Source organism: Crinia signifera, chromosome 5 (genome assembly GCF_055691185.1).
Source record: "Crinia signifera chromosome 5, ASM5569118v1, whole genome shotgun sequence".
NCBI lineage: Eukaryota > Metazoa > Chordata > Amphibia > Anura > Myobatrachidae > Crinia > Crinia signifera.
This window is the reverse complement of record NC_139221.1, coordinates 54,219,305-54,291,393: the sequence shown is the minus strand read 5'-3', so window position 1 is coordinate 54,291,393 and position 72,089 is coordinate 54,219,305. Positions and strand designations below refer to the sequence as shown.

General features: G+C 44.9%; 1 long non-coding RNA gene across 1 annotated transcript; it reads right to left on the bottom strand.

The window, feature by feature from the left end:
* Positions 1 to 24,111: 24,111 nt before the first annotated feature.
* LOC146079452 (uncharacterized) lies at positions 24,112 to 43,263 on the bottom strand. The gene is made up of 3 exons (XR_014474535.1): positions 43,096 to 43,263; positions 27,022 to 27,182; positions 24,112 to 24,566 (listed from the first exon to the last, which is right to left on the bottom strand). It is a non-coding gene; the product is annotated as an uncharacterized LOC146079452 (long non-coding RNA).
* Positions 43,264 to 72,089: the final 28,826 nt, after the last annotated feature.

The following is a 72,089-nucleotide window of genomic DNA, read 5'->3' as shown; positions in this document are numbered from 1 at the left end:
TAAGCCAAAAATGTTTTAATTAGATTGGGTTTATATGCGATTCTTAGGGTCAGTTATGTTGTAAAGGGCAGGATTTGCTTCTGTTTGTACACATTTTATGATTATAAGCAAAACCAGTGCTGGTGGCTGGCAAATAATAAACCATTAATAATTTTACTTGGTCCTGGACCATCAACCCAGGGCACCCCTGCATGTGTCCCGAGGCACCCCAGGGAGCCACGGCACACAGTTTGGGAACCACTGAGTTAGACTGAAGCATGCCCTTTACTCATAATGTCAGGTTGTATGCACAATGTTATAAGTATTGCCTGTTTACCTTGCATTTTCCTATGTGCAAATTGTAATTGCATGTTTATGTCTTATTTGGAGTTATACCACTTCACTTCATGTATATGCAACTTCACATCAATATAACAATTTCATGTCTATGCAATGTTATGCTTATTACACCATCTAATCAACCATCGCATATATTCGTGATCACTGAATAATAAATACCATTCTTCAGACATCGTATCAAGATCGATTATTGCAAAGTAGAGGAGGGTTATGCTGTAAGTCATGAATTTGCCAAGCGGCTTAGTGAGAGGCTAAACACTCCCCGAGGCACAGCACATAGACTCCTAACCACCAATGTACTAATCTCTTACAAGGGAGGAGGGAGGGGCCTTTGGAAAAGCTTCAAAAATATCAGTTTTCCGAAGATACAATTTCCATACATGCAAAAAACATAAATGATACTGCATACATTGATTACATTGATTATCTAATTTACATAGTATTTGGCTAAGCATCATGGGAGATTTTTTCAGCAAGAACTGAATGTATAGGCCGCCTGTTCTCAAGCTACATGCAGCAGATGCGATATATACAGGTTCTTGTCCAAACTAGGATCACTATTTAAATATTAGTCTTCCCAAGCTCGAATTTTGAAAACATAAGTAAGTGTTTGATAGAAACTTAGCCACAGGAACATGCACAAGTGCTATATCTAGTACATTTGGATCTTCTTGTTTTATTTTCTCTAATACTCCTTAACGATGTACTAATAAACAGATATTAATGTCCACTTCTTCTTTAGAATACCTCGGACAAGCAGATTATTCATGTTCTTGAAACAGTTTTAGCTAGGTCATCTGACGTGCCAATGTGTAAACCACAAAACAAACAAGAGCAGCCCATAGGCCAAGCGTGAATATTTACCTTCTGTAAAGCGTAGAACATTATTATAATGCGGAATACGCCAGATGCAAAGAGACCTGTTCTGCAAGCCACAGCAAAAAATCCCATGCCTATTTCTTGACTATTTATTTTACTAGTCAAAACTGAGAATTTCATGGTGTGTTATTCAGCAGACCACAGTAGGCCTGTAAATGGTTATTGGTTGGCATTCTTTCATCGGGGGCATCTTTATTTGGCCTGCAGGATGCCTGGAATAATGCCACCCTAAGGATGCTGTAGGCCAGAGCTGGCCAACCTGCGGCTCTCCAGCTGTTGTCAAACTACAAGTACCAGCATGCATTGCCCCTGTTTTGCTAATATGGAATGCTAAAACTGTGGCAAGGCATCCTGGGATGTGTACTTTCACAATAACTGGAGGGCTGCAGGTTGTGCAGGCCTGATTTAGGTGGATAGTTATTTCCTTGTGGTGGTTTCAGTGGATAAGGCCAGTAAAGGTCTGGTTATAGCAATGCTACAGCCATGTAAGAAGAAATGAGCAGAATTGTCAAAGTAAAGCAAAATATCAGACACAAAATAACTTACATTTATATTAAACTGAGGTTACAATAGCAGTTTATGAACAAACCAATCAGCAGTAAGCATCAAAATAAGATTGACTGACATTTAGCTGACAGGAACTCCCTGCATTCAACTAGGAGCAGAAGTCTCCCAGGCACAAGGATAAAGTGGGCAGGGTTACAAAAGCTTGCAGCCAATCAGAGCATTGGGATGTTAACAACAGGTGTATTAAACTTATAGTCCTTTAAGAAAAGAAAGGGATTAAAGCAACACTTTTCATTATACATGGTTGGAAAGACCTCTGCATTAATTTGTCACCTCTATATGTAACCAGATATCTCATCTACAGGCCCGATACTGTGTATAACCTACAGGGGTGATATATCCTCCATTTGGGCAATTTAATTATTTTAAATTAATTGTCATATATATATCTTAGTGTCAATCTATCCTGTCTCACACAAGGTAAAACTTTTTCCTACTCCGAATCAGAGGCAGACGTTATTCTATCCAAACAGTGTTTTGATGAAGACGCTGGTACAAGACCATTGGACTTTATGTACAGAGATTGGCTTAAACTTAAGCAGAGAGAAATTGATTATCAGTACCACAGTATTTCATTAAGTGATTACTATAGGAGCAAACCTATACCACGTGGCTTCCAAGTTAAGAACTCTCCGACGATTGGTCGGTTCAATACTGTCTTTTGCAAGAAATGGATCGCAATTGTTAATAAATGCAGTCTCGACCTGATCCTGCTGGTGATTGAGGAGGCGGGGAGAGAAATGCAAATCGCACAGGAGCGAATCAAAACGTTTGAAGACCAACATAAATCAGGGTTTGTGGCCGATACAAACACAAATTGGCTAGAGAAACTTGACAAACAGATGGCAATTTATAAACGTGATCTTGTTCAGTTCAAACGTCAAAAATTACAAAAAGTTAATGCTGATTACGAACAGAACAGGGTGTACACATGGACACAGGGGTCGACACAATTTAATGGTCAACACTTACAACGACGCCAATATAAGCAACGACGTTTTAGGGCTTATGTCGACTCATCATCTGATCATCACACTACCAGTGAGTCTGATTCTAACATCTATGGCACACAAGGAATCTCTAACTCCCAGGGCCCTTTAGGGGTGACCACGAGACGTGGAGGAAATACCCCAAAAGGTTCAGGACGCGCCGTGGCGGCAAAAGGCAGAGGGCAAGGAAAGCGAGGCAGACCCCCCCTCAACAGATAGTGTTCAATCTATCTAAGCATCAACTGACAGAGGATGAGACCCGGGTGCTCAGCCGTGGTCTCTCTTTTGTTCCAACTGTCCACTTTAATCAACTGCGCTGGGACATTGAGAAATATAAGTTTACACGGCAGTTGAAACTTAAAGAACACTACTAATATGACGATTCCTCCCTCTTCCAAAGTTGATATTGATGTTCCGCCACAGTTAAAGAAACTGCCAGGTAAATCTACCTTTGACCCGTTGACTAATAATGCGTTGATTAAAACTTTTTCACGTGTTATTGATTCCCAAGTGGGTTTAGGGGTCAAAGACTTTACCTGCAAAAACTCTATGCATAAGTCGAATTTGTCTCCAGGTGAAATAAAAGCATTGAATGATTTATCTACCTACACTGATATTGTTATGCGGCCCGCCGATAAGGGCGGGTCGGTGGTAGTGCAAGATCTTGCTGAGTATAAAATTGAAAGGTACTTGTTTCCTATCTGGGCGCCCGTCGCGGGCATCGCGGGTACATTTATGTATGGCCGCGACGCGACCGACGCGATGCCCGCGATTTCCCATTGAAACCAATGTTAAACATGAAAATCGTGTCGGTCGCGTCGCGGCCGGCCATAAATGTACCCGCGATGCCCGCGACGCGATGCTCCCGATTTCCCATAGGAATCAATGTTAAAAGGCGCGATGGCCACGATTTTACTGTTAAATGCCTCAATCCACCCGATTTGGCCATAGGAATCAATGTTAAATGGGACACAGAGCCCATTAACCCTTAAATGTCCCCCCAAATTTTTAACGCCACCCCACGATCCACGCCAACCCGAAGCGTGGCGAGCGCAGCGAGCCCGCGAGGGGCGGCGGTACGCATCCTCCGACCTTTTCATGCCCTACTATCCACTAGGGCGTGGTGTGAGAATATAATAGTGTGGCGAGCGCAGCGAGCCACCGAGCCCGAAGCGTGGCGAGCGCAGCGAGCCCCGCGAGGGGACGCGGATACCTTCACAGCTATGCGTGTCCCCTCGCGGGCTTCACAGGTGTCCGTGGCGAGGCGGACACCTGTGAAGCCCGCGAGGGGACGCGTCTACCTGTGAAGGTAGACGCGTCCCCTCGCGGGGCTCGCCACGCTTCGGGCTCGGTGGCTCGCTGCGCTCGCCACACTATTATATTCTCACACCACGCCCTAGTGGATAGTAGGGCATGAAAAGGTCGGAGGACGCGTACCGCCGCCCCTCGCGGGCTCGCTGCGCTCGCCACGCTTCGGGTTGGCGTGGATCGTGGGGTGGCGTAAAAAATTTGGGGGGACATTTAAGGGTTAATTTGGCCTTTTTGGCCCCAAATCGGGTCCATTGAGGCATTTAACAGTAAAATCGCGGTCAATCTGCCGTTTTAACATTGTTCCCTATGGGAAAATCGCGGTCATCGCGGGCATCGCGGTCATCCCGATTTACCCGCGATGCCCGCGATTACCGCGATGACCGCGATTTTTACCCCCGATGACCGCGATTATGATCGTGGGCGCCCAGATAGGAAACAAGTACCAATTGAAATTATGCGACAATTGGCTGATACATCTGTGTATAGATTACTTGACTGTGATCCCACTGAATTATTCTCGGACAAGCTTGTGGAGATATTACAGCATGCGGTTAGTGATGGGCAGATCACTTCAGATCTAGCTAATGCATTACAAGTACAATTCCCCACTATACCGCTGCTGTATACGCTCCCCAAGGTCCACAAAAGGTTAATAGTCCCCCCAGGACGCCCTATTATCGCAGCCAGGGAATCGTTATTTCAAAATGTCGCCGTGTATATTGATTCCCTGCTTCAACCATGTGTTCAATCTAGCCCTGGTTTTTTGTTAGACACAACTACTTTTATTAACCGATTTTCAGACATCTGTACAGTACCATCAGGCAGTCTACTGGCCAGTATAGATGTCACCAGTCTGTATACCGTCATACCGAATGACGGCGGACTGGTGGCAGTACGAAGATTATTACAAGATAACCCTCTATACGTGGGTCCTGATATACAGTTTGTGTTGTCCTTACTTGAACTAGTGCTCACACATAATAATTTCTTGTACGATAACAGATTTTATATTCAAACCAATGGATGCTCGATGGGCACCAATTTCGCATACGCGAATGCGTATATGCTGCAGGTCGAAAAAGACATCTTCTTCACTGACATCAATGTATCTAGTAATATTATTTTTTATACTAGATACACTGACATCAATGTATCTAGTAATATTATTTTTTATACTAGATACATTGATGATCTGTTTGTTATCTGGAGTGGCAGTGAGGGGCAGCTCGCAAAGGTCATCGAACAACAAAATGACTCTGCTAGCCCCATTAAGCTTACCTGTATTGTTGACACGAAGACAGTGTCGTTTTTGGATGTTCTGGTGTCGATTAAAGATGGATCCATTAGTACAACATTGTTCCGTAAAGAAACGTATCGCAACACGGTATTACATGCCAGTAGTTGCCATCCGAAATCTCTGAAGTTTGGGCTCCCTTACTCGCAATTTATCCGGGCGAGGAGGATCTGTAGCGAGCCATAAGAGGCAGAGATACAGATTGATCTTATGATTGACCGGTTTTCCCAGAGAGGCTATGATATCTCCCTGTTACAACAAGCAAAGAGACTAGCATTATCTAAGTCTCGGAGTGAGCTTCTTGTATATAAACCTAAAGATGGTGAGACGATCAATCATGACATTCTGCCCTGGGTTAACCAATATAACACCGCCAGTCCCATTATTACCCACATTGTCAAAAACAACTGGCCCATTATACAGAGTGATCCTTCTCTTCAGCTCACCAGCAGTAGATTAATGCACTGTTATACTAGGGGCAGGAACATCCGTGATAGACTTGTCAAAACCGATGTTGCTCAATTACAGGTTGCGGGCAGTGAACAATTCTTATCCCTTAGACCAGGCTGCTTTAGATGCCTGGGGTGTATTACATGTCATTCCCTCACAAGGGCTGACACGTTCTGTCACCCTTTAAGTGGCAAGAGATATCAAATCCGACATAGGGTGACCTGCACGACACGTTACATAGTTTATATGATTTCGTGTCGTGCGGGTTAAACTATGTCGGTAAAACAGAAAGAACATTGAGAGAGCGTATTGCGGGGCATCGCTCCTCGATTAAGGCAGCTCTAGATAGCGGGTTTAGTGATAAACCCGTTGCCCGACACTTCTTGCTTGCTAAACACTCCCTACCTATGCTCAAATATATTATTATAGACCATGTGCCTGAAAGCATTAGACGTGGCAATCGTGGTCTGAAGTTGTTAAGGTGTGAGGCACAGTGGATCCACAGACTCAACACATTGGCACCCAAGGGGCTTAATGAGTCTGCGGGTCTCCACTGTTTCATTTAAGGTGGCATTCTCTGTCAGTTCTCTCTGTTTTTTATTAGGCATATTGAGGTGTACTAATTCCTCTTGTATAACAAGAATTTTTTACAATTTGTTAGAATATGTTTGAATATATGTCAACTATTTGATTATTTCGACTCTTATGACATTAGTAACATTCAGATATTTTCTAATACCGCTAATAGTCTGCATCTCTTTTCAGGTGGAGCGCATCTAGTTTTTACAGCAAATTTTATGTTTTGTTTTCACTTGTTGGTGATGTGTGCTACAATTAATAGGTTTTTATTGATTGACACGCTGTAACTGTTTTTGTATGTGTTTTTCATATTGTGTACCACAGTAACCATGACGACAGCGGCTCTGAGCCGGCATGTGATTGTACGTACTGGAGATGGATACGAGTAGTGTCAGTGCGGTGGCGCCGACAGACACGCTTGTCCACAGTTGATGATGTCAGTCGTTTTGCCGGTGGAGCGCAGGAATCAAGGTGCATGTGGGTGTGCTTATCGGTATGTATAAATACGGTGTATGATATGTATTGTGTTATCTTGTCCTGAAGAAGAAGCATATCAATAAAGCTTCGAAACGGTGACTGCAAGAACGTGATTCCTGGTTGATTATTTTGAGCGTGTGCTGCCATTACCGTGTTTTAATATATATCATAATAAACATTTCTCTGAATAAAAGATGTTAATAAAAAGCTGTTATTGTTAGGTTGCTTTTCAAATTATGAAGATACACTATAATCTTCGAGGATCTTAATTGATGATAGTGATGAATACACAAATTAAACTGAACACTACAACACAGCAGCTGGTTTTCTCATTATGATTATTATCATTTATTTATATGAGGCTGGGAAAAGTGGCTCTAAATTGCACACCCTCAGTAATGAAAGGTGCCATCTGCTGATAATACAATGGTTTACACAGAGAGAGAGGGTGCAAATGCACTATGCGATCATTACATTATAATATATCAGTAGCGCACGCAGGGGGGGTTTCTGTGTACCCAGAAACCCCCCAAGAATCTAAGGACCCTAGGCTGGGAAAAAGGGTCCCCTCTTTCCATGGGTGTAAGAATTTTAGAAATCGGCCCTTGGGAACTGGAGATATCTGACTTCAAAGCAGTGGTCCCCATCCAAGTCTGTTAATTGGTCTCCCCAGTCAGATATTTCACTTTCTGTCTGACTTAGAGTTTTTCTGAGGGTATATTCCAAAAGCTGGGATTCTCCTTTTTTGATGGACACTAGTAGCTTTTCTGTACTGTTCCCAGAACCAGAGATATCAGCCTTCCAGTAGCTGGTTACTGCTCCAGCTCCACACACCTGGTATGTAGTTTTATATACTCATTGGCAGATTGCTCTGCCTCCTGAACTCTGATCTCCTAGTCCCCAATATCAATAAAATCTAAGAAATCTATTTTTGGGAACTGGAAATATCTGCAGTCAAGCAAGCTGTCCTCCCACCAGAAAATTATGAATAATATGCCCACTCCACTATACACCCCTCCTCTGCATATTAAACATCCTGTACAACCCTGGAAGTTATGTATCAAGGCCCTTTCATTCAGCCCAATGCCCCCTTCTCCCACCATTGGTGCAGTAAAGGGGTAATTAGTGGAAATTACTGATCCAGGCCCTACATGCTGAGCGGTTGATATAATACCCCCTGGGGGACATCAAAGCTTCCCCCACCCCTACCGCTGGAGGATCGTTAGGTGCCCCAATACATTGCTATGCCCAGGGGTCTACACTGCTGTTGACTCCCCTGTATGTATACTGTATATATAGTTATATATGTGTGTGTATTTTATATATATATATATAGAGAGAGAGAGAGAGAGAGAGAGAGTCCAGTGGGGGAGGGGCAGCACTCCAAAAGAAATAATCACGCAATCAGGCAGTCATGGATAGAAGAAAACGTGTATTCTAGCGCCTATATATATATTATTATTATTATTTCTATACATTTGGTCTATCTATAATACTTTAACTGACCCGGCATATACTGGGTCACCTAAGTGTCCATCTCTGTGCTTTGCTCCGCCCCTCTGGAAACCCCCTTCTGAAAATCCTGCGTTTGCCACTGTATATAATAAGAGGTTGTTGGTATATCATTGGCCAGTGATATTGGCCTGCCCACCAATCGTCCAGGTCACCTCTTGTCGAGCAGGTCCCTAACCCTATGGGGTTACCATCTGGGACACAGGGAACCCTGAAACATGATCCAGCTAAGCTTGAATTAGATTCTTAAAGGGAAGGAAAGCCAGTGAAAGGCTTGTAGAAGAAGAGAGATGGATGTGGTGCATTTGGTAAAGAAGATGAGCCTGGCTGCAGCTTTGAGAATAGACTAGAGTGCAGATAAGTCTTCTGAACCGGTTGCATCGTTTGTGAAGATTTCTGACTCTCCTAGTGCCTGTTGCTGCTCCCAGCCTAACATGTCAGTTCTCCTCTGCTGGCCTGATCCCATTGCATTATTCACAGCCTGGCCCAGTCCGTTGCCTTCGGCGCAGTTCAACTCGTCTCCTGTGATTTTGACAGTGCTCTTCCGCTCCGGTCCCGGATCCATGTCCAGTCAAAGTTTCAAAGTCTTTCAGTCTCTTTCATTGGATCCAAAAATTGTCTTTCATTAAGCCAGCCCGTTTTAACCCCTCATCACCTGGTCCGTCTACAGTTCCTGAGCACCACACAACCTTGGGGGAAGCAGTGACCTGTCAACTCCTAACCAAACAAACGGTTCCCCAGCAGCTCAGGGGAGTGATGTCATGGTCCCTACAGATGACTGCAGACTGTGGTAAATGCACATCTATATGAATTCTATCAATGCAACGTGCTTGGTATTGTGCACAAGGGGCTTATTTAAGGAAGATACGCTTATTAATCACTATATTCTAAAGTGGTGTCAGTTATGTGACAGTCATTCTTAGCTCAGCCTCCAGGTTTCATGATATATTATAGATTATTCTGTTTCATACATAGAGTATACAGTACTGTATGATAATAAGCAAAGTAATATGTATTTACTAAAGCCACAGTAACATTTGGTACTTGTGTATTATCACGGCGCCCCCGATATTGATCACGCAATGTTTTTATTGCATCGCATGCCATACACCCGATGGCATGCGATGCGATTTTAGCCCCCTATTCGATTAAAAATTGTATAAGCACCCTAATGGGTGCTTACAATGTTAAATGCACCCCCACGCCAACCCCCACTATAAACGTGAACCCGAAGCTTGGCGAGTACAGCGAGCCCGCGAGGGGCGGCGGTACGTGTCCTACGACCTTTTCATACCCTCACTATCCATGTCGGCATGGAGTTGATTTTATAAAGTGTGGCGAGCGCAGCGAGCCACCGAGCCCAAAGCGTGGCGAGCGCAGCGAGCCCCGCGCGGGGACGCGTATACCTGTAAAGTTATGCGCGTCCCCTCGCGGGGCTCGATGCACTCGCCACGCTTCGGGCTCGGTGGCTCGCTGCACTCGCCACACTTTATAAATTCAACTCCACGCCGACGTGGATAGTGTGGGTATGAAAAGGTTGTAGGACGCGTACCGCCGCCCCTAGCGGCCTCGCTGCGCTCGCCACGCTCCTGGTTCACGTTTACAGTGGGGAGGTGGCGTGGGGGTGCATTTAACATTGTAAGCACCCATTAGGGTGCATTTAACATTGTAAGCACCCATTAGGGTGCATATACAATTTTTAATCACATCCCATCGCATTGGATGCCATATACAATGCCATACCATTTTAAAATTGTATGACATTGTACAACATCGCGCGATATCGCATCGCATACCATCGCATGCCTTATGGTATGCAATGCGATAGGCGCTGTGATAATACACAAGTACCTAACATTTTTCTGGAGGATCTCCTGAGTGTGAGAGACCCCATGCAATGAGTAATTTGATTTCTAATTCATAATGGAATTAATTTAAGGCTGGACTGCCTGTTTCCAATTACTACATTTGGAACATTACATACAGTAATTCCCTTGTTATAGAAGATATGAAAGTGTCTGAGAAATGAACTTTTTGTTTTTTTGTATTCCTCCTATAGACAAAGCCAATAAAAAGTTTGTATAGATGAGCAGGTAGACAAGCGGAGGAGCCACTCAGTATCACAATTCTCCCCATCCGTATATTACTCATCTAGCTAAGCATTCTGAGGACATTTTGCACTCTCGCTCTGCACAATGGGCCTGGCGCTGGTAATGCAGTTTTAACATTGCTGCTGCTTCCATGCTAGCAGCAGCGATGTTCACTCCATCTGCACCTGAATCAGATTGAATACAGCTGGTTCAGCCGCTAAAAATGGACGGATATAGCAATTAATGACCGATAGTCATTATCGAAGTATCCAATTAGCACCCATTTTAATCAGCCTAAAACAGACATGCGATCGTCAAAAACGAATGGGATCGGGGACATGTCCCCTCTCCCATATATTATCATGGGTACCGGTGACTGCTTCATGCACGCAAAGTATAATCCCCGATAACAATGGTTATTGGAGGAAAGGGTGCCAGCAATGCCTGATTAACCAATAGGCTGATTACACTGCAGCCTAGGGCTCCAGGACTGGGAGGGGCTTGCAGATGACAACCCAGGAATAAAATTAAGGCCTAATCTATTTCATGCTTCCTAGCTATAACTCAACCCAGGGGGTAAAGTTCTTAAGTTGACTGCGAGATGGCTGTGTCAATGTAACTTACTGATGGAACCATTACTCGCCACAAGCATTTGATCATACATGCACATCAGCAGGCTGACTGGCGTGTCCATGAGCACTCATACACGTGTGTTTAGCAGCAATACATGGGGAGCTACATGTGTGTTAGCCTAGGGCACCTGGAACCTTTAATCAGGCCCTGGATTGAAGAATCGTAGCTAATAGGATAGCCCCGGCCAAACTTATTAGCAGCGGTGAACCACTGCCCCTAACAGGATATTCCCCTAAACTGGTATTATGTCACTTCCTGTTGGGCACATGTTAACATCAATGTGGCTGATACTTACTTGAGATGTGAACAATATATGGATCGGTGAGTGCCTTTGTTGCCAAGACATTGGATATAAACTGGTTATATAAACACAAATGGATCTGCTAACAATATCTGATTAAAACTATAGGATAAAGATTTCCACAACCTCTTAAAACATGATAAAAGCAGAAACCGTTCCGTGGCGGGCAGAGGCTGTGCGGCTTCCTGCAAACTAGGCAACATCCCCAAAATGTGCTTTCTCCAACATTTGAATCTCATTCATCTGCGCAGATCTAGGCACAGATGCTATTTGCATTGTGGAGAACACATTATTGTAAATGACTGTACTAATGAATCGAAACCGGCTGAACACAAACCTGGCAGCATTGCAGAGAGGAAGTCCTCTGCCTAATATTAACAATCATTTCTTAAGACAATCCAACACTAGGAAGAAGAAAAGAACTTGGCGAATGTCTTTCTCTCCCTGACCTCATGCTAAAGAAAGATGAGCTCTATGTGACTTCAGGAAAGATGTTGCAACAATGCGTCATGGTACAGAAAGGTGAAATGTGTCTAACACAAAGCAGATTAATTTATCCCAGACGTTTGTAACGCAGGGAAAACAGGTGCAAACAATTGAGCCATCTGTCAGTAAGCTGCGCTGATCGCTTCTGATATCTTAATCGTCCACTGATCCATGTGCAACATTGACAACATCTCTGACATAACTAACTGCTGGATGCACATCTGCACATCTCATGCCTTATTAAACTCACATAGAGACAAGGCACAACTGCTATCACTTCCGATATGAACCAGTGCATTGTACTACAATGCTAATAATCTGCTACTGTCCAGAGTGCAGAATGTGTGCGTCATTGGCCCATTCCCCCATGCCACCCTCCCCTGGATCCGCCACAAAGTTCCATGTAACTATAGTTACAAGATGCGGGTGGCGGGGGTCGGTGCAGGGCGGCGGTGGGTCGCGGTAGAAGCCCATAGGCAACCCGGTAACCCGGCAGGTTTTTTTTTAGAGAATCCCACAATGCGGTAAAAACCCAGATAACGGGGTTTTTACCACATTTTTAGTTTAAAGAATCTCCCCCAAAGTCTAGAGCAGGCATGTCCAAAGTCAGGCCCGGGGGCCAAATTCGTCCCGTGCTGTCATTTCAAGCGGCCCGCAGCCTCTAGCTGGAAGCGGGCAGAGCATCAGATGAGGGAAGCACAGGACACTAAAGGTTGGGCCCCGGTAAGCTCGCCTTTACGTTGCTGTCTGCTGCAGTGTGTAGGTGCCGGCTACCACAGTGGGATGTGTTTGGCGTCTTTCAGGTGAGTATGCATCCAACCACTGCAGCTGCAATTGTATATCACCCTACTCCACAATCACAGTGACAGCAGTGTTTGGGGAGGAGGGCAGCAAGGGGGAAGCTTGCTCCCGTAACATGCAGAGCGGAGAAGGGCAACAGCGGGAGCCCAAGCATATCCTGTCCTTGCAGTTCCTGCTTTGCCTCTCCGTCCTCTGGCTCACACAAGGGGCTGGGAAACATACAGAGAAGGGAGGGGGCAGAGTGGGGGACATACAGTGAAGGAGGGTCAGGCTGGGGGACATACAGTGAATGGGGGCAGAGTGGGGTACATAGTGAATGGGGGTCATACAGTGAATGGGAGTCATACAGTGAAGACGGGTCATGCTTGGGGACATACAATGAATGGAGGCACTGATGGACATTAAGAGAAGGGGGGCAGGCTTGGGGACAGCTCCTGTCCTTTTCAAACCATACCTGTGACATGGCAGTTGGGTGATAACTTTGCAGTACTTTATATCTTTCCAAGGCTTTGGTATATAGGCCCCTAAGACAGATCTCTTTATTTTATTATTTTCTTGTCTTATGTCCTCACTGCCAATGTTTTGAAAAGTATGATACTGTGCTGTATTGTCTGTTTTAAGAAATACATATCAAAGAAAAAATATATATATTTGAAATCAAACCCTTGCAGGAATAAGACTCACATCATATCAGGTAACATTCTGCTCTCCATCAAGCATTATGTATGATATTATCCATTTTTAAGCCCCATAAACATTATGCGATATAGTAAAAAATACTGTATCGCTCAGAAAGACACAGAGGGCCAGATGTATCAAGCTTCAAAAAGTTATAAAGCGAAGAGTGATAAACAGCCAGCCAATCATCTCCTACCTGTTATTTTTCAAGCCCAACCTATGATATGACAAGTAGGAGCTCATTGGCTGGTTGTTTATCACTCTCCATTTTATCACTTTTGAAGCTTGATACATCTGGCCCATATCTGCTCTCTTCCCATATTGTGGAACGGAATCATAGCTATACGGACAGCAGCCACACCTGTGATTTTTCACACTCACACACATGTCTTTGCAGACTGTTGGGCTATTCAGAGTAGCAGAGATGCTAAATGGGTGTAACTGCGTGGCATTGGGGTGTTCATACTTAGCATAAGCTTGCCATGGCCATTTCTGAGAGAGGGGAGACTTGTTGCCTATTGCCCATTATCCATGTATGAGGTAGACGTGTATTGATTGCTTTAATGGCACCCCTAGGCCATGATGTTGTTATTGAGAAAAAAAAATATATTAAGTAAATTGTATTTTATGTCCTTAGGACCAGTTACAGTATGTGGGAAGGGACATGATTCACTTCTGTTTGTCTACATATTTTATAATTAGAAGCCACAACCACTGGCTTTGCCTATTACATCGACCATAAGTAATTTGAATTGATCCTGGACCACCAATCCAAGGCACACCAGAAAGTGCCCCAAGGCACCCTGTTAGGGAACAAATAGCATAAGGTATTTTTGTCTGTGCCCTCTCTCCAGAGTCCCATGATTAGCTGAATTATACTGTTGGGGATGGGCTTCATGACACAAAGGGTCTAGTCCTGTCCCGCCTCCATCAGCAGATGTATGAGAATATCAAATATGATGTATTCTAGCTGATTAAGGGGAAATTCTATCAGCGATTCCGACAGTCAGAATCCTGGCCGTTTTCGACAGCTTCCGACACTAACTCGACAGTCAGAATTCAATGTTCCAACTGTTGAGAATCGGAAAGTCTGCGGATTGTCAAAAACTGCCATGGATTGTTGGAAGACTCGGATTCGACAATACACAGCGGTTTCCAATAAAACAGATTCGACTTTTCAAAAAGCCGAAACTGACAGCCTTCAATGCTGTCGGAAATGACAGCATTGAATAGGCGAGTGCCAATATTTCCATCTGTTGGAAATATCAGCAAAGATTGAATACCCCCCTTAATCTGTTTAGTGTACTGTATATTTGTTTATATAAAGTGACCTCTCATCCAGTTCCCCTATTAATTACCATTGAAGTCAGGAACGGACTGGCAATCTTTAAACATATGTCTGACAATGCAAACTGTTAAGAGTCTGGGTTTCCAGAGGTTACCTAATATAGTCCGCTCAACCTGACTCAGCATCCCGTTCCTGCGTGTGATAGCAGTGAAGCACAGTGGATGCATGTCCCTGCTCTTCGAGGGAATAAGTGATAACTGCATAAAGGTGTTACGGTGGGCATTATTTACCAGGACTACATTGCAGTCCCAGCTTGGCCCTGATAGCACCTTGAAGGCACAGACTCATATATAACACTATGCAGTTGGACCCCATTCCCCCCACTGCATAACCTATATTGGCTTGTGCTATATTTCTTTTAAACAGAGATATTATTCATGTTCGTATGTTATCATAGTAGACAAAATTTGTGACTGGTTTTACTAATAAAAACCTCCATTCAGACGGTAAGCCAGTCATTCCCCCATTACATCCCCTCTACTGCAGCACTTAGTACGTTGGCTGCAGATTTAATATTTGGAATTTGCAAAAAGATTATTATTAGGAGAAATCTAATACCATTTCTTTTATGTATGCTTTTCTCTTTATGAATCCTCTGTTGTCCTGTTAGAGTGAAACCAATTGATCACAAAGACTTCATTTTCTTCTTTGTTCAACATCATTTTCATGTTTTCTTTAAAAAGTCAACTGGGAGTTAAAAATACAAATGTGCAAAAACATGTCCATCCCAGACAGTATGTCCTGCCAATGTAATGATTTCGTCAACACGGTTCAGCACTACTTGTGGTGGAGTAAAAACAGAAAGTTGTCTTATTCCAGACAAATAGATAAATGGATTTGTCTCATTCATCAGGTTTCTCCCACACATCATAATAGCAAACTGAAACAATGCATGTTTATAGAAGTTTTACTACCAAATGTATCCAGAGCTGTAAGTAGACATGTGGTGCCCTGTGCCAGCAAGAGAATTGCCAACCCCCTCCCCCCTCCGCCCCCCAAATTTTAAATAGGGATAACGTGTGCCCAAAATATAAGGATGTTACTTTATAGGGGAATGTTGTGGCCCCAGAATATTACCAATTTACATTACACCATACAGTAGTGACTGTTATTCATATTATGCCACACAGCATTGTCGCCTTTTCACCTTTCATCACACAATAGTGTCCATTATTCACATTATACCACACAGAATTGTCAGTTATTCACATTATACCACACAGCAGTGTACATTATTCACATTACAACACATATGTGTTGTAATGTGAATAATGTACAATACTGTGTGGTGTAATGTGAATAACTGACAATTCTGTGTGGTATAAAGTGAATAATGGACACTATTGTGTTTTTGTAATGTGAATAAGGAGTAATATGGAGTGGTGTAATGTGAATAATGTACACTACTATTACGTATCCACATTACAAAAACACAGTAGTGTCCACTATACACATTATACCACACAGTAGTGTGCTTGATTCATATACGACCACACAGTAGCATATATTATTCACATCAAACTACACAGTATTTACATTACACCAAACAGCAGTGTCCCTTTTATTCATATCATACCACACAGAGTAGTGTCTGTTATTCACATTACACAGCACAGTATTGCCCTTTATTCACAGTACACCACACAGTAGTGTTCATTATTTATCCTCATCATCATCACTATTATTCATTCTCCTCATCATCATTATCATTCCTCTATCAACTCATTTCCCCCCACATCCCTTGCCACCCCACCCCAGGGAGCTAACCTTATTTCCCTTTCTCTATTGTCAGTGTCCACTTTGCTGGCTCTTCTTCTGACTCCTGCTTAGTGTGCTGACAATGTGCCCTGCCACTCCAACGCTGCCAAGGCATACACTGCCGGATGTGGCCAACTTTTCTCTTTCAAAATATTCAATCAGAAAGACAAGTGATGATCGAGCATGTCAGACTGATCGGTATTGGTCATCACCACACACACTACAATTATCTGGATGAACCACCAATATCATACAGGTCAGATAGATAGTTTATGCTGGGCATACACGCTACAATTATGTAGCAAAATCTGGACAATAAGACTGTAAATTGACCATTACAACAATGGTAATTAGTGCTTGTGTGTACACCACAAGCCATGTCGGATAACCAAATAGGCAAACTGTCCTATGGACCATATGCATTTCAGAGGACCTACGACAACTATTTAAAATAATACTGATTTGATCTTAAAAGAAAACTACAATCAAGCTTTCTTAAATAGTTTCAAATGATAGAAACAAAATTAATCAACTCAAATAAACACAATATTTGCAGTAAACATTCTTTAGAGAAAATACTGTATTAATTTAATATACCCAGTAGTAGTTTAAACTGTATGAAAACTACACTGTGATATGTTTAGATTGTGTAGGAAGGAACCATGGGGCAGATATATTAAGCCTGGTGATAAAGTGGTAATAATGAGTTGATAAAGTGGAAGGTGATAATGCACCAGCCAATCAGCTGTGTTTGAAAAATGACAGTTAGGATTTGCTTGGGTGGGGTGTTACCACCTTCCCCTTGATCACGCTTTATCACCACTTTAGCAAGAAGACTTTGCATTTCCTTAAGAAACACATGCTAAATAGACTGTAATACCTACAGTGAAGGGCGCACTATGAGCCTGATTTAGGGCCAGTTGTAGTAACCACACAAGCCACAAAGTGCCAATGGTTAAAACGTTGCACATATGTAACATCCATACGGCATAACAGTTGCACTACAGAATCAGACTGTCAGTGAATTATGCCAATTGGGGGCAGGGAGGGGGCTGCATTACCATCGTCCCCTCTTCGGCGGACACCAAAGGAAATAAAGGTCAGTTAAGACTGACTTTTATTTCCGAAGGGATTCACTTGTTACCGCTGGTTGGATGGATATTAGTAGGCGGCAACTGGGCAGCAGTGGGGTTGCTTGCATGTCAGCACAGCATCCCATGGGTCTGTAGCCAGAATTACAAACTATGCTGAACATACCATTATCCATCACATCTTCTGTACTAGGTACATTCTCTCCAAGATGACTCATTCCATTAGGTACAAATTGCTCTGTTCCTGGACTTCCTTTTGCGAGTGACAGATGCTGAGGAGGAGCAATGCAATCACATAGATGCATACGGATATATGAGTGGAATATCACCAAGAACTTATGGTCACAGTAAATGTGACTCAGAATCAGGTTGATAGCATTCAGGAAATTGACACCAATGCAGTGGCAGTTGCAAAATTCAAATAAGAGAGCCACACCAACTGCCAGTAAGTCCTGGACAGGAATGTTTGGCAGCATATGGGTTGGCAGTTGGTGTGGTTGCCCTATTTAAATTTTGGAATGTGCTGCAGCCCTACCTCTGCAACCCCCAACTGCAAGTATAAGCCGATTTCAGTTTCTTCTCTTTACTTACTTGATAGAACCATTTTTATCTTATAAAATTAAAGCTGGAAATGTATAGCGCGGGAGACTATGGCTAGTGTCCAATTAGTTGCAGTAATTTACAGCAGCTAATGGATTCAACAGGGGATATCCAATTAATCCCAATACACTGCATTTATCAGGGATTATGTTTTGGGAGCCTCAGCACCCAAAATAAAATCTGTAATAAGCAGCCGCTGGCACTGCATTAACAAATGGTATCCTTGACAAAGAGAATTTCACTCTCGAAATGCATTGGGCCTGGGGAAGCCGATACTCCGTACACTGCAAAACCGGAAATCATACTATCCGAACTTCCGGTCGCGGGCACCTGACTCGCGGAGGATCGGAACAGGTGGCACATGGAGAAGAAGACTGAAGGCCAGAAGACCTAGGTAAGCTTAGGTAGAGACAGGGAAACCTAGGTCCTTCATTCTAGTGCCGGACTCCAAGCCATCACTATCAAGTGCTTTTTTAAACAACTTATAAACACATGGGAACAGGAACATAATCCCGAACACCATGTGTTATTGAACAATCATGTGTCCTTTTTCAGCTGATAAAAACGGACTTTAAATGCATAGTGCGATAATGAATATGGGTCAAAAATTGTGCCATCAGACCCCTTTTTATGGTCCAAATAAGTTTCTTTTTTTTTTTAGACAATATTATGGCAGCTCGATTCCCCACAACTCATTTAAAGAAAATGCCAATGGAATATTTTGGGAGAAAAATTTAAAACAAATTAAGTGACTGATAAATAGTGATTCTAAAGCAAACTGCTAGCATGATTTACCTTCTAGTTTCAAATGTTAAATCAGGAGATGTTTAATTCATGGTGACAAGTCCACTTTAAATGTTGTTCCTACTCCAAGTGCTATTAATGCTGGACTAATGCAAGCTCAGACATATCACTTTGTGGGTGGGTAATTTCAGTTTGCCATTAAAAAAGTGATACGGTTACATTTGGAACTAGTTTGAAGGTACTTTCCAGGTTTGTGACATAAAACCTGATTTAAACAGTGGAAAATGTGTGTCATTAAAACCTAATAAAATACAAATGTGACTGAGAGCACGACCGCTGCTCAACTGCTGAGAGAGAACCTGGAACAGGCGAATACTTCTGCGTCTACTTCTATAAAGATTCAAAACTGAGTAAGAATGTGTTGTATGTTGTGTTCTCAAATTCCGTTGTACAATATACCTTGATATAAGCCAATGATCAACTCATTTAAACACTGCTGATTATTATCTAAACCATTATTACTTATAGAAAAACAAATGCAAATTCTGCAGTTGAGAACTGTTCATTTTTTAATTAGGAATTAGTAGTATTAAAATTGTTTCATTAAAAATAGTTTAGAAAACGATCAATTATCCTCACACTTCCAATAAGGTTGTGTGTCCAAGCACGCCTCTCCTATGACTTCTCTGTGTATTTATCCCGTATTTTCACCTGGCCAGGTCCTGGAATATCAAGCACACAACGCTCAGGTATCCTTGAAACTGAGCTCAGATCCCCTTGAGGAACCAAGGCATAGGATATTTTCCACTGCAGGTCTTCCATGAGTGTAGCCACCACAGAAAATGCCTTTAAAAGAATCACTAGATTGTACTTAGTGCCTAATTCAGACCTGATCGCAAGGCTGCAATGTTTGCAGATGGACAAAACCATGCTGCACTGCAGATGGGGAAAATGTAACTGTAAAATGTGCAGTGAGAGAGTTAGACTTCATTCGATGGTCGCCGGCCTTCGAATGATTTCACCTTCGGTCAGTCTAAGCTGACTTTTATTTCTATCAGAGACCGCCAAAGAGTGCTACCATCATGTGATGTCAGTCGCCCCCGGCAGGCATTGGTCCGTCTGCATACCCAGGAGAATGCCCAGCGTATTCATGTTGACACCAATAAAATGTTGGGTGTTCCCCTTCTCCAGCCCTGTTTCCACCCCATCTGCCCCGGCCCTCCCTCCCCGCAACAAACGGCCCGGCTAGTGTGTAACTCGCTGAAGTCGTTTGGTGCTGGGGTTTTGCAAACCCCGACCATTGGGGCTGAGGCCCAATTCAGACCACTATAAATGATCCAAAATCGGCCCCTAAATCTGTGACTCCTCTACTGCCATTCTTGTTAATGCAATTGCAATGTGTAACTGGTAAGGCCGATAGCACTGAGCAATGCAATGCGATGCAACTCCCGTGGGCATCACATCTCACATCGTACTGTTTGTACTGCCTACGGATTGCATGCCGTGCGATCTAGCCCATAAGACATGCGATTCTCGCACCGTGTATGGGGGCCTTTAAAAGCATTGCCATGCCTCTTTAGTAGCTTATTCTATTATTTTATGCTTTACCTGTTCTGCTCAAAAGTTGGCCAATGATGTGTGCTAATGTCAATGGCCAGGGAAGCACTGGCTAGTATCAGAGCTTTAGAGTATTGACATACTCATACGTATGAACCCAACGCTTCATGTGGGCATTATACAAAGGTGCAGCATATATGTTATATTATATATATTGGAGGTCATTCCGGTTGACCTCCACAGCTGCAAAATTTGCAGCTTTGCGGTTCACCTCAATGCTGCCCATATGAACGTCTGCCCCCCCCCCCCCCCCCCATCGAATGATTTTGCAAGCGCTCGCACATCTAAGTCAGCCTCTTTTGACCTTAGATCTGCGTCACCCTTGTACGGGCACCCTTGCAGACACCCGCCTGCACCCATGTCACAGCCGTATTAGCATGGGAATGCCCAGGGTTTACATGCCCATAAAGTGTTGCACGTTCCCATGGGTGCTACCCCTCACTGCCACTCTATGCCCACACTGCTAGGTGCGAATGGGCCACGAATAAGCAATTTGCCATGCCCAATCGCACAAAGCAGCTGCACATGCGTATAAAACATCGCTCCCCTGTGCAAACGCGCAGGGAAGCGAATGAATCAGAATGAGGGCCATTGTGGCAACGCTCGGGGTAATGATGCTGTCTCCTGGGGTAGAAGTGTGTACTTTCTTACAGAGCCCAGTCCATGGAGTGTGGTACAAAAAGCCTCAGATATTTTTTATTTGCAGCAAAAGTAAAAATAAAACAAATATGAACCCGGAGCCCGTCTGACTCTAACTACACAAAAAGTGTCTATGGGATACATTTATTAAAGCTTATAAAAATGAAAAAGAGGTGATATTTCCCATAGCGACCAATAAGACTTATATGTTTGAACACATAGGTAAAAAATAAAACGGGTCACAAAAGATTGGGCAGAGAGCACTAAAAAGTTTATAAACCCCACTATACTGATCTAACCCTTCAAAATAACATACATACAATTTATACAAGACATGTTGCAGAACCTCTTTAGAAGCAGCCTAACACTTTTTGGGCACTACCTGCTTCATTCCCATGACATGGGGGGTATCATGCTCACAAAAGAGGAGAGGGCTTTCCCTGTGCCCCTCTTGTCCATCCCCAGCTGCCACTCATGAGCATGTTTCCCTGCATTTTATCCCTCTAGTTCCTTAGTTTCTCCTTAGTGGTGGTACTATGCCGCCACTATGCCTGGCTCCCACTGTATCTTCTGACTTGCCTGGACTTTATTTTGTGGTTGAATGCTCGGCTAACTCTTGCCCTCCCTTCTCCACTTCCTACCCTCCCTCCCCTCACCGATCTTTTTCTCCTACCTCCGTAATCCCCATTTTCTGGAAGGTTAATTGTCCTTTTTCGGTATTCCAGTGGAATGCCTGCCCCTGAACACAAACCCTGGAATTAATTATCCCAGAAATTCCATCCTGTTTATTGTTCTTATTAAGATGTTCAATGCTGTTGCTTTCTGATCATCATGTATAGGACTTGAATTATTACTGTTTGTTATTGTTGTTACTCATCTTATGTCCATTTTATAACACACATATATATATATATAATAGGTTATAAAAATACTTTCAAATTGTGATTTCATTTGTTCTAGTTTTGCGTAAATGTAAGGAAAAAGCAATACACAAATGTGTTTCTGATGTGATACATACCCATTGAAATGTATTGTGTTTGAATATACATATTATGTAACCCATATCCGATATGTATTTTTAACATTTTAATCATAAATAAATTGAACTAGTAGGCTTCCTAAAAATGCAACTGCAATGCAATAAAAAAATGCAAATCAATATGGAAATGTTTTGATTGGCATCTAAAATGCATTAGTCAAACGCTAGAAGGTATGTACCCCCGTTCTAACTCTCATGTTTCTTTCCATGTTATACTAAAATTTAGTCTCTATTAAATTTATGGCTACTAACCATTAACAAATTTCCAAAAAAATATCTGTATAGCTCCAAATGTAACCTGATCTCTGCACAAATGTGTTATTAGGTAAATAATAATAACAATAATAATAATAATAATAATAATAAAGGATGATGATGATGATGACTACGCTCTATCTCCTATGGGACAATGGGACTCAAGCCATGTTTCAGAGTTTTGATTATTTGCAAGCATGCATAGAAAGTTTTATTTTAAGATTGAATACAAAAATATTAGTACAGGTTGAGTATCCCTTATCCAAAATGCTCGGGACCAGGAGAATTTTGGATAACGGATTATTCCGTATTTCGGAATATTTTAATATTTCAATGATGTATTTTGAAGTATCTTGCATTTATGCTGTATAAACACATAATATACACACAAATATATTTTATTACCACATAAAATACACACAAATATATTTTAATTGTTCAAAAAACAAGGTTTCAAAACGTGAGACAAAATGTGTGTACTATCTCAGCATTGAATTTGAATGCCAAGCAATCATTGTCTTGCACATATATAGTGCCAGTTACATATCATGTCCCCAGTGGTGCTGTTACAAATGTCCCCAGTGAGTTTTTAGCAAAAAAAATATTTTTTTTTCACTTTCTGGAATGTCCGTATTTCGGAATAATTCGGATAACGGATATTCGGATACGGGATACTCGACCTGTATTAATAATAATCATAATAATATAAGATGTTACATTAATGTATTAAAAATGTTTATCTCTTTCCATTAACACTATTTGGATCTATAATTTATTTACAACAATTGAAAGATTTGCTTGCAGATTATGATGACTGGATCTGAGTATGCTACGTTCTAAAAAAAATGCATTATATTAGTTCTAAATAAAGTTTTATAGGTTTATTATTGACACCATTTTTGAAGTTTAAATCTAAATTATTCATTAATTAATTATTTAAAAAAATTGTGTCTATAAACAAATATTAAGATATTGTAGTTTGTTTAGTAAAACATTCTTAATTTTCATTTTATTTATTAAATTGGATAGGAACCTTGCTATGCCTGACAGTTAGATATGGACAACAGTGATGTGCAGGATTAAAAAAGAAAAATCATTTTTTTACAACAAAGCAAACAAATGTAAATTAAAATGTTTATAACATAAATGGTGAACTTCAAAAATATTTACTAAATAAAATAAATTAAATTTAACCTTGAATTTTCCATTAAGGTCAGATTGCCAATTTGTTAATCAATGAAGTTGCATCCCTTCTATAACGTACTGTATATTCTAATTTTAGTGAAATGACGTAAAAAGGGACAACCTTTCAGATGACCCCGTGTTTATTTTGGATAGTAATATGTATTACTATACTGTCTATAGAAACTTTTAGTGATAGTAAGTGGACATCCTCCAGCAACTGGATTGCACCATGCCAAGATATACAGTATATAAAAGGTGTCCCATTCCACAACATTGATATAACCATGCTTCAAATTTTGTAAAAATAATTAAATATAATTATATTATTAATAGTATTTATAACCATACAAGTACAAATGAAAAGGAAAGGCCTATTATTATTTGTTCTTAGTACTTTATTTCAGACTTCATAATTGTGCATTTATTTACTATAAATCCATAGATTGGATGAATTGCTGAATCAAGTCACGAGAAATCTAGAAAAAAGTTTGTTTGAGTAAAATCACGTCCATTACACATTAGGGAAAAAGAACGTCTTATTTAAGTTCACAAATAAAAATGCAGCACCTTTAACGGTAGCCTAAAGTACGAATGCAAGAACCAATAATAAAATATACCAGCATGGAGCATTTTCGCAGCGGTGCCTGACCTTTAAGACACTGTGCTACTTGTACATAAAATGCTGATTTTAAAAACTGTCAGATAAGATATAGAGATGACATAATAGCTGAGCGATATTAAGTAGGCTCCTAGTAAGCTAACATTATCAGATTTCACTCAAATGGCATGTGAATTCACCAAGGTCTAGCTCTGCTTTTTCTATGCGTCCTTTGTTTCATAATAGATCGATGAAGACACACTGCCCCCTGCTGTCCAATGTTCTGTGCTTTCATTTCTCTTGTTCCTGCAGTAAAAGTATTCTATCACACTGGGAATTTACAGCAAACTAATTAAAAGTTTGGCCAAAGTTCACAGTGAAATTAAAAGATTATTGTGTCTGTAGACCAATCCTGTAGGGGTGAGGAAAATCACCACCCAGCTTAATAGACTTTATACGTTTTAGATTCAATGAAAATCAATGAGATGTTCAGTATAAAGTTACATTCCCTTTTGTGCAAAATATTGTGTATGTCAATTACAGTGTCCTTGTGTTGTTATATAGCCGCACATTCTGGATTCATTTCAGTGCTTTCCAGCTTGTAAGGGTCATTTACGATAATTTAAAACGGCAAGACAAAATAAGTTTCGTGAAATCGTGTCTATTTTGTCGTGACTGTGACCAATGTTGTATATATTGCCAAAGGTCATGGAAATATTCACATGGGTGAGGTGTGTGGGATTGTAAAATGTTAGGGCGGTAGAAAATAGGGAGATCCAGGCTGTTCGTAATTATCATTGGGCCAGGGAAACTGGTATGATGCCAGTCACACGATACATGATTCTGTTTTGCAGAACGCGTGTGTAAAGGTGGCCATACACAGGTCTGAGACTCAAGTCGGACCTGTTTTCCCGTGAACTCCCCTGGCAGTTCCCTGGGAGGGCTCATCTTCCATGGAGCTGTCGGATCAATTCAAGGGGAATCGGATATGATAACCGCCATATGCCGCTGATGATCTGATTCCGATATATCATACGTGCTGCATGTATGATCTACATGATCGGATCTGACTTGATGTCAAACACCTCTGATTTGGCCCGATTTAATCCGATATATAGACCCGATCCGTCAACATTGGATGAAGTCGGACGAATCGGACCAGTATATGGGGGCCCTATCTCTTAAATCACAGGGTTCCCTGATAATGTCTGACTACTGGGGTTTTTAAAAGTACTTATTGTCTCCAGGCAGAGCCGGCCCCAGGCATAGGCATGCTAGGCAATTGCCTAGGGGCAGCAGTTTTGCCGGGGTCCGGGCATTCTGATCAATATTACTTTGCTCGCCACCCGCCGTCCTGGAACTGCAGCCGCCGGCTCCCAGCTACAGTGTAACTTCTGCCCGGCCAGCCGCGATGCACCGCCACGTGATGCATGATGACGCAGGCCTGCTCTGTGCTCACGCAGCCCACGCTGACACTAACACTCTGTCCTACCTCCGCCAGCCGCCTCGGCGCATGCTGGGAGAAGGAGGAGGGACAGCAGTCAGTGTCTGATGTAGTTCCCAGCCCCTCCTGCACCACCCATCAGGCTTTCTGATTTCCTTACCTCCTTCAAGCGCACCCTCAAAACCCACTTTTTTCGACTAGCCTATCCCTCCTCCTAACCTCTTTTGATCCTCCTATCCTGCCTCCGTTCCCCTCCGTTCCTACTTATCCTATTGTTTTTCGTTCGTCCACCCACCTATTTTTAGTATGTTAACTCTTATGAGTAGGGTCCTCCTTCCTCACGTACTAACCCTACCTCTTTACCTCACCTGTGCTCCTGTCCTGTTCTTCCCTTCCTCTACTTCATCTTCAGTCTCCTCGACAATTTTGACGCCTACTTCTGAACTGATGCTGATTTTAGTTCTACCAGCTATACCCCTATTTATACTGTATTTTTCAACACACCCTGTACGTTACCTTGTAATTTGTTTTTTGTTTGCTATGTACGACGCTGCGGACACTTTGCGGTGCCTTATAAATAAACGTACTACTACTACTCTGTCTCCAGGGCCAAATTTCATATAAAGCCAATGGGATTGGGAGAGGCAAGTAATTAAGTATTCTTTCTCCTACATGTTTCGGAATGAATAATAAATGGACTCCTCAATGTCAGTGCAATTATATTTGTTATGTTTAATTATTTCAGAGTTTGCAGTTGCAATATACTTCTGGGAGAGCTTATTTGCAAGATAAATAAATAAATGTATATACAGAACAAAACCATTGACTCAGGCTTGATAAGGTGTGAAGTGGTGGATAGTGGCTGCCTTACCCACAAACTCCCCTGTTAGCTAGAGATGATACCAACAATATATGGACAATTTTGGGATAGCGCCTTCAGAGAGAATATAATCTCCCAAATAGATCTTTAACCGGATATCAATTTTTAATCCAAATAACGTGTAGAAGTCCATAAAAAAGTTTTTATTAAGAGTCTGTTTTTTTAGCTAAAATTCAATGTAGACTTTCCAGTGTATTATTGATGTATAACAAGCTGAATCACCCAACACGTTTCATCTAACATCAATTATATACTGAAAAGTCTACATTGAATTTGACTATGACCCCCGGTCATAGTGGACTGTCATTGAGTTGGCACATGACACCGGTACTCCGTGGGCATTGGGGACTTGTACTGTGGGGGCACAGGTAAAAAAAAATACTGTCGGGACTGGTCACTGATACTAGAATGGGCTGATAAAAAGGGGGAAAACTTACTGATGTGAGACATACTGTATGGTTACAAGGTAGTGGTGCTGAGGAAAATTTTGAACTGCTACTGGTGAGGCCAAAACTGAAGAGACAGGTACAGTAGTGCTTGAACGTTTGTGAACACTTCAGAATTTTTTGCTGAAATCTGGCATAACAATACACCCGTCCTGTACGTAAATAGATTAAGAGAACATAATCAAACAAATGAGACAAAAAAATGAGACCTGCTTATTTTTTTTAGGAAAATGACAGTGGGCCAATTCGGGAGTGAAAGGTAAGCAAGAGATATCTCCTTCCGTCCTGTTTTAATAAATGGCACTAACCTGCTCTGTATAAATGTTGATGAATAGACCTCGAAATAAACAGAACTGGGCAGAGGGTCTTTATGTCATTAATGTAGCCAAGGTTCCATATTAGCTTGGTCACTCTCTTGTATGGATAAGGTATATCGCCATAGCTAAATAAATTGTTCTGTTAGATGACTAGTGATGTCATACAGAATTTACGCCCTCGTCTATTAGTATGCAATAAAAGTCACCATAGGATATTTCCAGTCTCCTTGGTGTCTAAAGAATTTGTACCACTTGTCTAAGTACGGAATTATTAAGGTCTGTTTTAAATTAGATTTTTGGGGCATTCATCACAGGTCAGACGTGAAACTGTAAGAGGCAGAACTACATTTGATAAACTAATTTCACATAAACAGACCACGAGGGATCTACTCTTAGGCATATAATCTATGGTAAAAGGATTAGTCTTTTTTATGTGAAAGCTTTGAAGAACAATCCATAGCATATGTATGTAAAATTGCCTTTGGTACATTTGTTAATGTGATTTTGTCTAAATGTGTTTATGAATATTCTCCACTGATGTCTTGTAACTGGAATAAAGCCTAGGTAGAAACAGGTATGTTTGAAAAGAACCCAAAGTGTACATACCTTAGCTATAACAAAACAATCATACAGTATATAGAGGCAAGCGGGACTGCTGTGGTTTTGTGACATTCGTGCAAGGGGCACAATTATTATTTAGTGCACTCGGCCCCATAAAATTACCATCCCTTAGCACTGGATATTGAAGAACAATAAGGAATCTGTGTGTGTGTGGTTGGGGGGGAGAGCGGGGGGGGCTCGAGGAAAATAAATTCCATACTAAATTAAGAAGGGGATTCTTCACTATTAGAGCAGTAAAATTCTGGAACTCATTGCCGGTGAGGGTGGTTACACCAACAACTATATAAATGAATTTATATCAAAACTGGATACATTTTTGCCCACTAAAGGTGCCCATACATTGTACAATTAGTGTATACAATATTGCATCACATCTCATCGCATTGCATAGGTTTTACAATGCAATGAGATGAGATGAGATTAGATCTAGTACAAAAAGTATGTGCAACATACAATGATCCCATTCCGTCATTCCTAACATTCTGTGCTTTGACATCAGAATCAATGGGCCTTATTCAGATCTGAGCTTAGTACAAATTTGTTTGGAAAATGGGCAAAACCATGTGCACTGCAGGTGGGGCAGATGTAACATGTGCAGATAGAGTTAGATTTGGGTGAGTTATTTTGTTTCTGTGCAGGGTAAATACTGGCTGCATTATTTTTACACTGCAATTTAGCTTTCAGTTTCAGAACACCCCACCCAAATTTAAATCTCTCTATACATTTTACATCTGCCCCAGCTGCAGTGCACATGGATTTGCCCAGTTCCAAACAAATTTGTACTGAGCTCAGATCTGAATAAGGGCCAATGTGTACTCCAAAAGTTGTTAAGGATTGACACTACTTGTGTTTAATATTTTTCACCCTTTCGTTGACCAACACATTTTACATTAAACATATAACATGTACACATGGTGTTTATTAATAAAAGTACAAAACATGTATAGGGTGCGCATTTTACAGTAGTTGGTCAATTTATAAAAAAAAAATGTACATATATTTGGTTCCTTGCAAATGGGTAATGGCCATTTTATACCGACAGCTCCAGGAATCAAGATGTCAATCTAGCAGCAGGTGGGTGGGTGATATATGGGGTGATCAGGTGGCAATATAATTAGGAACTTCAATGACTGTATGTGGGTGGACGACAGGACCACAGGCAGACAGGAAGACTAGGTTTTTCCTGTAAAAAGCGGAATGTCAGTGGGTGGGTAGTATCCCAATATAAATTAGAATGCTGCTGTACGTTGTTTGCTCTCTCTCAGCACTGTTATGGTCCACGGCCACTAAATATAAATTGAGGGGGTTTCCATCGTTTCATCACACACAGGGGTTTACTAAGATAGGAGTTCTATTGAGATGGGAAGTTGCCCATAGCAACCAATCAGAATGTACTTCTAATTTTTTTTAGCACATTCTGGAAGATAATAGATAGAATCTGGTTACTATGGGTAATAACTCATCTTCAATAGAAGTAAATAAACCACATAGGACTATCAATTATCTTTTCAGCAATTTTTCTTACATAAATAAACATGCATACTTTTATTTTGTATTTGTATCTCTGCTTGACTGTAGTTCAAATGGCAAATTTATATTTAGTATATATTCACAACACTGTAATCTGGTGTAAAACTGTCACATATTGTACTCTTACAGAGCAGGATGCATCCTGAAACATGGGGGTTTATTCTAGTTCATTCTTTCTGACAAAATCCTTCTTAGATGGACAAAACTATGTGCACTGCAGGGGGGCAGATGTAACATGTGCAGATAGAATTAGATTTGGGTGAGTTATTTTGTTTCTGTGCAGGGAAAATACTGACTGCTTTATTTTTACACTGCAATATAGATCTCACTTTGAAGAAAAAACCCCACCCAAATCTAATTCTCTCTGCACAAGTAACATCTGCCCCACCTGCAGTGCACATGGTTTTGTCTATCTAAGAAGGATTTTGTCAGAAAGAATGAACTAGAATAACCCCCATGGTGAGCTCTGCAACATAAACTAAACCTATATTGTTTTCATGTGTCTAATACCACATCAGCTCTACAGTCAGTCCACCTGTAAGCAATACATGGCCACAAACAATTCTAGGTTTGATAAGATTAAACCTGGTAATAAACAGGTCTTCTTCTATTCCGCAGTTCTTTACATAGCATATTCCCTACGACATGTACATGCACACACACATTCAATCTTGGGTTAATTTTGTTAAGAGCCAATTAACCTACCAATATATTTTTGGATTGTGAGAGTAAACCTGAATATCCGGAGTAAACTCACGCAAGCACGGGAATAATATAGAAATGCCATTACACCATCCGTGCTGCCCCGAAGAATATGTGGCACTACAGTGTGATGTCATGTGTATAAGGGGTACTATTGTTTGTTGTAATGTGTATAAGGGGTATTACTGTATCGTGTAGTGTGTGTATAAGGGGTACTACTGTGTTTTGTAATGTGAATAGGGGTACTACTGTGTGACATAATGTGCAGTAGTGCATTATTCACATTACTCCACACAGTAGTACATCAGACAATAGTCCTCCTTATACAAATTATACCACACAGTAGTATATATTGTACACATTATAGCACATAGTAATAATCTTTATACATATTTCACAACACAGTAGTACCCAATATACACATTATATAACACAGAAGTCCCTCCCATTCATATTACACCACACACAGAGCTGGTTAAGACTTTGGGAGTGCCTGGTGCACTAAAAACAAGGGGGCCTCTTATGATACAATATAAAAGGCCCATACACACTTGACGATTTTCACCTGAAAATCGGTCAAAACAGGCGTTTTGACCGATTTTCAGATGAAAATCGATTAGTGTGTATGGGCCAGCGACCCCCGACTAGCGATGATGCGCGCTCCCGCATCATCGCTAGAAAGGTCTTTCATCTGCTGGTTTTACCAGCAGATCCAGCGATGATGGATGGCTTGTCATCCATCATCGCTGTGTGTGTACGCTGCTGGGCTGAAAGATTAGCCACTTTCAGCCCAGTGGTACGCCCTGCTGCCGCCCCCCCTCCCCTCCCCGCCTGTCATACTCACTTGTCCACGCTGACGCTGCCCAGCTGAATCGCTATGTCTGGCTGGCTGCTGCGGCGGCTGGCTGCTGAAAGCCCTGCTCCCCGCCTGTCTTACCTGCCGTTCCCCGCCCCGCTGGTCACCTGTGCGCGTCCTCCCGGGTCAGGCCACATGTGCAGCTGATGCACCCCCCGCCTCCCTCCGTCCTGCTCCACACGGAGCAGCACTGGCCACCAATGTTTTTTTTTTGTAAGCCAGTAATATATAGATTTCTGGCACATGCCAGCAATCTATATATTACTGGAACCACTGGGCACCAATGACAACCATAAGCCAGTAATATATAGATTGCTGGCACATGCCAGCAATCTATATTTTACAGGTACCACTGGGCACCAATGACAACCATAAGCCAGTAATATATAGATTGCTGGCACATGCCAGCAATCTATATATTACAGGTACCACTGGGCACCAATGACAACCATAAGCCAGTAATATATAGATTGCTGGCACATGCCAGCAATCTTTATATTACTGGAACCACTGGGCACCAATGACAACCATAAGCCAGTAATATATAGATTGCTGGCACATGCCAGCAATCTATATTTTACAGGTACCACTGGGCACCAATGACAACCATAAGCCAGTAATATATAGATTGCTGGCACATGCCAGCAATCTATATATTACAGGTACCACTGGGCACCAATGACAACCATAAGCCAGTAATATATAGATTGCTGGCACATGCCAGCAATCTATATATTACTGGAACCACTGGGCACCAATGACAACCATAAGCCAGTAATATATAGATTGCTGGCACATGCCAGCAATCTATATATTACAGGTACCACTGGGCACCAATGACAACCATAAGCCAGTAATATATAGATTGCTGGCACATGCCAGCAATCTATATATTACTGGAACCACTGGGCACCAATGACAACCATAAGCCAGTAATATATAGATTGCTGGCACATGCCAGCAATCTACATATTACAGGTACCACTGGGCACCAATGACAACCATAAGCCAGTAATATATAGATTGCTGGCACATGCCAGCAATCTATATATTACAGGCACCACTGGGCACCAATGACTTAGTTATTAGCCAGTAATATATACATAGCTTGCACAGGCCAGCAATGTATATATTACTGCCCACCATGGTTTAAATAGAGCCGGAACGGGTCATAACTGCGTTCCGTCAGTTCATTTTGGAGGCGGAACGTCCGCTCACATTGCTCTGCTGTTTGTACCTGCCTGCATCATTAAAGGAGACAGCCGGCAGAGTGGTGGTAAACCCGGCTGTCTCAGAGCAGGTCCAACCATCCGCTGTGCGGCTATTTTGAATGACACGCCTGCTTGCAACTCGCAAGCCACCGTCGCCTGATTGGCTGCGAGTCGCAGACAGATGGACCTGCTCTGAGACAGTTGGATGACCCCACCGCTCTGCCCGGCGGTCTCCTTTAGTGATGCAGGCGGGGACAGACATCGGGGCAAGGTGAGCGTAAGGATGCAGTGCACATAGCATGTTACCCCTGGCACCGTACATGAAAACCCTAGCAATGAGCATGTAGGTAAGCGGCAGTTATGTGTCATTATATGTAATGAGCATTACGGTGTGTGGCATATGTGTAATGGGCATTACGGTGTGTGTCATAATGTGTAATGGGCATTATGGTGTGTGGCATATGTGTAATGGGCATTATGGTGTGTGTCATGTGTAATGGACATTACGGTGTGTGTCATAATGTGTAATGGGCATTACGGTGTGTGTCATATGTACAGTGGCGGATTCAGGGGGGGGCACCCTGGCACGTGCCCCCCCTGTCATTTCATTTTGTAGCTGAGGTCCAGGGCTTTCCAACGAGCCCAGCCCCGTGTCTCTAGCCCCCCGGGAACTGGAGATATCGCCTGGCAAAGCTGTAACGTTTTTTCCCCATAGGATAATATGGGACCCTTCAATTCGGACCCCCACCCGGTTCCGACGGCTGCCAGTTCCGGCCCTGGCATCACAGAAGCTTGTGGTTGATCTCATTCAATTCCAATCGCTGGGCCTTCAAAATGTTACCAGGCTGGTCCATATCGGTCAATTGGTTCCAGAGATATTGCGCGTAAACCAATTTTTTTATTTTTGAAATGTAATTTCATGGCTGTTCATGTTCTTTGAGGGCAGATTACTCTGGAACCAAACGTTTCAGTTTTACTGGACCCAAATCATTTAAAGCCCACTCAAAAGTTCTTCAATATGATACTTGTCTCATGTAAATGGGTCAGCTGCTTCCGAAGATATAGCCGGTAAATGAGATAACTGGTTAAAGGGGAGGGGGGGGGGGGGAGAGGTGGTTTTCTCTCCCCTCACCATAGGTGTGCGCACAGGGGGTGCCGGGGGTGCACAGGCACCTCCGCACAATATCAGCACTTCCTAATGACCGGCAGTGGCAGTGCCCCCTCCCCCGGCCGCCTAGCAGTACCTGCGCTGGGCTGGGCTTCTTCAGCAGTCAGCAGGACCTCTCCCCCCCTCCCCTTTAACCGTGATTGGGCCACGCCCCTGCCTTTTCCTGTGCCCGGGTGAACTAGTGCAGCTGCAGTAGTAGTGAAGTAGTGCAGCTGCAGGCAACCTAGCAACCTGCGCTGGGCTGGGCTGGCCTGGGCTCCTTCAGCAGGACTCGAGGTTCCAAAAGCGGGCGTGGCCACGGAGGGTCTGTGATTAGGCCACGCCCCTTCCTTTTCCTGTGCCCGGGTGAACTAGTGCAGCTGCAGTAGCCCTGTAGCCTACTGTTCTGTGTCAGGCTCACAGGATGGCTCCTGGCTGAAACCTAAAGGTAATGTATGCAAAGATTGGGGAGTATGCCATTTATTGTGAGGGAGTGGGCTGTGAATGAGAATGTAGTAAAACAGGGGGCCTGATTAAGGATCACTCACTAAGCATCAATCTTTTGCTGCCTAGCAAGCGGAACACCGCCCACGAATAACTGGGAAAACTGTACTGTCCCTGCTGTATTGTTACCTGCCTGGCTGATGCGGTGACCAGTGGTGCCGCTGATGGCTGCCTAGGCGCTGTACAGCTCGGCGGGTATTTCTTCCCTGTGTGATAACTGTGCTGTCTCTGCCTATATTGTTAACCACCCGGGGGTCCAGTTGTGCGGATGATGGCTGCCAAGGCACTGCGCAGCTCAGCGAATATATGTTCCCTGTGTCTATATCACCCAGGGTACATCTAGTGTATACATATAATACATACATTAGTCACTATGCACTGTGTAATGTGACTATAGGTCACTACGTGCAAATATTCGTCACTGTGCTGTGTAATGTGACTATGGGTCACTACGTGCGAATATTCATCACTGTGCTGTGTAAGGTGACTATAGGTCACTACGTGCAAATATTCATCACTGTGCTGTGTAATGTGACTATAGGTCACTACGTGCGAATATTCATCACTGTGCTGTGTAATGTGACTATAGGTCACTACGTGCCAATATTCATCACTGTGCTGTGTAATGTGACTATAGGTCACTACGTGCGAATATTCATCACTGTGCTGTGTAATGTGACTATAGGTCACTACGTGCAAATATTCATCACTGTGCTGTGTAATGTGACTATAGGTCACTACGTGCGAATATTCATCACTGTGCTGTGTAATGTGACTATAGGTCACTACGTGCAAATATTCATCACTGTGCTGTGTAATGTGACTATAGGTCACTACGTGCGAATATTCGTCATTGTGCTGTGTAATGTGAATATAGGTCACTACGTGCGAATATTCATCACTGTGCTGTGTAATGTGACTATAGGTCACTACGTGCGAATATTCGTCACTGTGCTGTGTAATGTGAATATGGGTCACTACGTGCGAATATTTATCACTGTGCTGTGTAATGTGAATATGGGTCACTACGTGCGAATATTGGTCACTGCACTCTGTATAATTTGAATATGGGTCACTGCGCACTGTATAATGTGAATATCTGTCACTACGCGCTGTGTAATGTGACTGTGGGTCACTGCGTGCTGTGTAATGAGAATATGGGTCACTATGTGCTGTGTCATGTGAATATGGGTCACTGCGCGCTGTATAATGTGAATATCGGTCACTAAGTGCTGTGTAATGTGACTGTGGGTCACTGCGTGCTGTGTAATGTGAATATGGGTCACTGCGTACTGTGTAAAGTGACTATAGGTCACTACGTGCGAATATTTGTCACTGTGCTGTGTAATGTAACTATGGGTCACTACGCACTGTGTAATGTGATTATGGGTAACTGCCAATGTTCCCTCTAATTTTACGAAGGCTTTGTGCAGAAAAAGATATTGGCTGTGCAACTTTGGAAGGAAATGTACATTTTTTTGCGTCACATAACGTATACAGGCCTAGGTTTCAAGTTCTGTTGAGTTAATAAAGCAATTTGAATGTTTACAGACTTCACACACCACACATTGGCCCTTATTCTAATTCGGACGGTACGGCCCGCGTGCGGCCGTACCGCCGATGTTTTTATTCTGCACATGCGCAGAGGTCAATCTGCGCATGTGCAGCCCCCTTCGCCGCAGACGTATTTCGTCCGCCGCAAAGGGGGCATATAGGGGCGTGAGGGGCTTCATACCCTCATTTCCCTATGTGTACGCCCCGCGTTTCATGGGCGTTCCCATGCAAACGCGGGGCGTATGCATGGTAATGAGGGTATGACGCAACTCATGGGGGCGGAAAGCTGACGTCGCCGGATGTCAGCTCTCAGCCCCCATACAAGCTAGCACACGGACGATTGTCCGTGTGGTCTCAGCTTGCGGGAGCTGCTGGGGCGTGCGGACCTGCCTTCGATGGTCGACGACCATCGAATGCAGGGGGCAGCTCCCACCATGGTGGAGGCGTACGCCTCCACCATTTTTATGCGGATCGCCAGCCGTCCGTGTACGGACGGCCGTGGCGATCCGTCTCGTGGGCGGGGATTGGTTTGTGCGGCCAGAGCACCGTGTGCGGCTCTGGCCGCACCAACCAGAATAAGGGCCATATAGACTATAGCAGTGATTTTCAACCTTATTAAACTCGTGGCACACTAAAACAAGATTTTAACCTTTGTGCGCTCAGTTGTAATGTCTGTGCACGGGCTCGGCGATTTGTGTGCGCGCGCGCACACGCGCACAGCTTAGAGGGAACACTGGTCACTGCATGCTGTGTAATGTGATTATGGGTCACTACATGCTGTGTAATGTGAATATGGGTCACCATGCAGCCATTTTCCCAGTGGTCTTTACCGCTGCTCTGCCGGACCGATGATGAGGTGAGTAGAATTAAATGGGTGAAGGGTGTACAGCGTGTGGGTCCCCCAGCGATACTTATGTGACATCATATGTAATAGCCATTACAATGTGTGGTATAATATGTAATGGGCATTAGGGCATGTGGCATAATGTGTACTGGGCATTCTGGCATAATGTACAATGGGCATCAAGGTGTGAGGCGTAATGTGTAATGGGCATCACGGTGTGAGGAGTAATGGGCATAGTGGTCTGAGTCAATGTGTAAGGGGCATCATAGTGTGAGGTGTAATTTATTTATTTTATTTATTAACAGTTTCTTATATAGCGCACACAGATTCCGCAGTAATGGGCATCACAGTGTGAGGTGCAACATGTAATGGGCATCACAGTGTGAAGCGTAATATGTAATGGGCCTTACAGTTTGTGGCATAATGTGTAATGGGAATTACAGTGTTTGGTATAATGTGTATTGGGCATTACGGTGTGTGGCATAACGTGTATTGGGCATAATGGCATGTGGTATACTATGTAATCCCTATTATCCCTATTTTACAAAAATTTGTCAAGCCCTGGCATAATGTGCAATGTCAATTACTGTGTGTGGCATTATGTGTGATGGGCATTATGGTGTGTGGTATTATGTGAAATGGGCATTATGCTGGGTGGCATTATGTGGAATGGGCATTACTGTGTATTGCATTATGTGTGATAGGCATTATGTTGTGTGGCATTATGTGTAATGGGCATTATGGTGAGTGGCATTATGTGTAATGGGCATTAGGGTGAGTGGCATTATGTGTAATGGGCATTAGGGTGTGTGGCATTATGTGTAATGGCCATTACAGTGTAAATTTTCGACGCGCACTGTCCCTGTTTCTGGTGTGTGTGATGGGAATAATTAATCCTGAAGCCCATATACATAAAAAAGTCACCTATTTAGTTTGCATTGATGCCCAGTAGGCAGTGATGGACATGCCCAGTAGGCTTTGATGGACACGCCCAGTAGGCGTAATGAACACGCCCCTCCAATGGTGCACCCCCTAAGAAAATGGGCTGCGCACGCCTATGCCCCTCACCCCAGAAAATGCAGGGACTAGGCTGGTGTAAAAGGGGCCAACCTGGGAATGCATTTTCTGGTGAGAAAGGGGTATTCTGCAGTGCTCTGAATACAGCCAGGCTCTGCCACTGTCAGTGGCTATCACTTCTGCCTGGCGGCGGCTGTCCCCCATTTACCGGGAGCATGTATTCCCCCTTGGCAATGAACATGTAATCCCACATGGCAACGAGCATGGAACCTCTGGCAATGAGCATGGAACCCTTGGCAATGAGCATGTAGATAAGCATCACTTATGTAGCATAATTTTTAATAGGCATTGTGGTGTTTGGCATAATACATAATGGACATAATGGCGTGTAACTTTGGCCCTTATTCTGGTTGGTGCGGCCAGAGCCGCACACGGGGCTCCGGCCGCACAAACCAATCCCCGCCCACCCTACGGATCGCCACGGCCGTCCGTACACGGACGGCTGGCGATCCGCATAAAAATGGTGGAGGCTACGCCTCCACCATGGTGGGAGCTGCCCCCTGCATTCGATGGTCGTCGACCATCGAAGGCAGGTCCGCACGCCGCGGCAGCTCCCGCAAGCTGAGACCACACGGACAATCGTCCGTGTGGTAGCTTGTATGGGGGCTGAAAGCTGACATCCGGCGACGTCAGCTTTCCGCCCCCATGAGTTGCGTCATGGCCTCATTACCATGCATACGCCCCGCGTTTGCATGGGAACGCCCATGAAACGCGGGGCGTACACATAGGGAAATGAGGGCATGATGCCTCTCACGCCCCTATACGCCCCCTTTGCGGCGGACGAAATACGTCTGCGGCGAAGGGGGCTGCACATGCGCAGATTCACCTCTGCGCATGTGCAGAGTAAAAACATCGGCGGTACGGCCGCACGCGGGCCGTACCGATCCGATCAGAATAAGGGCCTTAATGTGTAATGGACATTATGGTGTAAATGTTTAATGCACGCCTTTGGTGGACAATGTCCCTGTTTATGAAGCGTATTGTGAATTTTGGCTTAATCTGTGTGCCATTATGTGAATTCTGGCTCAATCCGTGTGGCATTCGGTGAATTTTGGCTCAATCCGTGTGTAATTATGTGAATTTTGGCTCATTCCATTTGGCATCATGTGTAAGGGGGAAGTATAATGGGGTCTGGTATATTGTTGCATAATGTGTAGAAGTTGTTTATGGTGTTGTAGACTACACTCAAGGACACACCCCTGTTGAGTGGCCACACCCCTTTTCCGGAGCGCGCCTTCGGCGCGCGCACAACTACATCCTTCACTTTTGTCGCCATGGTGGGCTTGCGTACTTTAAATACCAGGGCCTATTTTTAATCCCATTCCCACCCTCTCTCTGCCGCTCTCTTAGCATGTACACTGGCACCACGGACACCGCCCTCCCCCAACCCAAACCCTCTTTTATCATGGTGCCCCCCCTGTCATTTTATCCTGGATCCGCCCCTGCCACTGGCTGTGATGAAATCAGCCTGATCGGGGCTGGAGCTGATGTCACACACCCTCCCTAACGCCTGTGCTTTCCCCGGACACACCTGCAGTTATCTGGCACTCCCATAAAACGGTCGGTTACCACCCTCCAAACGCCGGCATCCTGTCAATCATCTTGTGAGCGGTCAGTGATTATAAAAAGTAGCAGGCCTTTATCGCAGTACGACCACGCACATGCGTGCTGCAACCCATGCGCATGAGTCGTCTATCAATAATCGGCTGCGTTGTGAATTCGTATAGCAGCGATCAGGTCTGAATCAGGCCCATAGAGCGGTATACAGGCCCTTATTCAGATCTGATTGCAGCACAAATTTGTTCTCAAAATGGGCAAAACCATGCTGCACTGCAGATGGGGCAGATGTAACATGTGCAGAGCTAAATTTGGGTTGGGTGTGTTGAAACTGATCTATATTGCAGTGTCAAAATAATGCAGCCAGTATTTACCCTGCACAGAAACAAAATAACTCACACAAATCTAACTCTCTCTATACATGTTACATCTGCCCCACCTGCAGTGCACATGGTTTTGCCCATTTTGAGTGCAAATTTGTACTGCAATCTGATGTGAATAAGGGCCACCGGGCGGAGTAGAATACAGTGCGGTATATAGAGCAGGATTGGTACAATGCAGATACAGTGCAGATTAGATATAGATTGGGATTCTTCCCGTACAGCGATGGGAAGGTCAGGCATCACAACCACCAACACCTTTGGACTCTAGTTGGAGGTTTGTGATCACATGTCTTCTCTAGTAGGCAGAGATGTTTGCTGGGCTTTGACAGGTGAAATCTCTTAAAATCTCTAAAGGGGGAGTAGGAGGGCTTGCATCATCATGTGAAGTCCAACCACCAATCATGAATACAGGCCAGGGCCTTAACCGTTCCTTGCCACTCCGTGTCGTACATGGCACATTGGCAAGTTTACGTTTCTCCTCCAATGATCTTAATTTATTTTTTTGGGTCCTTTTTTTACTCAATTTTGGCTTTTTGGCTTTTACATCCCTGTACTTTGACATAGGACATCGGCCTTGGCAGACGACATTGACGGCATACAGGGCAGCCATCAGAAATTGTGGGGCCTGGGACTGACAAAATAGGCAGGTTCCCCCCACCGTCTATTGTTACACCAAATATTTTAGTCAGATATTTTGGCAGAACTCCGAAAGGAGATAATGCACCAGCCAATGAACTGTGTTTGAAAATGACATTTGGGAATTGATTGGCTGGTGCTTTTTCTCCTTTTTCACCCCACCACACCGGCTTCCTGTCAATCAAATAGGGACCAATTGCGATGAAAAATATCAGATTTTTGTTGCGGTTTGGCGACAGGCATGCGTACTGTAACTCGTATGCATTCACAGTCACAGAAGTCTGAGTAACCCCCAATGTGCAGGGCATAATTGTGCAGGGTTTAATGTGCCGGGCGTAATGTGCGGGGTATCACGGCATACCTCCCAACATGGCCCATTCCAGCAGGGCCGAAATTCCCTGTTCCTGGACTTCCTTGCCAGTGGCAGAGGTGGGGCGGCAACACAGTCCAATATTCAAATAAGGAAGCCACGTCTGCTTTCAGTGAGTCCCAGGCTGTGATATTTGATGTGAAAGTTGGTGTGGCTCCCCTATTTGAATGTGGGGATAAGCTACCGGTGCCTTATCGCCACATTATGTCACATACAGTAACATACTGTACTGTACCTTCCAACATGACATTGCAGGAGGGACACATTTTCTCTGTTCCTGGACTTCCTTGTCAGTGGCAGTTGCAGCTGTGGGGCTGCAACTGCCACTGGCAAGGAAGTCCAGGAACAGAGCAGTTTTGTCCCTCCTGCAATGAGTCATGTTGGGAGGTATGTTACTGTATGCAACATAATGTGCGGGGCAATACTGTGAGGGGCATAATTTGTGGGACATAGGGCCTAATTCAGCACGGATTGCTAATCTAAGTAGATAGCCATCACCCAGACAGAACCCACACCATGCAAATCTGCAAGATAATTTGCAAAACTACCACAGATCGCTATCCTCCGAAACCATCAAAAGGATTTTAGCCATCTGTGAACATGTGAATAGCTCTGGGGCTTCACAGAGTGATGATGTCACAGAGCGATGATGTCACAGAGCGATGATGTCACAGAGCGATGATGTCACAATGCACTACTGATCACATAGTCTGAGCTGTTTGGCTTTGGGCTCATATCTTCACAAGAACTGGATGAAGGAAGAAGTTCTCCGTGAAGATGGGCTGTTGTCTTAGCAAGTGCTGTGATGACGATGATGATGTGCAGTGCGCTGCACCTGCAAGATCCCAGAATGCCGATGTCTGCGATAGAGACGGCGATTTCACAATTGAAGATCAGGGATATATCTTATGGAAGATCATTTCCTCACGACCGGCGTTTAGCCACAGAAGGAGAAGATGGCTCAAGCGCCATAGGTTTACACCTAGACTGACCCCCATATCTGAGAAGGAGGAGGAGCTGGAGGTGTCCGATGTGGAACACGATGACACCGGAGGAGAAAGTGTTGGCCCAGGGAGCGGCACAGTGGCGCCTGGCACCGGGCACACAGAACTGGAGGGATTTGACCCCTATAACAACATAATGTTGATGCTTATGCTATCCTGGCTAATCAGACTGTATATATATATCCGCACTGCTGCAGATCGGCGGTGAGATGGACAGTGTATACCTTTGTGTATTTTTGTATATATTTGTATATATTTGTATATATTCGTATATATTTGTATATATGGAAATTTGTAAATATTGTACATAATTATAGATAGGATATTTATCTATCTATCTATCTATCTATAGATAACCAAATTACAATAAAACCTTGTACAATAACAGTCCGTGCAAGATCCCAGAATGCCGATGTCTGCGATAGAGACGGCGATTTCACAATTGAAGATCAGGGATATATCTTATGGAAGATCATTTCCTCACGACCGGCGTTTAGCCACAGAAGGAGAAGATGGCTCAAGCGCCATAGGTTTACACCTAGACTGACCCCCATATCTGAGAAGGAGGAGGAGCTGGAGGTGTCCGATGTGGAACACGATGACACCGGAGGAGAAAGTGTTGGCCCAGGGAGCGGCACAGTGGCGCCTGGCACCGGGCACACAGAACTGGAGGGATTTGACCCCTATAACAACATAATGTTGATTCTTATGCTATCCTGGCTAATCAGACTGTATATATATATCCGCACTGCTGCAGATCGGCGGTGAGATGGACAGTGTATACCTTTGTGTATTTTTGTATATATTTGTATATATTTGTATATATTCGTATATATTTGTATATATTTGTATATATGTAAATTTGTAAATATTGTACATAATTATAGATAGGATATTTATCTATCTATCTATCTATCGATAACCAAATTACAATAAAACCTTGTACAATAACAGTCCGTGCGTGCGTGTGATGTGTGTGACACAACCCTGGCGCACGCGCTGCTGGCGCACTCCTACACAGACACACATCCAGCAAGTGTTGCTAATTTATATAGCCAGCAATTGTGTTGATTTCATTAACGTTTTTTACAGCCGCACAATGTGACATAAAGGCTCCGACTCAGCCGCACAGTGTTATAGTTATTGGTACTGATAACCGCGACGCCATAAGACGCTGCTAATGCTGAACACAATCCTGCTACATACAACATGTAAAGAGATCATGTGTAACAAGGTGTAACATCCCCCTACTGTACAGTACTCATACCTGGGAGAAGCCCGGAGAGAGGAGTTCAAGCAGGGCTGGACAAAGCTTCGTTTTGGGGGTGGGGCGAGGCTGGCGTCACCAAGCCCCACCCCCCCACGACCGACAGCCACATTAATTATCGGGTCCGTGGATGGGGGAAGGGGTTAAAATGACGCAAAATGCCGCGATTCCTGTCATTTTAGCCCCACCCCCTCTCCGCGGACCCGCAAAATTCTGACATTTTTACCGCAGGTAAGGGGGGAGCAGGGGCTGTTGCTACAATGCGGGAGACTTGCCCACCTTCCCGGGGGGCCGGGAGGGGGACCCGATTTGCGGGACCCTCCCGGCCATTCCGGGAGGGTAGGCAAGTATGACATTACTGTAGGTATAACATGTCACCCCAGAGGTCTGTGCCCTGTATAATAGATAACCATGGTCACATCTCCCCGGCCACTGTTACAGTGTTCCTCAGTAACATACAGTGTCACACTCAGATCAGTCATTACTTTTTGCTGTCATTTCTGCCTATGTCTGGGTCTGTTGGAGGGGCCTGAGTCCTGCTCCCCCCTCCTCCGCTGCACGGAGAGTGGAAACCAACTGCCACTGCAACAGCCTCTCTCCCCAGATCAGCACACGCTGCTCAGTACTATGGGCCTAATTCAGGTTGGCTCACAAAAGCAGAATCTCTCTCTAATGGGAAAAACCATATGCACTGCAGGTGGGGCAGATGTAACATGTGCAGAGAGAATTACATTGAGGTGGGGTGTGTTCAAACTGAAATCTAAATTGCAGAGTAAAAATAAAGCAGCCAGTATTTACTCTGCACAGAAACAAAATATCTCACCCAAATCTAACTTTCTGGGCATGTTTCATCAGCCCCACCTGCAGTGTACATGGGTTTGTCCATGAAAGGAGTTTGCTTTTGAAAACCAACCTGAATCACCCCCTATGTACTGAGCTGGGGAGAGAGGCACAAATCTAACTCTCTCTGCACATATTACATCTGCCCCACATGCAGTGCAGCATGGTTTTGCCCATTTTGAGAACAAATTTGTCCTGCAATTGGGTCTGAATTAGGCCCTGTATTTGTCCAATGAGTAGACAATCCTATCCAATGTTCCAATACAAATCTGTTGGACAGGACAGGATCCCCAGCAGCCAATGGTACACATCGGTGTATGTACAGCATCACTGGTCTATCAGCAAGTGGAGAATAATGTGTATAACTGACCAGGGTCCCACAGCCAGATACACCTCCAGGTATGGGGAAGAGGTGACAATGTGGCCGGTGTATAGATCTGGGGGTGTATGGCTCGGAATATGAGGGTATATGGGGGTAATATGGGGGTTTATAGTGGTTAATAGAGGTGTATGGCAGTATATGGGGGTGTATGGGGGTATATGGGATCTCCTGCCATAATATAACATTGCGTAGAACCACTTCCAGCCACTGTGACCACCAGGAGTTTATAGAATGCAGGGAAGACCTCAGTAAGACACAGGCATGAAGTAGCCTAGTGTGTTATACTCTATGGGGGTTATTCGGGTTGATTCGCAAGGCTGCGAATTCGCAGCCTTGCGCGTCCACCAAACCCCGCCCCGCGAACGCCCCCCCCCCCCCCCCTGCCGCCCCAGCAAAGTGCGGCTTCGGCCGCGCAGCAGCAAATGGATGTTTTGCATAAACATCCATTCCCTTTGCTGGGGTGTCCGCCCACATCATTCGATGGTCACCGACCATCGAATGATGTTTAGCGTGCACGCATATATAAGTGACTTTTCAGTTGCGTATATATGCGTGCACGCTGGCGTGATATGGGCGGGCAGCTGACATCCGGTGATGTCAGCTACCCGGCCCACACACCCGCATCACTGCCTCATTACCATGAGAACGCCCAGCGTTCTCATGGAAACGCCCATGGAACGCTGGGCGTTCCCATATGGTGATGGGGCAGCCCGGCGCTCCCCGCCCATCTCCGCCCCCCCCCCCCCTCGCTGCCATGGGTGCGTGCACCTAGCGACCCGAAAGGTCGCCGTGGTGCACGCACCATGCGCCAGCACATGCGCAGAAACACGCCTGCGCATGCGCAGACACACAACATCGGTACTGCGTGCGAATGCGCGCAGTACCGATGCAATCTGAATAAGGCCCAATGTGCTTTACACTGGCCACGTGCAGCGGATCCAGGTAATCATTCAGGGACAAAATAGAGATTATAGGTGCAAGGTGCAAAAAGCGCTATAACCTTATTCTGTTTATATCATGTCAATATTTCACCAGAAAATATACATTATAGTAGTGGTGTAAGTTCGTCACAGTTGCCCGGAGGCAAGATATATATTGGTGCCCCCACACATACACACACATTTATATAATATGTGACTGTTCTGAAATATATGTGTTTTATACACACACACACATATACTGTATATATATATATATATACAGGGGCGGATTGGCCCACCGGGAAACCAGGCCATTTCCCGGTGGGCCGGCCCAAATCTCTTAAAAAAAGGTCCGGCAGCACTCGCCCCTGGGCGGGAAGCGGGCGCAGAACTTTGCCCAAATAAAAAATGCCCCCTGGAGGGCTGCTGCGCATGCGCGCACAGCACCTCCCAGACTCCCAGCCCCCCCCCCCCCCCCCCCCCCCCCCCCGCTGCCTGATTCAAGATTCCCGCGAGAGTGGCATATACAGGGACACTGGATGCCGGAAGGAAGCCGCCTCAGATGAGCCGTTCCCCTAATCCTCCCCCCCGGCACGCATCACTATCGCCGGCAGCCCCCCCCCCCGGTGCTCATCCCCATCGCCGCTACCCCCGGCGCTCCTCACCATCGCCGCTACCCCCCGCTCCCGGGACGGTTTCGGGACCCAATCCGCCCCTTCAGGGGCGGATTGGGTTGGAAAACCAGCCCGGGAAATTTTTGGAAGCAGCCCTAATAGGGGGCGGTGTCTGCTGAGAGGCGGAGTCTGCTGAGAGGCGGGGTCTGTTGACAGGGAAGGATGCTTTCTTCTCAGAGCTTTATCAAAAGGGAAACTTTGTTTTCCTGAAATTTTACAGTGTATGATCAGTGCTTACATAAATACCACCTCCACCACTGCTATCAGAGGTCCTTTCGGTCACCGAACTTCCCACTCTCAGCAGGCGCGTTCATTTGGTGACGTCATCAGACCACACCAAAAGTGGACGGCATCACAGACTCTGTTGCCTGGTACACGGGCATGACAGAATAAACAGCTACTTTGCACTAATACAGTGGTCTCCAACCTTAATTGAGCGTGAGCTACTCTTGACAAAAAAAAAGAAAAGAAAAAAAACTCCCAGAGAGCTACTAAAATGTGTCAAATTCCCGTGATACTATGCCGCACACCTTAATGCCCCTGCACAAAATGCTGCACACCGTAATGCCCCTGCACAATATGCTGCACACGGTAATGCCTGACACATTATACCACAGACCACAATTCCTCTGACACATAATGCCAAACACCACAATGCCTATGATACTGATACTGTGCTGTTGCACACCTAATGCACCTAACACATTATGCCTTACATTGCAATGCCCCTCACACCTAATGCCTACCTCACAACTTTGGTAGCAGAGGAATATATGCGCGTGCCGGTGTGAAGGCATGGCCTTCAATGTTCCAGGGAAATCCTCTATCTATATAAATATATCTATATCTATCTATCTATCTATATACACACCTCAGTAATCGATGGCACTTTCAGACAAGAACAACGGCTGGATACGCTAATTATAGCAGCAACGTTTCAATGAATTTATTCCATTGTCATCAGGCTTTATGATGACAATGGAATAAATTCATTGAAACGTTGCTACTATAATTAGCGTATCCAGCCGTTGTTCTTGTCTGAAAGTCATCTGAGAGTGCCATCGATTACTGAGGTATATGTCCGCTTTTGAAGTGGAGGACAGGCACCAGGCGCAAGAAGTATATGGAAAGCAGGGAGTGCCGGTTAAAAGGGAATTTTGGAACAGCAGTGCTGACACCTGCTAAAACAAGTTGCCAAACAGCAGTTGGCAATCAATGCAGTCTCTTTTAGTAAAAAGCACTTGTCCGTATGTGGGGCCGCAGCTCTCATTTGTTCAACCCTGATTCCCGCAGGGTCACAAAGACAATCTACAACAAAATGACAAAAGAGGCGCCCAATAGTGCAGTATCCTTTTAGTAAAATGTAATAGTTAAAACATATATTAGTTGTATGGCATGCGTACCACAGTGATCCTCAGTGGTGGACTTCAGACCACATGGTATAACATGATTTCCACACTGACAAATCAGGAACATGAGACAGTGCTGCTGGTAACACTCACGGACTGGAGCCCGGATTCTTTATAGGGCTGATGTCCGAGTACGTTACCCTATCTTTAATATTTTTGCTCCTTTTATAGCAAAATTGTGGCGGTTCCTGGCATGATGGGCCTAGAATGGGATCTGTGCTGATGATCTTCCAATTTTTTTGAGTGGCTTCCCGTATAATGGGTGAGAAAGTGGAAAAGGTGCTAGAAAAAGTAACTTTAGGTTGGTTTTCACTCTTCTTTTCCTGCGTCAGCAAATCTTCACGACGGAGCTCCAAACATTTTTGGATAGCGGTTGTCACTTCATATTTCTCATAGCCACATTCAATAAATTTGGTGCCCATGGTGTGCAAAGCCTCAATTAACTCATCTTGCTCCGATGTTATTCGCACAACTCTTAGGAGCTGGGAGAATGGTAGCCCCTTCTTGAGGGGTTGGGGGTGAAAGCTTGAGGATAATAGCATGGTGTTTTTATCCGCGCTTTTACGAAAAAGTCTGGTGGTAAATCGTCCATTTTGTATACCGATGGTCACATCCAGAAAGTCAATGGATACAGGACTGCTGTTACAGGTGAACCTTATTAGTCCTGGTAAACTATTGAGGTGTTTGACGAAATTCTCCACTGTCTCCTGATCTCCAATCCAAACGAGGAATAAGTCGTTAATATATCGCATAAATAATGAGATATATGGTGAGAATACAGGATTGTTCATAATATGCTCAAGTTCATACCTGTGCATGTACAGGTTGGCATAGGCTGGGGCCATATTGGACCCCATAGCCGTACCTGTACATTGCAAGTAGAAGGCATTATTGAACAAAAAAAATGTTTTTTGTACAATTAACCACATCAGTTGTAGCAGGTACTCAACTGGGGGACCCTTGTAGTTAGAGTTGTTGGTGATCATCTCTCGAGTGGCAGCTATCCCTTCGTCATTCATTATGTTGGTATATAAGCTGCTCACGAGCGTCACTAGTAAGCAACCAGTGGGCGGTACTCCAAACTGTTTTAATTTGACAAGAAAGTCCGTGGTGTCTTTAATGTAGTAAGGCATAGCCTGGACCACTCCTTGCAGGTGATAGTCTACATATTGGGAGAGAGGCTGACCTAAAGAGCCCATTGACGATATAATTGGTCTCCCAGGAAGGGAGACCAGGCTCTTGTGTACTTTTGGTAAAATGTACATTAATGGAATAATAGGGAATTCCTGTTTCAAAAAGTACATGGTAGACTCGTCAATCCACTCATTTGTGAATCCCATATCGATAATAGCATCGATTTCTCTTTTGTATGATGCAGTGGGGTCATAGGCAAGTTTACTATAACAAAATGCATCTTGCAGCTATCGCATGACCTCAGTAACATACGCGGAGCGATCCATGATCGCTATGCCCCCGCCTTTATCGGCAGGGCGGATAACTATTTAATTGTTCTCGCATAATGATTTAATGGCCGTAGTCTCATTTTTAGTCAAATTCGACTGGAAGTGTTTCCTCCCACTTAATTTGGGCAAAACTTCATGCTTGACTAGCAATTGGGGTTTTCTTGAGCGCTAGGGGCACGTGTGCTGTGTGGTACAGAATGCTGCCCTCTGGTATAGGGATGCCGCCCTAACAAGAGTGCTTACAAAGAAAAGAGAGCCAGTGGGCGCCTTCTGTACACTAAAAAGATTTAATCGATATACACATAGATACAATACACAAAACACAGATTACATATGATAAATAGTATGCATGCATGCAAACAGAATAAAAATGTATATTCTGTATAGAGATATTCTAAAAATTGAAAAAAATAATAAAAATGAAAAAATGGATATAAAAACTGAACTGCAGCAAATATTTACCAAGTCCTGATTGGATGGTGTAGGGGCCAATATTTATAGTCCCATCACAGGTTCAGACCTCTCCAGAGTTATAATAGGAAGAGCTGTATAATAATGTGCAGAACGAGACGGGTTAATCACCTCTTGCCGCTCACTATTTGGATGCCTGATAGTTGTTAGTTGCACCTGTGTTGTAAATAGCACTTATTCACGCAAGAGTGACACTTCAAATCTTGTGTTAGACAGGGCTGAATAGTTGTCACTACAGCATCCCCTGGTTTTACCTTCCCACTGGAAATAGGCTTGCGCCTCAGTTGTAATCCACCGGCGTCTGCCGTACCACCTCTGTTGCCAGCGTCTGCCGCGCCGCCTCTGTTGTTTGCGGTCGGCTGGGGTGATGTGTATCACAGTGGATGAAGGTACCCACTTGCGGGGATCAGGTCCTTGTAGGGCAGCGTGATTAGAGACCCGGAAACAGGCTTACGCCTCATTTGGTAAATTACCGGCGTCTATCGTGCCGCTTCTATTGTCGGCGTCTGCCGCACCGCTTCTGATGTCTGCGGACGGCTGCAGTGGTCAGTGTCACAGTAGTGGAAGATACCCTCTTGCGAGGATCAGGTCCTTTATAAGTGAACGTGACTTGGAGGCCGTAGGTTAGTGTCGGTCAAAAAGCACAGCGGCAGTGATGTGCCCGTCGGGTCCTAGGCTGCAGTGTTCAGTAAGTGACTCCTCAAGAAAACTAGTTTCCCCACGCTCAGGTGGCTTTTTCAATTCAGGAATATTTCATTTTATATTTTATATATCAAGCATGAAAATTCATGCTTGACTAGCCTGCAAAATGTTTCGATAGAGGGATTCACTGTGGGTGGATCAAAGACACTTTTAGGTTTAAATCTGGGAACAGGGCTGATTGACAAATCACCCTTTTTAGCATAGAAGTCCATCAGATTTAATTGCCTACGTAAGTTATAGAATTCAATTTCAAACCCAAATGGCTTTTGTTGGTAGGTCTGAACAAAGGTAAGGCCCTTAGATAGGACTGCCATTTCGTCAATGGTGTGTATATATTTCGATAAATTGAATATAACTAATTCCGATTGCCTCGCTGAGACCTGCTTTCTTGTCTTTTTGTGTTTGCGGCCGCCCCTTCTACATGGTCTTCTGGACTTTTCTTCCTGCTGCGGGTGTGTACTCGTTTGCAAAAAAAAGGCCTTCTGGTTTTGCTCGGTTGGTCTGAGTCACTTGGTCTGAGTCATTATATGATTTAATTTGGTGATGCTGGCCCACTTACTCTGTGACTCTGCTGCTTGCAGCTTTGCTACTTAGCAAGAATCTATTGTTTATTTTTTGACCGGCACCCTGCATTTTCTTATACATCAATGAGTGCGATTTTTCAAGACTTTCTATAGAGAGAGAGAGAGAGAGAGAGAGAGAGAGAGAACACCTATATATTTCAGAACTCAACTACAGAAGGGATATGGATGGCTTTCAATTAACTAATTTAAACTAGCAGGGGAGGAGAGGTGCCCCCTTGGGAGCAGGAGCCCGCCGGCAGATGACTATTGCCTCCCAGACTTCTGCCCCTGCATTATAGTATTCAAAAGGAGAACACACTGCAATGTAATAAAAGTGGCTGCAAAAGTTCTCAGATTGCTGAGAGACGGTGACTAATGAACAAAATAAAGATGGATTTAAATAAATGAGTTCCTTCATGTTACATGTGAGGAAATGACACAGACACACACACACACGTGTACACATCCCTGTATATCTCACATAACAGCTGCGCCATCACCAAGGGTAACATACCAACTCTCAGGCAGCAATAAAGGCCAATGTTACTTTCCCTTCAATGTCATCAACATAGATAGAAGCGCACAGATCCCTCCACCAGTAACTTTTCCCTTCTGTACCTGCTCCTCATGGGCCTGATTCAGACCTGATTGCACATGTGATTAGTAAGCCGCCACCCCCCACAGTGTAATCCCGCCCTTCACAAACCTGCAAATAGGTAGCGAAGATGTCGCAGACCAGCAAAAAGCTGCAGATCCATTTGCAGCTCACTCACCGTGGAAAGATCTCACCGCTGTGTGCAGGCTGTCCGTAGCACTGGACTTACCCACTGGCCAGTGGCGGATTCAGGGGGCGGCACCCGGGCACGTGCCCCCCTGTCATTTCGTTTTGTAGCTGAGGTCCAGGGCTTTCCAACGAGCCCAGCCCTGTGTCTCTAGCCCCCCGGGAACTGGAGATATCGCCTGGCAAAGCTGTAACGTTTTTTCCCTATATGATAATATGGGACCCTTCAATTCGGACCCCCACCCGGTTCCGACGGCTGCCAGTTCCGGCCCTGGCATCACAGAAGCTTGTGGTTGATCTCATTCAATTCCAATCGCTGGGCCTTCAAAATGTTAGCAGGCTGGTCCATATCGGTCAATTGGTTCCAGAGATATTGCGCGTAAACCAATTTTTTTATTTTTGAAATGTAATTTCATGGCTGTTCATGTTCTTTGAGGGCAGATTACTCTGGAACCAAACGTTTCAGTTTTACTGGACCAAAATCATTCAAAGCCCACTCAAAAGTTCTTCAATATGATACTTGTCTCATGTAAATGGGTCAGCTGCTTCCGAAGATATAGCCGGTAAATGAGATAACTGGTTAAAGGGGAGGGGGGGGGGGGAGAGGTGGTTTTCTCTCCCCCTCACCATAGGCGTGCGCACAGGGGGTGCCGGGGGTGCACAGGCACCTCCGCACAATATCAGCACTTCCTAATGACTGGCAGTGGCAGTGCCCCCTCCCCCGGCCGCCTAGCAGTACCTGCGCTGGGCTGGGCTCCTTCAGCAGTCAGCAGGACCTCTCCCCCCCTCCCCTTTAACCGTGATTGGGCCACGCCCCTGCCTTTTCCTGTGCCCGGGTGAACTAGTGCAGCTGCAGTAGTAGTGAAGTAGTGCAGCTGCAGGCCACCTAGCAGTACCTGCGCTGGGCTGGGCTGGCTTGGGCTCCTTCAGCAGTCAGCAGGACTCGAGGTTTCAAAAGTGGGCGTGGCCACGGGGGTCCATGATTAGGCCACGCCCCTTCCTTTTCCTGTGCCCGGGTGAACTAGTGCAGCTGCAGTAGCCCTGTGGCCTACTGTTCTGTGTCAGGCTCACAGGATGGCTCCTGGCTGAAACCTGAAGGTAATGTATGCAGAGATTGGGGAGTGTGCCATTTATTGTGAGGGAGTAGGCTGTGTGTGAGAATGTAGTGAGGGGAACAGGGGGCCTGATTCAGGATCACTCACTAAGCATCAATCTTTTGCAGCCTAGCAAGCGGAACACCGCCCACGAATAACTGGGAAAACTGTACTGTCCCTGCTGTATTGTTACCTGCCTGGCTGATGCGGTGACCAGTGGTACCGCTGATGGCTGCCTAGGCGCTGTACAGCTCGGCGGGTATTTGTTTCCTGTGTGATAACTGTGCTGTCTCTGCCTATATTGTTAACCACCCGGGGGTCCAGTGGTGCGGCTGATGGCTGAAAAAGGCACTGCGCAGCTCAGTGAATATATGTTCCCTGTGTCTATATCACCCAGGGTACATCTAGTGTATACATATAATACATACATTAGTCACTATGCACTGTGTAATGTGACTATAGGTCACTACGTGCAAATATTCGTCACTGTGCTGTGTAATGTGACTATGGGTCACTACGTGCGAATATTCATCACTGTGCTGTGTAAGGTGACTATGGGTCACTATGTGCGAATATTCGCCACTGTGCTGTGTAATGTGAATATGGGTCACTACGTGCGAATATTCATCACTGTGCTGTGTAATGTGACTATAGGTCACTACGTGCGAATATTCATCACTGTGCTGTGTAATGTGACTATAGGTCACTACGTGCAAATATTCATCACTGTGCTGTGTAATGTGACTATAGGTCACTACGTGCGAATATTCGTCACTGTGCTGTGTAATGTGACTATAGGTCACTACGTGCGAATATTCATCACTGTGCTGTGTAATGTGACTATAGATCACTACGTGCGAATATTCATCACTGTGCTGTGTAATGTGACTATAGGTCACTACGTGCGAATATTCATCACTGTGCTGTGTAATGTGACTATAGGTCACTACGTGCGAATATTCGTCACTGTGCTGTGTAATGTGACTATAGGTCACTACGTGCGAATATTCATCACTGTGCTGTGTAATGTGACTATAGGTCACTACGTGCGAATATTCATCACTGTGCTGTGTAATGTGACTATGGGTCACTACGTGCGAATATTCATTACTGTGCTGTGTAATGTGACTATAGATCACTACGTGCGAATATTCATCACTGTGCTGTGTAATGTGACTATAGGTCACTACGTGCGAATATTCGTCATTGTGCTGTGTAATGTGAATATAGGTCACTACGTGCGAATATTCATCACTGTGCTGTGTAATGTGACTATAGGTCACTACGTGCAAATATTCATCACTGTGCTGTGTAATGTGACTATAGGTCACTACGTGCAAATATTCATCACTGTGCTGTGTAATGTGACTATGGGTCACTACGTGCGAATATTCGTCACTGTGCTGTGTAATGTGAATATGGGTCACTACGTGCGAATATTCATCACTGTGCTGTGTAATGTGACTATAGGTCACTACGTGCAAATATTCGTCACTGTGCTGTGTAATGTGAATATGGGTCACTACGTGCGAATATTCATCACTGTGCTGTGTAATGTGACTATAGGTCACTACGTGCGAATATTCGTCACTGTGCTGTGTAATGTGACTATAGGTCACTACGTGCGAATATTCGTCACTGTGCTGTGTAATGTGACTATAGGTCACTACGTGCGAATATTCATCACTGTGCTGTGTAATGTGACTATAGGTCACTACGTGCGAATATTCATCACTGTGCTGTGTAATGTGACTATAGGTCACTACGTGCGAATATTCGTCACTGTGCTGTGTAATGTGAATATGGGTCACACATGCGAATATTGGTCACTGCACTCTGTATAATGTGAATATGGGTCACGGCGCACTGTATAATGTGAATATCTGTCACTACGCGCTGTGTAATGTGACTGTGGGTCACTGCGTGCTGTGTAATGAGTTAATAAAGCAATTTGAATGTTTACAGACTTCACACACCACACATATAGACTATAGCAGTGATTTTCAACCTTATTAAACTCGTGGCACACTAAAACAAGATTTTAACCTTTGTGCGCTCAGTTGTAATGTCTGTGCGCAGTTGTGTGCGCGCGCACAAGCGCACAGCTTAGAGGGAACACTGGTACCGATGTTTTGCATATGCGCATGGGGAGCAGCATTTCTGCATGTGCATGTTGAGTGTGTGCGGACTCAGCAAAAAGTCTGTTCGCAGCCTTGCAAGCGGATGATAGAGAGGGGCGTGGGATTCTGGGCTGGGCCGTTATATGTGAACACCCAGCATTTCATGGGCGTTCCCATGAAAACGCTGGGCGTACACATGCTAATGCGTCCGTGATGCACGTTCGCATCCTTCTGAGTAAAAGAAACCATTTGTCTGACCACCAGGTGGTGCTGCTGCCCCATCAGAGAAATATGGTGACTGCTACTTACTGTTCTGTAAAATAACAGAACATAACTCTCTTATAGCAGCCACAGCTGATTTATATGCTAAAAACATTCCAACACGTAATACATATAAAACAAAATATAATTAAAATTCATTTTGTACAACCTAAGGCCCTGATTTAATTACCTGCAAAATATCAAAAGTCGCCTGTTTCTGGCAATTAACCCCTTCACGACATTTGACGTATATATACGTCATGGCCGGGAAGTACTTCCCGACACATGACGTATATATACGTCATGGCTTCTAACTGTCACTGCGTCTAGAGACGCAGTGACAGAGGGACGATGTCTGCTGTCCCTGACAGCAGACATGTCCCTGCATGCCCAGGGGGGGCTGCGATGCCGCCCCCCCGTCGGCGATCGCTGTGATTGGCTGTTCAGTGTGAACAGCCATTCACAGCGTTTTCTGTGTCACCGGCGAATAACGTTCGCCGGTGACACGGGATCGGAGGTGATTGGTGCTGTAAAGTACAGCACCAATCACCGCGGGGTGTAAGGGTGACACTGGTGTCACCCCACCTCACCCCGCCCGCCCCCAAAGGCCGTGATTGGTTCGTCGGACCGACGGACCAATCACAGCCATGGAGGGGGGTTTAAACTAACGGTGACTGCACTGCAGACGCCATTCCGGTCTGGAATAGCGTGCAGTGCGGTCACCGTGCCCAGCTGCCGCCATATACTGACCAGAACCTTGCTCAATACTTACCTGATCACTGCTTGGGATCTTGCTTCATCTTGTGACATCCTGTGCTGTGTTGTGCTGTGTTGTGCTGCTGCAGTGTCATCGAGTTAGAGAGAGAGAGATAGAGAGAGAGAGATAGAGAGGCCTAGTGACAGAGAGTGCTATATTTTGTGCTGCTGCAGTGTAATAGAGTTATAGATAGAGAGATAGAGAGAGATAGAGAGAGATAGAGAGAGAGAGATAGAGAGATAGTGACAGATTGTGCTATATATTTTTTATATAACTAACTGCTGCCCCCCCTTTTGTGCTGATCAGTATAAATTAACTGATCAGCAACTTTTTGGGGGCGCAGGTTTTTTTTTATATATATATATAACTGTCAGTGCTGCTGCTGCAGTGTCATAGAGTGATAGATAGTGAGAGATAGAGAGATAGAGAGATAGAGAGAGATAGTGACAGAGAGTGATAGAGACTGCTATATTTTGTGTCTGCTACCCCCCTTTTGTGCACCCCCAGCAACTTTTTGGGGGTGCAGGGGTTATTTTTCATATATATAACTGTCAGTGCTGCTGCTGCAGTGTCATAGAGTGATAGATAGTGAGAGATAGAGAGATAGAGAGAGATAGTGACAGAGAGTGATAGAGAGTGCTAAATTTTGTGTCTGCTGCCCCCGCCTTTTGTGCTGATCACTATATCTGAGGTGATCAGCAACTTTTTGGGGGTGCAGAGGTTTTTTTTTTTATATATACCTGCCAGTTGCTGCCAGTTGCACTGTCAGTTGCACCAAAGGTTGTGCACCTGCTGCCCCTCACTGGTAATCAGTGTCGCATCACTGATCACCTTTTTTTTTTTTCTGGGTGCTGTGGGGTCTTTTTTTAATTTTTTTTTTACACACACTGTGATTTTGTGGGTGTCCTGTGGCCACTGTGCGCTGATCAGTGACGTACATCACTGATCATCTTTTTCGGCACAGGGTTGATCTATTTTTTTTTTTTTTGATCAAATTCCTGTTGCCTTTGAGCGCTGTTCAGTGACGGACGTTACTGACCAACATCTGTGCTCAATTTTTGGCGCAGGACCTTTTTTTTTTTTTTTTAACCCCTTCAATTTTTTTTTTTTAACCCCTTCAATTTTTTTTTTTTTTAACCCCTTCAATTTTTTTTTTTTGTATAAAGTATTTTTTTTTTTTCTGCACTACATACACACTACACACTACATACCCCCCGGGTTGAAATAAAGTTTGTACCCCCCCCTACACTATACACGTGTTGAAACATTTCACTACCAGTAACACAAAAATAAAAATGGCATCCCAAATGTCATCCCAAATGTCATCCCAAATGTCATCCCAGTCATCCAGAAGAATGTATTCAGTGGAGGAGGCATATGCCATGCTTGCCTCTGACTCTGACACAGCCAGTGAGGCAAGCGGGGAATTTGAAGGATTCGTCTTAAGCTCCTCTTCCTCCTCTGGTGATGAGGGACCCCCTCAAAGACGCCCCCGTAGAGCAGCTGAGACCCCCCCCCCCAATAATTGATCTCGTATGGACCCCACCACCAGACAATTTTGAGCCCCAGGTTCCTGAGTTTTTGGCCATGCCAGGAATCCAATTTGATTCCACAGGTCTCAGAGAAATTGACTTTTTCAAATTATTTTTCTCTGATGATTTTATAAATTTAATGGTGGACCAAACTAATTTATATGCCCAGCAGTTTATTGCTCAAAACCCCACGTCATCATTTGCTAGGTGGACCCCTGTAGATGCAGTAGAGATGATGACGTTTTGGGGTCTGGTGTTTCATATGGGCATAGTAAAAAAGCCACAAATTAGGCAATATTGGAGTACAGATGTTCTGTACAGCACCCCATTTTACCGTATGGCCATGACTCGGGCTCGTTTTGAGGCAATCCATAAATTTATACATTACACCGATAATGCACAGTGCCCACCCAGAGATGATCCCACCTTTGACAGGCTATTCAATGTCAGGCCGGTCATTGATCATTTCAGTGCCAAATTTGCAGAGCTATACATCCCTGATAAATGTATTAGTATCGACGAGTCCCTTATACATTTTAAAGGAAGGGTTAAATTCCGCCAGTACCTTCCCAGTAAGAGGGCAAGGTATGGCATAAAAATGTATAAGCTGTGTGAAAGCACCACAGGGTACACCCACAAGTTTAGGGTATATGAAGGGAAGGATTCAAGAATTGAACCGCCAGAATGCCCCCCCTCCCTCGTAGGTGTTAGTGGAAAAATTGTCTGGGATTTAATGCACCCCTTCCTGGATAAGGGTTATCACCTCTATGTGGATAACTTTTACACCAGCATCCCCCTGTTTAAGGCCCTTGGTTCAAGAGGTACAGCAGCTTGCGGTACTGTGCGCAAGAACCAAAGAGGCCTCCCCAAAACGCACATTGCCCAAGTACTAAGAAGGGGTGAAAGCAGGGGAATATGCACCGAAAATATGTTGTTGGTCAAATATAAGGACAAGAGGGATGTCCTTATACTGACAACAATTCATGGAGACAGTACCACCTCCATCCCTGTACGAGGTACCAGTACCCACACCTCAAAACCAAATTGTATCCTAGATTACAATAAGTACATGGGCGGAGTGGATCTTTCAGATCAGGTACTGAAGCCGTACAGTGCCCTGCGGAAAACAAATATCTGGTACAAGAAGCTGGCCGTGTATATCATCCAGATGGCACTGTATAACGCTTACGTGCTATTCCGTTCTACCGGCCAGAGGGGGACATTTATGCACTTTCAAGAGGAAGTCATAAAGGGCCTAATATTTGGGAACCAGCAGGCAGAGGGCCCCAGTACTTCTAGTACTGGCCCCCGTATTGTACCAGGGCAGCATTTTCCCAACGAAATCCCCTCCACTGCAAGAAAGGGCAGGACACAAAAAAGGTGCAAAGTTTGCTATAAAAAGGGAATAAGAAAGGAAACTATTTTCCACTGTGAAACTTGCCCCGACAAACCCGGCCTATGTATAAAGGAGTGTTTCAAAATATACCACACATCTATGGATTATTAGGTTCATCATTTCACCGTGCTTCGGGGGTCTTGCTAATGCCACATAGCACCCACCATTCATTCCACCAGAATCTGAGCTGCAAAATCCAAAAATCACTCCTTCCCTTCTGAGTCCTGCCATGCACCCAACTGGTATTTTTTGGTCACATGTGAGGCATTGCCGTACTCTTGAGAAATGGGGGCACAGATTTTGGGGTGCTTTGTCTCCTTCATTCCTTGTGAAAATGAAAAATTTTGAGCCAGAAGTACATTTTTGTGTAAAAAAATGTAATTTTTCATTTTCACAGCCCAGTTGTACCAAAATTGGTGAAACCCCTGGGGGTTTGAAATGTACACTATACCCCTAGATGAATTCCCTGAGGGGTGTAGTTTGCAAAATGGGGTCACTTGTGGGGGGGTTCCACTGTATTGGTAATGCCACATAGCACCCACCATTCATTCCACCAAAATCTGTGCTCCAAAATCCAAAAATCACTCCTTCCCTTCTGAGTCCTGCCATGCACCCAACTGGTATTTTTTGGTCACATGTGAGGCATTGCCGTACTCTGGAGAAATGGGGGCACAGATTTTGGGGTGCTTTGTCTCCTTCATTCCTTGTGAAAATGAAAAATTTTGAGCCAGAAGTACATTTTTGTGTAAAAAAATGTAATTTTTCATTTTCACAGCCCAGTTGTACCAAAATTGGTGAAACCCCTGGGGGTTTGAAATGTACACTATACCCCTAGATGAATTCCCTGAGGGGTGTACTTTGCAAAATGGGGTGACTTGTGGGGGGGTTCCACTGTATTGGTGCTTTGGGAGTCTTGCTAATGCAACATAGCACCCACCATTCATTCCACCAAAATCTGTGCTGCAAAATCCAAAAATCACTCCTTCCCTTCTGAGTCCTGCCATGCGCCCAACTGGTATTTTTTGGTCACATGTGAGGCATTGCCGTACTCGGGAGAAATTGGGGCACAGACTTTGGGGTGCTTTGTCTCCTTCATTCCTTGTGAAAATGAAAAATCTTGAGCCAGAAGTGCATGTTTGTGTAAAAAAATGTAATTTTTCATTTTCACAGCCCAGTTGTACCAAAATTGGTGAAACCCCTGGGGGTTTGAAATGTACACTATACCCCTAGATGAATTCCCTGAGGGGTGTACTTTGCAAAATGGGGTGATTTGTGGGGGGGTTCCACTGTATTGGTGCTTTGGGAGTCTTGCTAATGCAACATAGCACCCACCATTCATTCCACCAGAATCTGAGCTGCAAAATCCAAAAATCACTCCTTCCCTTCTGAGTCCTGCCATGCACCCAACTGGTATTTTTTGGTCACATGTGAGGCATTGCCGTACTCTGGAGAAATGGGGGCACAGATTTTGGGGTGCTTTGTCTCCTTCATTCCTTGTGAAAATGAAAAATTTTGAGCCAGAAGTACATTTTTGTGTAAAAAAATGTAATTTTTCATTTTCACAGCCCAGTTGTACCAAAATTGGTGAAACCCCTGGGGGTTTGAAATGTACACTATACCCCTAGATGAATTCCCTGAGGGGTGTAGTTTGCAAAATGGGGTCACTTGTGGTGGGGTTCCACTGTATTGGTAATGCCACATAGCACCCACCATTCATTCCACCAAAATCTGTGCTCCAAAATCCAAAAATCACTCCTTCCCTTCTGAGTCCTGCCATGCACCCAACTGGTATTTTTTGGTCACATGTGAGGCATTGCCGTACTCTGGAGAAATGGGGGCACAGATTTTGGGGTGCTTTGTCTCCTTCATTCCTTGTGAAAATGAAAAATTTTGAGCCAGAAGTACATTTTTGTGTAAAAAAAATGTAATTTTTCATTTTCACAGCCCAGTTGTACCAAAATTGGTGAAACCCCTGGGGGTTTGAAATGTACACTATACCCCTAGATGAATTCCCTGAGGGGTGTACTTTGCAAAATGGGGTGACTTGTGGGGGGGTTCCACTGTATTGGTGCTTTGGGAGTCTTGCTAATGCAACATAGCACCCACCATTCATTCCACCAAAATCTGTGCTGCAAAATCCAAAAATCACTCCTTCCCTTCTGAGTCCTGCCATGCGCCCAAGTGGTATTTTTTGGTCACATGTGAGGCATTGCCGTACTCGGGAGAAATTTGGGCACAGACTTTGGGGTGCTTTGTCTCCTTCATTCCTTGTGAAAATGAAAAATCTTGAGCCAGAAGTGCATGTTTGTGTAAAAAAATGTAATTTTTCATTTTCACAGCCCAGTTGTACCAAAATTGGTGAAACCCCTGGGGGTTTGAAATGTACACTATACCCCTAGATGAATTCCCTGAGGGGTGTACTTTGCAAAATGCGGTGACTTGTGGGGGGGGTTCCACTGTATTGGTGCTTTGGGAGTCTTGCTAATGCAACATAGCACCCACCATTCATTCCACCAAAATCTGTGCTGCAAAATCCAAAAATCACTCCTTCCCTTCTGAGTCCTGCCATGCGCCCAACTGGTATTTTTTGGTCACATGTGAGGCATTGCCGTACTCGGGAGAAATTGGGGCACAGACTTTGGGGTGCTTTGTCTCCTTCATTCCTTGTGAAAATGAAAAATCTTGAGCCAGAAGTGCATGTTTGTGTAAAAAAATTTAATTTTTCATTTTAACAGCCCAGTTGTACCAAAATTGGTGAAACCCCTGGGGGTTTGAAATGTACACTATACCCCTAGATGAATTCCCTGAGGGGTGTACTTTGCAAAATGGGGTGACTTGTGGGGGGGTTCCACTGTATTGGTGCTTTGGGAGTCTTGCTAATGCAACATGGCACCCACCATTCATTCCACCAAAATCTGTGCTGCAAAATCCAAAAATCACTCCTTCCCTTCTGAGTCCTGCCATGCGCCCAACTGGTATTTTTTGGTCACATGTGAGGCATTGCCGTACTCGGGAGAAATTGGGGCACAGACTTTGGGGTGCTTTGTCTCCTTCATTCCTTGTGAAAATGAAAAATCTTGAGCCAGAAGTGCATGTTTGTGTAAAAAAATGAAATTTTTCATTTTCACTGCCCAGTTGTATCAAAATTGGTGAAACCCCTGGGGGTTTGAAATGTACACTATACCCCTAGATGAATTCCCTGAGGGGTGTACTTTGCAAAATGGGGTGACTTGTGGGGGGGTTCCACTGTATTGGTGCAACATAGCACCCACCATTCATTCCACCAAAATCTGTGCTGCAAAATCCAAAAATCACTCCTTCCCTTCTGAGTCCTGCCATGCACCCAACTGGTATTTTTTGGTCACATGTGAGGCATTGCCGTACTCGGGAGAAATTGGGGCACAGACTTTGGGGTGCTTTGTCTCCTTCATTCCTTGTGAAAATGAAAAATCTTGAGCCAGAAGTGCATGTTTGTGTAAAAAAATGTAATTTTCCATTTTCACATCCCAGTTGTACCAAAATTGGTGAAACCCCTGGGGGTTTGAAATGTACACTATACCCCTAGATGAATTCCCTGAGGGGTGTAGATTGCAAAATGGGGTGACTTGTGGGGGAGGTTCCTAACTTTTAGCACTTATGGTGCCTAGAAACCTACATGGTGCCTAAAAAAAAATCTCATAAAAAGGAGGCTCCAAAATCAAGTAGGTGCTCCTTCTATTATGAAGCCTGTGGTTTGGTCAACGTGCACACTAGGGCCACATATAGGATATTTTTGAAAACAAAAGAATTGGGGGAATCAATTTTTAGTCACATTTCTCTAGTAAAATCTACTGTATTCGTTAGAAAAATGTATTAAAATTGAAACTCTGCAAAAAAAAAGAAATTTTGAAATTTCACCTACACTTTGTTTTAATTCCTGTGAAACACCTAAAGGGTTAACAAACTTCCAAAATGCTGTTTTGAATACTGTGAGGGGTGCAGTTTTTGAAATGGCATCATTTATGGGGGTGTCTCACATACAAGTCCCTCAAAGTCACATCAGAACTGAACTGGTCCCTAAAAAAATCAGTGTTTGAAATTTTCTTGAAAATTTGAGAATTTGCTAGTCATATTTGAAGCCTCCTAGTGTCCAAAAAAATGAAAAGGAGGTTGAAATAATGATTGCAACATAAAGTAGACATATGGTCTTTGTTAGTTATTAACTATTTTGAGTGGTATGATTATTTGTCTCACAAGCAGAAAATGTGACATTTTGCATATTGCTAAATTTTCCATTTTTTCACGATATTTTGGTATTTTTCACAAAAAAACACAGACTGTATCGACCAAAATTTACCACTAACTTGAAGTACAATGTGTCACGAGAAAACATTCTCAAAATCACTGGGATAAGTAAAAGCAAAAAAAAGTTATCCCCACTTAAGTGAGACATGTCAGATTTGAAAAAAAGGGCTCTGTCATGAAGGCACAAACTGGCTCTGTCGTGAAGGGGTTAAGGAAATGTGCATGCAGCACAATGCAACTAGTCGTAAAATCCCCAGGTGCCCACCAGAGTCACCAACCCGTGTTTCTTCATTGTTAAAGGTACAAGTCACAGGATGCAAAAGAAATGACAGGTGCGCGAGATCTGCACACACAGTTATTGGGCCAGTAAATGTGTAACCAGGATAGGGATGGCTAGTATAGGTGTGGTATGGGGCTCCGTCAGTGGGGATCCCGACGGTCAGTATCCTGACGTCGGAATCCTGACTGCTGGTGCTCCGACAGGGTGGGGGGGGCGAGCGCAAAGAAGCCCCTTGCAGGCTCAGTGATTTGCTATGCTCGCCACAGGTTCTATTCTCCCTCTATGGGGGTTGTGGACCCCCACAAGGAAGAATAGCCCCTGTGAGTCGGCACCGGCAGTTGGGACACTGAATGTCGGGATCCCCCCTGTCGGAGCATCATCCGGCACCCGTATAGCCTGATAGTAGCATAATCAGGCTATACTAGTCTGATTCTTATGGAATTTCTACCACCAGAACTGGAATTTGATTACCAGGGCAAAAGAGTGGTTTATACAGTATATGGTATATTGATGGGGCTATGGTAATATTGAGTGTTGTTGTTTTACATGGATGGTACTAACAATTTCTTTGGATGGTAGTAACTAAGCTTCCACCCGCCGAGATGGGAGTAGTATAGATCAGAGACAATGTCTATGCTATCAGTCATTAGGTCAACAGCAAAAGGTTGACATTGACAACAGGTCAATATGGAAAAGATGGACACATGATCATGTGGACCACAATTAATGTTCCGCTTCTGCTTGCCATGTTCGGGGACCCCCAAATACTGTACCGCCTCTGCTCGCCATGTTCAGACCTTACTCAACCAACGCTACACTTTAGCACACTTTACCATTCTCAATCAGTCCATGTGGATGGTAAAGTATGAAAAAACTAATGTTGACCTGTTGTCAATGTCAAAATTCTGCACGTCAAACTTTTGGTAATGTCCAATTGACTGTCAAACTAGTAACTGTCCCATGCCATGCCCCGCAGGAAGCGCCATCCCTTGTGAAACTCCTCCCTTTCCATACCCCACCCCTTTAGGGAACTCCAGTCTGTCCACAGCCACTCACTTTCATTACCCCCCTACCACCACTTGCAGGTAACTCCTACTCGTCTGTAACACCTCCCCTTCCATACCCCACCCTGGCAGGGAACTCCAGTCTGTAATAGCTCTCCACTTCCATATTCCACCCCTGTTGGAATATCCAGTCTAATTCCTGCCCATCCGTACCCTATCCTTCCCCTTGTGCCCCTGCTGAAAAGCTCCTTCCCCCATTTGTCTCCACAATGCAAAGCCCCTTCCCCCATTCGTCTTCCCACTGCAAAGCCCTTTCCACCATTCATCTCATCACTGCAGATTCCCTTCCCGCCTCCACTCATCAGTGCTAAGCCCCTTCTCCCCTTCACTCACCACTGCAAAGCCCCTTCTCCCCTCCTCTCACCACTGCAAAGCCCCTTCTCCCCTCTTCACACTGCAAATCCACTTCTCCCCTCCTCTCACCACTGCAAAGCCCCTTCTCCCCTCCTCTCACCACTGCAAAGCCCCTTCTCCTATCTTCACACTGCAAATCCCCTTCTCCCCTCCTCTAACCACTGCAAAGCCCCTTCTCCCCTCTTGACACTGCAAATCCCCTTCTCCCCTCATTTCACCACTGCAAAGCCCCTTCCTCCCCTCCTCTCACCACTGCAAAGCCCCTTCTCTCATCACTGCAAAGCCCCTTCTCCCCTCTTCAGACTGCAAATCCCCTTTCCCCCTCATCACTGCAAAGCCCCTTTCTCACCTCCACTCACCACTGCAAGCTTCTTCTCCCCTCCTCCCACAACTGCAAAGCCCATTCTCCCCTCCCCTTCTGACATCCTCACCACTGTAACGCTCCTTCTCCCCTCTCACCACTGCAACTCAACTTCTCCTCTCATCTGCCCACGTTAAAGTCCCTTCTCACCAAAATCACCCTCCTTCTCAACAAAAGGAACTACCTCTGTTGCCTCCTACCAGCATGTCACACAGCACATGACCCCACTTTCTCCCAGCCTCTCCTCCACCCTCTATACCAGTGTTTTTCAACCACTGTGCCGTGGCACACAAGTGTGCCTTGAGCTGTTCTCAAGTGTGCGCCCAGATCTAGAGATGCCCAAACCAGTTTACAGCCACTACCAGTTCAACTGTTATTTACTGGTCTCTTCTGTTCATGTAAAGGGCCATAGTATTTTATTTTGTTACAGTGTGTTTGTTTTTTATACGGGGGCCAATAGGTTTGCTTTTTTCCTGTGGGGGCCAATGTGTTTTGCCCTGTGGGGATCTCATGGTGTGCCTTGGCAATTTTAAAATCGTATTTAGTGTGCCGCAAGGTAAAAAGGTTGAAAATCACTGCTCTATACACACTAATGCCACAATGACCCTCCATCCTACTCACACCATCTCACTATTCATAATAAAATCTTTGAAGTATAAAAACACAAGGTAAAGAAAAACAGTGTTCCGTTGTACCTCTATCACCTTGATATGTTTTTCTGATGTTGTAGCAGTGTGTCTTCTACCGTGCCCTTTTCTGGGCAGCACTGTGTTTATGTGAGCACCAAACACTGATCCATTATGTATACCCACTAATAGGACTAGGTGCAGGTGTGATCAACTCCCCATAAGAACTCCACAGGGACTGCAGACTGTGATATACTGAACTATACAACCACATGCTATTCCAGAACTGAACACAGCCTTTGGCCTTCAGATATGGTTTATTGAGGGCCATGCATGAAACAGGTGTTTGTTAGAGCTCTCCAGGGAAGCTATACTGGCACAGGCTGATACATATAACTACACAGTATCCTAGCACTATGTAATAGATACAATGGGGGGAAATTCAGTACGTGAGAGATTTGGTAAGAAATCTCCATTTTTTTTTAAAGCAACAATCACAAACCAGTTTGATTTTGCAGTGTAAATGATTGCAGCTTTAAAAAACTGGAGATTTCTTACCAAATCTCTCACTTTCTGAATCTCTCATCCTATTAAATTTCACCCATTTTTTATATATCTCAGTATGAATTACCCAGTGCCAGTGCTGGTGCAAGGCACCGAAGTGCCCCATGCGGCTGCCGCCGCCACGCTCCATCAGGGGGGGGAGGGGTTGGTGGAGGGAGATGCGGCCGCATCTGCCTCCAGGTGGGGGGGGGGGGCGGTTAGAGATGTGGCCATGGCCGCAACTCCAGGGGGGTCAGTGCGGGCTCAAGGGGTGGGGGTAGGCTCACTCACCTGCTCCCAGAACAGTGCTTTCCTCCTGCTCTCCTCAGCGCCGGCGGGAGTCAGGACCCTTCCTGCTGCTGCTGCTCCTCCAGGCAGCTCATTACAGCCCTCCAGTGACCGGCGCCCTAGGCAAATGCCTAGTGGTGGCGCCAGCCCTGTCCAGTGCTCTAAATCGATCCTCTGCTAGAACTCCAGAGAGATTATACATGAATATATGTTGACAAGTCAGTCTCTGGGGCCAGATGCACTAAGCTTCAAAAGTGATAAAATGGAGAGTGATAAACAGCCAGCCAATCAGCTACCTGGCATGTCACAGACTGTGTTTGAAAAATGACAGGTAGGAGCTGATTGGTTGGTGTTATGATCTCCTGTGCCACGCTGCCTGGCGAGGCACCACGTGACACTGACTCGAAGGAGATGTGTCGGGAACGGTGCAACCTCGCCAACCTGCCTCCGTTGCGACCAGGAGAAGTTGGCGTGTGAGTGCAGAGCTAGGCTTCACCACTAATAGCCGCGTTCGTAGGAGCCCGTTAGTCAGGCTCCCACCTCGATGCCACCTGGTCTTATGATGTGACAACTCACACGCCAAGGTCAGTGATGAGCAAGGGGAACACCTAACTGAACCCTACCCCTGGCGAGGATGCCAACAGGTCTCCCGTAAAGGTGAGCGGAGTGCGGATAGACAGTACTATGAATGCACACGCATGGGCGTAACAATACGCAAGGTGACCCACAAAATCCTAAGGGGGTGTAACAATACACAGGGATGTATAAATAACAATAAAGAAAAGGGTCTGGGGGGAACCCCCACTTATCTGAGTGTAATGATACGCAGACTGCAGGATCCAGGGAACAGACAGGAGGAAGCACAAAATAACGGATGAAGTCTGGATATGAAGATGGACACCAGGACAATGGCAGGCAGCAAACGGATACTGGAGCACACTGGGGACTGGACACGAGTACAGGGATTCTGGAGACCGTACACAGATACTGGAGACGAGGCTGGAGACAGGACACTGATGCAGGGAAACACTGACCACTTGGACACTGATGCAGGGACCAACAGATACAAAGAACCAGCAAGGGGAGCACGGGAACACTTTAGTATAAACAAAGCTATAGCCGGCGTCTGCCTGGTGCAGACGCCAACTATTTATTCAATGTCCCGCCGCGCGTGACGTCAGACGCCGCGTGCGCTGACGTCAGCGCGCTGGCGCGTCCTCTGCAGGCTTGGGGCGTTGCCTAGCAACGCCCCGGCTCGTGGCCTGTACGGACGGAAGCTAGGCGACGCCCCCGACACTTCCTCCGTACGGAATTAACACCGGCTGTCCCGGCGGGTCCGGGACAGCGGTGTTTAACAGTACCCCCCCCCTTGAGGAGGGGTCACCGAACCCTTAGAGCCAGGTTTCCAAGGAAACTTTTTAAAAAAGTTGGTCCTTAATCTGGGTGCATGTAAAAATCTTTCAGGAACCCAAGATCTTTCTTCATCTCCATATCCCTTCCAGTGTACAAGGAACTTAAGATGACCTCTGACCCGTTTGGAATCCAGAATTTGTTCAACTACATACTCCTTGTGTCCTTGCACTAAGACAGGTCTATGAGAATAAGTGGGTACAGACGGAGGATTTCCAGAGACAGGTTTAAGTAATGAACAGTGAAAAACATTGTTAATGCGAAGTGATCTGGGAAGGCGTAGCCTAAAAGCGACTGGATTAACTTGACCGATAATCTGGAATGGTCCAATAAATCTTGGACCCAACTTGGGGCATTGCTGTCGCAATCTGATGTGTCGAGTGGATAACCAAACCCTCTGACCCACAGTAAAAGGACACGGTCTCCTATGTCTATCAAAGAAGATCTTTGACCGAGCTGATGATTGTTTCAAAGCGTAATTTATCTTCTTCCAGGCTCTTCTAAAGAATGACACAGCAGAGGAAAATCTTGAGGACTCAACAGGAGGTATAAATGCATTACATTTCGGGTGAAAACCTGAGTTGCTGAAAAATGGAGAAGTTTTGGTGGAGGAATGGTAAGAATTGTTATAAGCAAACTCGGCCAGTGGAATGAGCTCCGCCCAGTTGTCTTGACATTTGGAAACAAAACAGCGGAGGAATTGTTCTAAGGCCTGATTGACCCTTTCAGTCTGTCCATTTGATTGTGGATGATAGCCCGACGAGAGACTGACCTGAATACCTAAATTAGAACAAAATTGCTTCCAAAATCTGGCCACGAACTGGGAACCTCTGTCTGAGACAATATCAACCGGAAGCCCATGAAGTCTAAAGATATTGGTGATAAATAATTGGGCCAGAACTTTGGCTGTGGGGAGTCCCTGCAGTGGTGTAAAGTGTGCCATCTTAGTGAATCTATCCACCGTGACCCAAATAGTGGTAAATTTGTTAGAAGAAGGGAGATCCACCACGAAGTCCATGGAAATATGAGACCATGGTCTTTCAGGAATGGATAAAGGCAGTAACGGTCCAACCGGAGATTGCCGAGAAGATTTATGTCGTGCACAGATTACACATGAGGAAACAAATTGCTCAACGTCTTGCCTCATGGTGGGCCACCAAACTGACCTGGCTAAATGTTTAAAGGTCTTGGTAATTCCGGGATGCCCTGAAGCTTTGACCGAGTGAAAATTTTTTAGAACGGCTTCTCGAAACTTTTTTGGGACAAAGAGACGGTCTTGGGGCGTTTGTGGCGGTGCAGATGATTGGGCAGCAATAACTAAAGCAGCCCCCTGCCATGATAACCGAACGAGGAATAATGGGAGACACTTCTAATTCAGACTTCTGGGAGGTTTGAAAACTACGGGAAAGAGCATCTGCCTTAACATTTTTGGACCCTGGTCTGAAGGTAATGATGAACCGGAACCTGGTGAAAAAGAGTGCCCATCGAGCCTGTCGTGGATTGAGGCGCTTAGCAGATTCAATATAAGAAAGGTACTTATGGTCCGTGATAACCGTAACGATGTATAGGGCCCCCTCAAGCCAATGGCGCCACTCCTCGAATGCCCATTTGATGGCTAACAATTCCCGGTTCCCCACATCATAATTCACTTCGGCCGGAGAGAAAGTACAGGGATGGACCTTTTGATCCTGCGCATCCTTCTGTGACAAGACTGCCCCAGCGCCTACATCAGAGGCGTCTACCTCAACAAAGAAGGGCAGGCCGGGATCAGGATGACGCAAGATGGGAGCGGAACAAAATGCTTTTTTCAGTTTTTTAAAAGAATCTAACGCTCTCGCGGGCCATTGCGCAGGATCAGCGCCCTTGCGAGTCAACTCTACAATGGGTGTGACTATATCAGAAAATGAGCGAATAAACTTCCGATAATAATTAGAGAAACCGAGAAAGCGCTGGATAGCTTTGAGGGTGGTTGGGCGAGCCCAAGACTGAATGGCCTGAACCTTGGATGGATCCATGGAAAATCCCTGCGGAGAGATTATGTATCCAAGGAAGGTTACTTGAGACACCTCAAATTCACATTTCTCTAATTTAGCATACAGATGATTTTCTCGTAATTTTTGCAGCACCAGACGAACGTGCTGTCGATGCTCCAGGAGGGATTTGGAAAAAATGAGGATATCATCCAAATACACTACGGCAAACCCACCCAGATACGGCCGAAGAACCTCATTGATAAAATCCTGGAAGACTGCCGGAGCATTGGCCAGACCAAAAGGCATAACAAGATATTCGAAATGCCCCGAATGGGTGTTGAAAGCAGTCTTCCACTCGTCCCCCTGTTTAATTCTGATCAGGTTATAGGCCCCTCGGAGATCTATCTTAGAAAAAATCACTGCCTCCCGAATTTGATCGAACAACACTGAGATGAGGGGCAGTGGGTATGAATTCTTTACCGTGATCTTATTGAGAGCCCTATAGTCGATGCACGGTCGTAATGAGCCGTCTTTTTTCTCAACAAAAAAAAACCCTGCTCCTACCGGAGACTTAGAGGGACGAATGAAACCTTTCTCCAGACTTTCTTTGATATAGAGGTCTACGGCTTGAGTCTCGGGTGCTGTGAGGGCATACAAGCGACCCTTGGGAAGTCTGGCATTGGGCATTAAATCAATGGCACAATCAAAAGAACGGTGTGGAGGTAAGGTATCGGCTTCTTTTTTGGAAAACACATCAACAAAATCTCTGTACTGGGGAGGAAGAGCCCGGTAGTCAGGATGCGCCACTCGGAGCGGGAGAGTGAGACAACCTTCCGAACAGGATCTTCCCCACCGAGTAATTTCTCCAGTCTCCCAATTGAACTCAGGGTTGTGTTTTTTCAGCCAGGGTAACCCGAGAACAATGGGAGTAGAAGGGCAATTAAAGACAAAAAAAGAAATACCCTCAGAGTGCAGTGCCCCAACTGACAACTGGAGAGTGGGAGTCCTAAGTGAAATACTACCCTTGGACAGTGGATGGCCATCTAATCCACAGACAGAAATCTGGTTAGTCAAAGGTATGGGCTCCAGTCCCAAATGACGCACCAGGCCTCCGTCAATAAAATTGCCAGCCGCCCCACTGTCCACAAAAGCAGAACCACTCCAGGACCGGTTGGCCAAATAAACTGAAACTTGAATTAATACTGAATCAGAGGGAGAACAATTCAACAGGCCTAAGCGAATTCCCTCACTATCACCTAGGCCTTGTCTTTTCCCGCCTTCAGGGGGCATGTAGCAGCATGGTGACCAGGACCCCCACAGTATAAACAAAGCCCCTTGAGACGACGGCGGTTTTTTTCGGAAGAAGACAGTCGAGTAGCCCCCAGTTGCATTGGTTCGTCACCGGGTACCTCGGTAGACTCCCCAAGCGATGTGGCAGGTAACACTCCAGACCGTCTCTCCCTCTGCCGCTCTCGAAACCTCCTATCCACTCTAATGGCCAGTTGCATAATCCCGTCCAAGGTGTTGGGAACGGGATAATGCACTAGCGCGTCTTTAAGGGATTCGGATAGGCCAATCCGAAACTGACTTCTAAGGGCTGAATCATTCCATCCAGAATCAATGGCCCACCGCCTGAATTGTGTACAGTAAGCTTCAGCCGGGTCTTGCCCTTGACGCAACGCTCTAAGGTTTGCCTCCGCAGAAGCAGCACGATCTGGGTCATCATATAATAAGCCCATGGCAGCAAAAAAGGCATCTACCGAAGAGAGAGCCTCAGACCCACTAGGAAGGCCAAAGGCCCAGGTCTGAGGATCCCCCTGCAGCAATGAAATCACAATACCCACTCGTTGGGTCTCAGAACCGGAGGACATAGGACGTAAATTAAAATACAATCTACAAGCCTCCCTAAAATTAAAGAACTGGGAACGATCACCAGAAAAACGATCCGGCAGGTTTAATTTAGGCTCCTGACCCCTGGCCGAAGAGGAGCTGGCCTGTGACCGTTCTTCCTGAGAATCTACCCTTAAAGTGAGTTCTTGTAACTTTTGAGTTAAGGCGTGCATTTGTCCCATAATTGCGTGCCCGGTTACCTGCTGTGCAGGATCCATGATACCTCGTGGAACCAGACAAAGACTGAAAAAACCTCTGAGCTGAGGGAAGGCCGAACAGCCTCAGAGTGTTGGCCGGCTATAATGTTATGATCTCCTGTGCCACGCTGCCTGGCGAGGCACCACGTGACACTGACTCGAAGGAGATGTGTCGGGAACGGTGCAACCTCGCCAACCTGCCTCCGTTGCGACCAGGAGAAGTTGGCGTGTGAGTGCAGAGCTAGGCTTCACCACTAATAGCCGCGTTCGTAGGAGCCCGTTAGTCAGGCTCCCACCTCGATGCCACCTGGTCTTATGATGTGACAACTCACACGCCAAGGTCAGTGATGAGCAAGGGGAACACCTAACTGAACCCTACCCCTGGCGAGGATGCCAACAGGTCTCCCGTAAAGGTGAGCGGAGTGCGGATAGACAGTACTATGAATGCACACGCATGGGCGTAACAATACGCAAGGTGACCCACAAAATCCTAAGGGGGTGTAACAATACACAGGGATGTATAAATAACAATAAAGAAAAGGGTCTGGGGGGAACCCCCACTTATCTGAGTGTAATGATACGCAGACTGCAGGATCCAGGGAACAGACAGGAGGAAGCACAAAATAACGGATGAAGTCTGGATATGAAGATGGACACCAGGACAATGGCAGGCAGCAAACGGATACTGGAGCACACTGGGGACTGGACACGAGTACAGGGATTCTGGAGACCGTACACAGATACTGGAGACGAGGCTGGAGACAGGACACTGATGCAGGGAAACACTGACCACTTGGACACTGATGCAGGGACCAACAGATACAAAGAACCAGCAAGGGGAGCA